Source organism: Malus domestica, chromosome 15 (genome assembly GCF_042453785.1).
Source record: "Malus domestica chromosome 15, GDT2T_hap1".
NCBI lineage: Eukaryota > Viridiplantae > Streptophyta > Magnoliopsida > Rosales > Rosaceae > Malus > Malus domestica.
Window position 1 is genome coordinate 52,668,561 of NC_091675.1, and position 70,457 is coordinate 52,739,017.

General features: G+C 38.2%; 7 protein-coding genes and 1 long non-coding RNA gene across 9 annotated transcripts; 4 read left to right on the plus strand and 4 right to left on the minus strand.

Moving 5' to 3' along the window:
• Positions 1-3,893: 3,893 nt before the first annotated feature.
• LOC103431775 (uncharacterized) lies at positions 3,894-10,775 on the plus strand. The gene is made up of 10 exons (XM_008369947.4): positions 3,894-4,063; positions 4,179-4,289; positions 4,455-4,520; positions 4,807-4,968; positions 5,056-5,169; positions 7,541-7,612; positions 8,684-8,767; positions 8,889-8,989; positions 9,379-9,463; positions 10,154-10,775. The coding sequence occupies exons 1-10, from the start codon at positions 3,986-3,988 to the stop codon at positions 10,538-10,540; spliced, it is 1,260 nt and encodes a 419-aa protein (XP_008368169.3). The 5' UTR covers positions 3,894-3,985; the 3' UTR covers positions 10,541-10,775.
• A 6,251-nt stretch (positions 10,776-17,026) lies between these two features.
• Positions 17,027-17,953, minus strand: LOC139192602 (uncharacterized). Its single transcript, XR_011576817.1, has 2 exons — positions 17,778-17,953; positions 17,027-17,679 (listed from the first exon to the last, which is right to left on the minus strand). It is a non-coding gene; the product is annotated as an uncharacterized lncRNA (long non-coding RNA).
• Positions 17,954-19,468: 1,515 nt separating this feature from the next.
• LOC139192006 (uncharacterized) lies at positions 19,469-19,943 on the minus strand. The gene is made up of 2 exons (XM_070813053.1): positions 19,653-19,943; positions 19,469-19,570 (listed from the first exon to the last, which is right to left on the minus strand). The coding sequence occupies exons 1-2, from the start codon at positions 19,941-19,943 to the stop codon at positions 19,469-19,471; spliced, it is 393 nt and encodes a 130-aa protein (XP_070669154.1).
• A 1,832-nt stretch (positions 19,944-21,775) lies between these two features.
• LOC139192007 (uncharacterized) lies at positions 21,776-22,915 on the minus strand. The gene is made up of 3 exons (XM_070813054.1): positions 22,871-22,915; positions 22,306-22,789; positions 21,776-21,978 (listed from the first exon to the last, which is right to left on the minus strand). Exons 1-3 carry the CDS (start codon positions 22,913-22,915, stop codon positions 21,776-21,778), a joined length of 732 nt encoding a protein of 243 aa, XP_070669155.1.
• A 3,039-nt stretch (positions 22,916-25,954) lies between these two features.
• LOC103402303 (NDR1/HIN1-like protein 6) lies at positions 25,955-29,774 on the plus strand. The gene is made up of 2 exons (XM_008341040.4): positions 25,955-27,007; positions 29,155-29,774. The coding sequence occupies exons 1-2, from the start codon at positions 26,291-26,293 to the stop codon at positions 29,239-29,241; spliced, it is 804 nt and encodes a 267-aa protein (XP_008339262.2). The 5' UTR covers positions 25,955-26,290; the 3' UTR covers positions 29,242-29,774.
• Positions 29,775-34,382: 4,608 nt separating this feature from the next.
• On the plus strand, positions 34,383-38,262 carry LOC103402321 (COP9 signalosome complex subunit 8-like). Of its 2 annotated transcripts, XM_070813306.1 has the most exons (6): positions 34,383-34,561; positions 34,711-34,847; positions 34,946-35,025; positions 35,393-35,574; positions 37,117-37,224; positions 37,892-38,262. In XM_070813306.1, exons 2-6 carry the CDS (start codon positions 34,764-34,766, stop codon positions 38,029-38,031), a joined length of 594 nt encoding a protein of 197 aa, XP_070669407.1. In that variant the 5' UTR covers positions 34,383-34,561; positions 34,711-34,763; the 3' UTR covers positions 38,032-38,262. The 2 variants fall into 2 exon arrangements, with proteins under 2 accessions (XP_070669407.1, XP_028950320.1); XM_029094487.2 differs by lacking the exon at positions 34,383-34,561 and having other exon boundaries at positions 34,674-34,847.
• Positions 38,263-42,477: 4,215 nt separating this feature from the next.
• LOC103416363 (fasciclin-like arabinogalactan protein 19) lies at positions 42,478-43,906 on the minus strand. The gene has a single exon (XM_008354618.4). It carries the CDS (start codon positions 43,750-43,752, stop codon positions 42,706-42,708), a length of 1,047 nt encoding a protein of 348 aa, XP_008352840.2. The 5' UTR covers positions 43,753-43,906; the 3' UTR covers positions 42,478-42,705.
• A 3,250-nt stretch (positions 43,907-47,156) lies between these two features.
• On the plus strand, positions 47,157-57,738 carry LOC103425348 (probable helicase MAGATAMA 3). The gene is made up of 20 exons (XM_029094607.2): positions 47,157-47,430; positions 47,533-47,707; positions 47,840-47,982; positions 48,216-48,449; positions 48,846-49,037; positions 49,286-49,321; positions 49,541-49,626; positions 49,811-49,858; positions 50,741-50,852; positions 50,926-51,031; positions 52,126-52,223; positions 53,141-53,230; positions 53,307-53,399; positions 54,283-54,336; positions 54,471-54,529; positions 54,623-54,707; positions 55,471-55,842; positions 56,380-56,502; positions 56,595-56,684; positions 57,205-57,738. Exons 1-20 carry the CDS (start codon positions 47,329-47,331, stop codon positions 57,415-57,417), a joined length of 2,511 nt encoding a protein of 836 aa, XP_028950440.1. The 5' UTR covers positions 47,157-47,328; the 3' UTR covers positions 57,418-57,738.
• Positions 57,739-70,457: the final 12,719 nt, after the last annotated feature.

Genomic DNA, 70,457 nt, shown 5'->3' on the forward strand with positions numbered 1-70,457 from the left:
ATAGGGGTTCCCTTGGTATGTCCTTACTTCGACGGAGGCATGGTTGTAAGCCTGTGTTATCACCTTAGAGTAAATCTTCCAAATGTTGGCATTGATCATGTACTTGAAGAAACAATCACGTAGGCCTGTCGTGAAGGCCTTGAGGGTGGTCTTGTCATCTGCCTCAGTGCAACGAGAATACTCATGGCTGAAGCGACCGGCATACTCTCGTAATGACTCGTCCGGCTTCTGGGGAATAATGTACAAGTCATATGCAGAATGCAAGCGATCAGTTTGGAAGATGTGTTGAGAGACAAACAGTTTCCTCAGTTCCTCAAATGAGTCTACTGTCTCAGGTGGAAGACTGCAATACTAGTTTAGAGCTCCGCCAGAGAGGGTGGAGGGGAAGAGAAGACATTGCTCTTCGTCGGTGTGCATCCGATATGCCATGGTGGACTCGAAGAGGTTAAGGTGTTCAATTGGGTCTCCCTTCCAATATAGAGTTGTAAACCAAACTTTTGTTTTGTTTTCGCTTGAAGGGGATGTCGAGAATCCTTTTTGTGAGAGGGTCCGGCCTGGGTTGGTTCCAGTCAGGTATCTCGGCCTGACGTTCGGCCTTCAACTTGTTTACTTCCTCAAGGAGCTGTAGGACAAGTGGGTCCTGAGTAGAGTCATGTACTACTATAATTTTCTTTCGTAAGTCTTCATCGCCTCTTAGAAGTAGGAAAGTTTGAGCAAGAGCGTGTGGTTTTTTCTTGGACTCGTCGTACTAACTTCTAGGGCAAGTCTGTCGAAATACCTCAGAGTCCCATGTACCATCATGTTCCTCTGAGACCTGTTGTTATTTCCCTAGATTGGCAGCTGACCTGGTTCGTGGGAGGGGATCGAGTCTTTCAGAAACCCTTGGGTCATTGATCTTTGAGCATATGTGGAAGGGATTCTCTCGACGTTGCTTTAGGAAGTCTCGACAGTCACGATAAACGGCTTTTGATCCTTCCAACCTTTCTACAAGGAGGTGTCTTCTTCCACTTATTTTGCATCGGGTCGAAGCATCTGGGTTGAGAGAAGTCTCATGTTGATCAATGTTTTGATGATTAGCTCGCTCATCATCAGGGATACCCATGTCGAAGGAAGGTGACCCTCCGTGTTGGGGGCACCCAGATGATGGTTGATGTCCACAGAGGCAACGAGCTGGCGTGTTTGAGTACGCCTAGTTTCGTGGAGCGTCTCAAAGAGCTTCTCATATTGCTCCTAGAGGACCTCATTCTTCATTGCTATCTTGTTGTTCTGAGCTTTTAGCTCATCGACTTTAGCTTGAAGAACAACATTTTTTCCTTCCTTCTTTCGTTGCTTCGCACTAGGTGCAAGATGGGTGTCATTCTGTGTGTTATGGTCATGGTCTAAAATATCCATAATATCCCGATATTTCTATCGAAATTTCCATGTTTTTTTACTACCGATATTTTTTTGGACTACCGATATTTCTGATATTATCGATATTTTAGACCTTGCTAAGTCACTCATGTATCTTACCATGCAATGTATAAAGTGTAAAATATTGCACTAATTCATTATATAAAAATGATTATGGTGTGTTTAAACTTCTTTCATTAATTACTACATATTTTCTACACTCACAATGTTTGCCAACTCGCTATATAATCAACTTAAATAAGTTATATCTATCATGCAATGCATTTCCTTCCAATTTTTTGTGATAAACTAATAGATAATTGACTAAATAAACATCCTGCAAAGTTTCAATAAAAATTTTCAAGTTTTTCTTACAATTTTCGTGGTTTTTATTCAATTTTTATCGATATCGATAATATCCCGATATTTCCATCAAAATTTCCGTGTTTTTGGACTACCGATATTTCTGATATCATCGATATTTTATACCTTGGTTGTGCTTCCTTCGCTCCCCATGTTGGAGATGGATGCCTGGTCAAAAGAGAGTGTACGAATGGTGGAAACCAGCTGGGCAAAGCTGAAGAAAGTGGGAATAAGTGTCGTTCCCACAGACGGCGCCAAATATTGATGCACAAAATCAGTGAGGACTTTGGTACAACAGAAAGTGTTAAGTTTGTGACCTTCGCTAGATTGCTCCGGTCACTGGTGTGAATAAGTATGTAAATGGATAGAGACAGGTAAGCAAACACAAGATGTACGTGGTTCACCCAGATTGGCTACGTCTACGGAGTAGAGAAGTTCTCATTAATTGTGAAGGGTTTACACAAGTACATAGGTTCAAGCTCTCCTTTAGTGAGTACTAGTGAATGATTTAGTACAAATGACATTCGGAAATATTGTGAGAGAATAATCTCTATTTATAGAAGAGAGTTTCTAGTTTCATTATGACATTGACACGTATCGTGTTGTGATTAGTTTCTGATGTTGACACGTGTCGCGCTATGATTGGCTTCTGATGTCGACACTTGTCGCATTGTGATTGGCCTCCTGGTTTGAGGGAAACTCTTCTGGGTCCTTGACAGTATAACGTTGACCGGTGCTCAGTAGTTTCGGGATTGATCAAATATGGTACAAACACATAATAAAGTACAACATATAGGGAAGTATATATAAGTAATCACTCTCTAGACCAAAAAGTTTAACTGATTCGAACAAATTTTATTTCATTTCCAATTCAAACCAAAAGAAAATTCAGAGAGAAGAAATCACAAATCTTCCTAAACCCTAACCCCCACTTTTCAAAAGCTTTATCTGGGTACAACTTTTTTCTAATTGTTTATTTGCTTTTATTTTAATTTTACAATTTATTGTTATAATTGGAAGCAATTATGTTGTGGGTTTGTAAACAGTAGTATTCTAAAAAGCGCTAAATGGCTAGTCATCAACCTAATTAGTCTCTAGGCGTTTGGAAAATAAGAAAAGACGGTCGCCCAGCCTGACTAGACGGTCTAGGCAAGCTCGGTGGTTTTGTGATTTTTTTGCTTTATTTATTTTTATTTAAGAATATAGCTTAGATAGCAACTCTTGCTTAGACATAAATAGATAACTTTTTTTTAAAAAAAAAAAATTTCAATAATTACAAGAGACTTGTTAGATACTTTGGAGGAACACTTATTATATGTTTTATCCCATGTTCTGAATATATTCTAGTACTTTATAATTTAAGGGTAATACTAGGAAGACTAAATTTGCAAACTAAATTATGTGTGACTAATAGAAATGAGCACGTTTATCAGCGCTTAAGTAATAATCTAATCATCAACTTCCATATCATTTAGTTTTCAAAAAAATTTCTACAAATTTAGTCTCACTAGCATTATCCTAATTTATATATCATTCTACTTTGTCATTTATGCATCCCAAGACAATTATGTATTTCTTTTAAGTATAAGTAAACACTTATTTATAAGTTATAAAATGAATTTAATTAAAAATAAATTAAAAAGACGCCTAGAGACATGGCACTAAGCTCTTGCCTACCGCCTGACTAGTGTGTAGCGAACACAAAAGTGTGTCTTTTCAATTTTCACTAAAGATGTAGTTTTATTGTTTACCAAAAAAATATATAGTTTTGTCATTTAGTACTACGATCTAGTGATATTCCTCTTCACTCGTAAATGAGAGATCCTAGGTTCGATTATCGGTAGAAGCAAGTTTAAACCATATTGTTGCTAGCCTATTATGATGCTAAGCCTACCCCCTCCCCTTAGCCTAGATTATATTGTTTGTTATAAAAAATAAAAAAAAATAAAAAAGATGTAGTTTTATAGTTTGGATGTTCTTAAAGAATCTTACTATAAAAAAAAATTAAAACGACAAAAGTAATAAGATGCCAAATGCTAGTTACCAAAAGATAGGGGCCAAAAATACAAATATAAAATTTAGAGGGTGCAAATTGTAATTAACCCATAAATTTATAGCGGGTAGGTGCAGTGCAGGACATGTTTTCAGTAGAGTGCCAAAGAATTTGGGGAAAGCAAAACGAGACTCGCGTCGAGGGCTTTGGTGAATTCTTCCTCTTCTTCTTCGACTCATGGGAACCGCCACAGTTGAGAAAACTCAGGAGGAGCTCCGTAAGGAGATCGATGAACTCCAACGCCAACAGCGCGAGGTCTGCTTCTCTATCTCTCTCTTCCTCTTCCTCTCTCTCTCTCTCTCTCTCTCTCTCTCTCTCTCTCTCTATATATATATATATAATTACTCTGTGCTTGTTTCTTAATCTTCAGATTACAGAACGGCTTCGAGACCCTAGGGGACTCCGGAAGGGAGGCTTGGTGGCAGCTGGTCCTCGCAATTTTGCCGGCAATGGTGCTCGACCGCGTGGATTTGCACGACCGGTGATTTACCCACTTGCTTGTTTCAGTTTCATCTTTTGTTTCCAATGAACTAATTGCAATTTTGGGTATTTTTGCTTTTGTGCTAATAAAATTAGGTCTCTTTAAAGTTTACAATCATTATTTCAATTTTAATTTAGAGTTCTAATTGGGCATTGTAATTTTCAGGCAGATAGAGCTGATGCAGAGGATCAACGTCCAGCAAAACGCCGGCTTTCGTCAGCGGTTGTCAAGGTAAGTGCCCTTGCGTTTCGCATAAACTAACACTATTATTTTAATCTTGTCTTCTGGCTGTTGTGATTTATATTAACTTGCGCTAATTGTAATGGGTCTTAATCTTAACCTCCGTTTGAAGTCTGAGAAATTAGAAAGGAAGAGAAAGTAATGATTGTATGAAATAGATAGAATTTCACCTCAGATTATTAGGGGGGGCTTACGTTTTGGTAATATTGAAGGCAGCCTTGTTTCCTTTGTCTTCTTAACATAATTCAAAAATCGTATTTCTTGATTTTGGAAAAAGGTGGAGGATGGAGAAATCACTGAAACTGCTGAAGATGCCAAGGATGTGAAGACGAATGATTCAGCTGTTGAAGGTACGGATGATCAGAGTGATAGGAAGTTGGCGAATTCCCAACAAAGTGGCTGGTCAAGGAGGGAAGGAAATCATGGAGCAGCAAAGAAGGTAACTTTAAGTCTTTTTCGTCTTTCCGAGGAGTGTTGCTCTGGAACCATAAATCTTTATTGACTGTGATTGGTGTTTTGTGGTTAGGATTTTGAAATTCCAACAGCAGATCATGTTCCGAGAGTATTGCCAAAAGAACAAGACCCCAGCTTGGTTAATAGGAACAAAAGAATGCTAGGACAACTTTTGGGGACTCTAGAGGTACGTGCAGATTAGTTTATTGGTTTTCATCAGCAAGCAACCAGTAGTTGAACTGATTTGTTTACTTACAACTACAACACAAATATTTAATATGGATTAATGGTCAGAACATTTTCATTTAGTTATTTTCATGTCTATGATGATCATCATTCTAACTCCATGGAACACTGGAAATGGAGTCAATATGATGGTTCAAGTAAAGATGGGGGAAACAGAAATGTGCGGAGGAGACTCCACCCCTTTCCAAAATTCCTCGCACCCATTGCATAATGACAAATAGAAGGGAACCCCAAGGGTTAGTGATTTGTCCAGTGATAGGATGAGCCGATATTAGCACCTCAAGAAGTGTAGGTCTCATGTTCAATTCCCCATGGATGCAATGATGTGTATGTGGAGATGTCTCCCATTTTTTTCCCCTGACTGTTAGAATTGGAGGGTACAACTGCCTTCGTGGATTTGTCAGCTATAAGACTTGGATACCAAAAGTTTTACTCTTCTTTTAACTGTGTCCACTGCTCCACCCTTCCAAAATCTACCTTGCTCCTAAGAGTGACTCCACATCTAATCAAATGCTCCTTTATGCCGTCTCACATTCCCACGAATAATCCCACACTATATTCTCCACGAATAATCCCACACTATATTCTCCACGAATAATCCCACACTATATTCTCCAGTCTATTTGCTTGGGATTCCAAAAAGTGAAAATAGTAGGCTGTAACAGTGCCTAATACTGAATGAGTCAAATCGATGCCCCTTGTAGGCAAGAACATTTTTCCAACTTTCCTCTCTTCTCCACTTTCTTCACTAACAGGTCCTTACAATCAACCACACATGGAGTACCCTATAGATACCAAAATAATGCATAGGCTAGCTACCCAAACTGGACACAAGCTCCTCGAGTTTGCTTTCTTGTGAGTTGATTCCTGCCCTACGTGGCTATGCGTCCTTTTCTCAATCGACTAAATGGCTTTATGATTCAACTACCAATGTGAATAAGAAAAGTGCAAGTGGATTGCCTTGTAGAAATACACTTGATTTGCCAAGCTTATAACATGGCTTCCATTTTATCATTGTAAAAAATATATATATATACTTGTAAACATCAAGGTTATCAGAAAAAATTTATTTTAACTTATTCACTTCTGAAATTAGGTTACAATAACAGATAACCTTGCCAAATCTCCTCTTTTGAGTGGCCACCATTTTTATGTTTGTTTCCAATTTGAAGTTAAGCTACTAGCAGCACTACTTGCTAGTATTTATTCAACCCATACTCTGATATAGGAATACATAACTTGTGAACAAATTTTTAGGAGTGTAGACTTTTCCATGGCTCTGTAGTCTAGAGAATATTATTTTAAGCGCGTAAGGGTTATATAAGGCTTCACAATATGCATAGGGATGTTTCTTAACACTTCACATGTACCAAATAGTGAAGATGAAGTCTCTAGTTGGCCTTGTTAGGGCCTGCTTGAGATATGAGGAAAGCATATGGTGGAAAGGAGGGATGACGAAGGGTGATGGGAGAGTAGGGAAGAAATGAAGAATGAATGAAAACAAAATCTTAAAAGTGAAAACAACTTTAAAAAGTGTTTGGTTTTTAGTTTTCATTTTGTGTGCCCCATGTATTCTCCCTCTATCACTAACACAAAAGTGAAAACAAAATACTAGAAACAAAATGGGTATCAAAAGGGCCCTTAAGTTTCCAACTTTCCATGACCTGCCTATATATTATTAGTACTACAGGAGAAGCCACAGCTTGATCTTCTTAGGCATCCATTGTAATCACATGGGCATCCAATGGAATAATGGACATCAATTTTGCATTTTAGACATTCCTTAACACTTACAATATGAATTAAGCACCATATAGTGAACAGATAGCCAACCCCACTGAGTGGGAAAAGGCTTTGTTGTTGTTGTTGTTGTTGTATAGTGAACAGAGGGAGCCACCATGTGGTCTGCTTGAGGTGTAAAACTATCATTTTTCATAGACTAATTTTTTTCCCTTAACCTGTTTTCAAATGACCATTATAATATATATATGTGTGTGTGTGTGTGTGTATTGTAATTCCATATGAAAGCTAAAGCTTTGTGGGGCAGTTTGGTGTTGGCAGTTTTTTGGAACATTATAGAAAATTTTTTAGGATTAGAAGGGAGTGGGAGTAGATGAACTATGGGCATGAGTTTCAAATGAGTTTAGGGATAAAGTAGCCCTACTTGAGAGGTTTTAGCTAGGGTATTTTAGATGGTGGACTTCTTATCCACTTGTTTCTAAATCTTTTTGCTGTTTTAATAAAAGCTCTATGGTTTCTTGTCCAAAAAAAAAAATGCTTATTAATTCTCCGTGGTTGTCAAACTGTTGCAGAAATTCAGGAAAGAAGACTTGCAACTTTCAGCGACAGAGGGATTCATGCGGAGATCAAATTCTTTACAGAGAGTGAGTATATGAATGATTTCTATGGTAATTAATCTATTTGAGTGTATACCATGATTTTATATGCTTCGAATTGAGTATATATCCATGATGCAAAATAATATTCTAGATGAATGTTGGCATGCTAAAAATTTTAGGATGACGATCTATTCATCCACCAGTACCTGGCATTCACTTAAACACTTACAAGCTAATCATCCTCCCTTTACACAAGGCCTTCCTCCTACTGGAGAGGAAGGTACTTAACTTCGGCAATAGGAGCTTGGCAGGAATTATGAAAAAGAACTAAAGATGTGCATTTTTGTTCTTCTGCTCTGGGTTGCTCTTGTTTTGAAAAATATTGTGCTCTGTGAAAGTTTAAATGTGTGCGCTATGAAAGTTTAAATGTGTACAATTGGAGCATCAATTTATGAAGACCATATCTAGCTTGATTCTTGTCTCCTGGATTTTTGGGTAGTTACCACATAGATAAAATTGCATGAATATAGTTAATGAAAGTTACTAGTAAATTTGGGAAATTCTATATGAAACTGATATTGCGAAATACTGAAATTGTTTGTACTCTGTGGCCATGGAGGGGTTGTAGTCTTGTAGAGTTACCATATTTTCTTTTGTTTTGTACTTTTTCTTAATACTACTTTGTTTCTATGACATATAATGAATAAAAATAAAATCAGTGGTCACCATTGTGGTACTTAGGCATTTTTTTCCTTGTTCTTTTGGATCTCACAAGGTCATTTTCTTTTTTTCCTTATTGGAGTTTCGTAACTGTTATTAAATTGTACAGGGCACAATGATGTTCTGATATCTTTGGAACTTAACAAAAAAGTTTCTGTATGTCTTTTTTATCTCAATCTGTTGTAAATAAAGGCGAATTTAAAGGAATGTTTGTATGGAGTTTAGCTGTTTAGGATAGATGTTGTCCATTTGCATATGTGCTTGCATACCTAGATGCTCGTTAATGCTCATTTCAAGCATTTTTTGCATGACTTTTTGTTCTTTTCTTTCATTTATAAAAAAAAAATTGAGTTTAATGATGAAACTTGTAAATAATACATGTCATATTATATATAGGCTGAGCAAAGAGCACGAGAAGAAAGTGAAAGACTGAGGCAACAAGAGCGTGAACAAATTGCGGAAAAGCGGAGGAGAGATCTGGTTCGTTGTTAAGTTCCTGATAAGAATACTTTGACCTCTATTAGTGTAGCCTGGAAATAACTTTTGTTTGAGGAACACAGTGATCCTTATTGGCTAATCCCTGCACTTATTTTTTTTGTAGACTCTTCGGGCACGTGTTAATGCCAAGACGGAAGAAAAGAAATTGGAACTTCTTTTTCTTCAGTGGAGTGAGCATAATAAAAGACTTGGGAATTTTATAAGGTATAAGGTTTCTAACTATCAATTTACTTAAACGGTGTTATCCTTGATTTCAAATTATTTTGCTTACCATCTTCGATACTTGAGAGCTCTCATGTTCTTGTCACAAAAAAAAAAAAAAAAAAAAAAAACAAACAAGGTTCTAAGAAGTGATTCTCTGGTGTTTTTTCTTTTGCAGGTTATTTTTAATTTTGGTCCAAAAAAAAGTGTCCATATTCACCTTTTAATGGGGCAAAGATAAGATTCTATTCATGCGAATAGTAGTGTTGAAGCAACCTGATGACTGGATGTTTCCTGCATTATTGTGGGGTTTTAGGTAGAATTAATTAGTGCTTTCTTCTATATTAATTTCTCACCCATGTTTGATTGGTTGGGAATTTGTTCTATTTCAGGACTAAAACAGAGCCTCCAATATATTATCTCCCCAAGAAATCATTAGAAGAGGATGCTGCGCTAACTGAGCAGCAAAAAGAAAAGGTGAGTTCCTTGTGACTTGTCAGGTTCTTTTTGAATATATGGAGAAACTGGCTTATGGTTTCAATCAAAGATTTTTTTTTTTAACTTCTCATAAAAAATGAAGCTTTGTGAAGCTGCCAATTAAGTAAACCAGAAATTTGATTAGGCACTAAATTTAAATATCCGCATATAAGTGTAAGAATTCAGTAGCAAGGATAACGAGATTACAGTTTTGGGGGTGGCCCTCTTGCGATACATCAGGACCGGTTATATATTACATCTTCATTTTAGAATCATCAGTGCTAAGCAAGCATCGGCCATTTGATTATGATCGTAATTGTGTCATTATTTATTGGAAAAATTGTGTTGGTCTATCTGTTTGAACCAGTCGAGGAACTCAATGAGTTCTGATTTTGCTCATTCTCTGTATGAAATTTTTTGAACGTGGATATGAAAAATGAATTATTCAGATCATCGGACCACATTTCAGGGTCGGCCATCATGTATTCACAATATGACTACCTCTAATGGAAGAGTAAATTTCTAGTGCCAAAGAATTTGTGTAGCTATTCTGCCCGTTTATGAGTTAGGATCATTCATATTTGCCTGAAGGTCCAATGATATAACATTACAAATATTTAGCCTGAGAACATTACTTCGTATATTTATATATCTAATTTGTTTGATTCTTCCCGTACAAAACTGTGTCAGGAGTTTCTAGCATGGAAAGCTGCACGAAGGGAAGAACTGACCGAATATCAGAAGCAGATTGGGGAGCAGTATACTGCCAATGTTGAAAAGGAGTTAGAGAGGTGGCAAAATGCAAGGACACCAAGGAAAGCGAACAACGATGTCATGAACTTACAGGAAACAATGGACAAAGAATTAGACACGCACAGGCTTGAGCATGGTCCCAAGAAAAGAACGATCCCTGATGGAAGCAACGACGAAGATGAGGATGATGTGGAAGATATTAATGTAGCAGAGGACGACATGATTGATGATGTGCTCGACGTTGATGATAACAGTCGAAGGGGTGATGAAATAGCTAAACCGGACGCAGGTAATACTAGTCCAAACGCAGATACAGTTGAGTAGTGGTGAGATTAAAGCCACCGGTCACACCTGTTCTTTAACCCGAGTCTCCTAGGAATACTTTGTTTCTACAGTTGATTTACTTAGCCTTCTGTCGGACAGTTTTCTTGGTGTCTATATATGTTTTGTGTTTTTCGAGTGAACTTATTTTTCATCCTTTTCGCTTCGTATCTGTAGTTTATATATTGCTTTTTTTGCTACAATGACATTTACAATACGAGGTAAATGATTTGTGTAATTTACGCAAACAGTCTTGTCACAATAATGCGGTATCAATTCCATCACTTACTGTAGTCAAACTCTTACAAGCCAAGAGGATTATCGCTAAACCGTAAGCCAGTAACAATTGTTGTTGCTAGCTTTTGTAAGCTATAACTTTGTTAAAACTCGGCTCATATAGACTATTGGATTTGGGTGTTTAATATTGCAACATTTTTCTCTTGCATTTCTTTCTTTCACCTCTCAGGAAGGGGTAAATGCAAAGCTTAACCTTTGGAGAGAAGTGTTGGAATCTAAAGGTCTTCGCCTAAGCCGATCAAAGACAGAATATATGGAGTGCAAGTTCAGTGCAAATGGAGGCCAAAACGAGTTAGGGGTGAGGATCGGAGATCAAGAAATACCAAAGAGCGACCGTTTTCGTTACCTAGGATCTATCTTGCAAAAGAACGGAGAATTAGATGGAGATCTCAACCATAGAATACAAGCTGGATGGATGAAGTGGAAGAGTGCATCCGGCGTGTTATGTGACCGCCGTATGCCACTAAAGCTCAAGGGAAAATTTTATAGGACGGCAATAAGGCCGGCGATGCTGTATGGCACAGAATGTTGGGCGGTGAAACATCAACACGTACACAAAATGGGTGTAGCGGAGATGAGGATGCTTCGTTGGATGTGTGGGCACACGAGAAAGGATAAGATTAGGAATGAGGATATCCGGGATAAAGTAGGAGTAGCCGAAATTGAAGGAAAGATGAGAGAAAATCGGTTACGGTGGTTTGGACATGTGCAAAGAAGGCCTACTGACGCTCCGATTAGAAGATGCGACTATGGGACAGAGGTTCAGGGCCGAAGGGGTAGAGGAAGACCTAGGAAAACTTTGGAAGAGACTCTAAGAAAAGACTTAGAGTACTTGGATCTAACGAAGGACATGACACAGGATCGAGCACAATGGCGTTCTAAGATTCATATAGCCGATCCCACTCAGTGACTTGGATTTTCCAAGTCTCCAACCGAGAAGTTTTCCTCACTCGGAAAATTAAGGGAACACTACCCCAACCTACATGCTCCACTCAGAAAGCTTCAACATACAAGCTTCAACAAAAAAAAATTCAAAGAACTTAGCGAAGAAGGCTTTGGTGTATTTAACACAATACGTTGAAATGAAGGAAAGCTTATTTATTGATATCCCCGATAAGCTACAAATATGTACATATACATGAGTCAAAATAAACACACAAGAGGGAGCCTTCACAAAGGTTGCTTAGGAGAAGTCTCAGCAGTCGGTAGAGCCCCAGAAAGAGAAGGCACCGGAGGGGGATCATTTGGAGCCTCAGTACTGGACAGAACCCTAGAAGGAGGAGGCATCAAAGGTTGATCATTTGGAGCTTCATTACGCGGTATAGCTCCAGAAGACGAAGGCAATAAATGCATTTGGAACAAACCCACAAATCTCTGATGATCAAGTAAAACCTGACCATCAGTTTCCTTCATCTGGTCAAGCTTCCTCTTCATGTTTGTAGCATAGTCATGTGCGAGCCGGTGCAACTGTTTATTCTCATGCTTGAGCCCTCTAATCTCCTGTTTGAGACTCATCACTTCAGCCGCCAATGATTCAACTTGGCGGGTTCGAGCAAATAGGCGTTGGGCCATATTAGACACAGAACCTGCACACTGAACACTGAGAGCCAGCGAATCCTTAACAGCTAACTCATCAGACCGTTTGGAAAGTAGTCTGTTATCTTTGGGAGTGAGAAGGTTCCTGGCCACCACCGCAGCGGTCATATCATTCTTCATCACGGAATCCCCAACGGTAAGAGGACCAGTAGGGGAGACGAAGGATGGGCGCCATATGTTGTCTGGAGAAGGCGGGGCTGCCTCTTCAACAAGGTTCAAGTCAAAACGACGGTCGGAGGGGCCAGACATTTTCAAAGGTGTTGAAGAGAGAAGAGGTCGGACAAATCAAAATCTTAGAAGTGCAAGAATGAAGCTTCTACTGGTGGAGATTCAAGTGTGCTTTGGAACTTAATGCCAGCCCTTATAAAAATCTGCACTCGACGGAGCTTCAGAAATCGAAGAGGCGTCTGCTCAGAAATCGAAGAGGCGTTTGCTTTCTCAAAAGCTGGGCTGCTTAGAGATCACGAGGGTTGATCTCAGAAATCGAAGAGGCGTTTGCTTTCTCAAAAGTTGGGCTGCTCAAAGACCACGAAGGTTGATCTCAGAAATCGAAGAGGCGCTCGCTTTCTCAAAAGCTGGGCTCCCCAGAGACCACGAGGGCCGATCTCAGAAATCGAAGAGGCACCTACTTTTCCAGCCTTGTCAGCACCTGTCACACGCACACTCAGCTTTGCGGAAATTATGGGCATTCTGTCGAAGACTTCTGGGGAAGTAGAAAACACATGAATCTTACTGTTCAATCACCCACTTCCCACACGCAACAATAGCTCATGGGTACCACAGAAAACTTTGCCAAAGTTCTCTGCCAAAGTTGAGCACGTGAAGCTTGCAGCTCCCATTACATCGCTCTGACCAAGAAGGGTAAAAGAATAGCAAAGAAACAGCACTAACAAAGTTTAGACCCATAAATTTTGAAGGTCTAGCTACCATATTATTACCCACAAGGGTAAAGGAACAGTACCACTGCTGGATAATTGGAAAGTCCCTGTGTGTCAACCTCTGTGCTTCGTGGCAAGGTAGACTAGCAAACATGCCCAACCTTTACTCATATTCGAGAAAACACTCCCAATAAGATTGCTTGCTCCAAAATCGAAGAGGCACCGTCCTCTGAATCTCGAGAGCCAGACTCCCAACATGACTACTTTCTTAAAAATCGAAGAGAGGGTAAAGGAACAGTACCATTGCTGGATAATTGGAAAGTCCCTGTGTGTCAACCTCTGTGCTTCGTGGCAAGGTAGACTAGCAAACATGCCCAACCTTTACTCACATTCGAGAAAACACTCCCAACAAGATTGCTTGCTCCAAAATCGAAGAGGCACCGCCCTCCGAATCTCGAGAGCCAGACTCCCAACATGATTACTTTCTCAAAAATCGAAGAGACACTGCTCCCCGAATCTTCGAGAGCCAGACCCCCAGCATGATTGCTTTCTCAAAAATCGATGAGGCATCGTTCTCCGAATCAATCGAAGAGGCGCGCTTTCTCAAAAGCTGGGCTGCTCAGAGACCACGAGGGCCGATCTCAGAAATCGAAGAGGCACCTACTTTTCTAGCCTTGTCAGCACCTGTCACACGCACACTCAGCTTTGCAGAAATTATGGGCATTCTGTCGAAGACTTCTGGTGAAGTAGAAAGCACATGAATCTTACTGTTCAATCACCCACTTCCCACACGCAACAATAGCTCATGGGTACCACAGATAACTTTGCCAAAGTTCTCTGCCAAAGTTGAGCACGTGAAGCTTGCAGCTCCCACTACATCGCTCTGACCAAGAAAGGTGAAAGAATAGCAAAGAAACAGCACTAACAAAGTTTAGACACATAAATTTTGAAGGTCTAGCTACCATATTATTACCCACAAGGGTAAAGGAACAATACCACTGCTGGATAATTGGAAAGTCCCTGTGTGTCAACCTCTGTGCTTCGTGGCAAGGTAGACTAGCAAACATGCCCAACCTTTACTCACATTTGAGAAAACACTCCCAACAAGATTGCTTGCTCCAAAATCGAAGAGGCACCGTCCTCCGAATCTCGAGAGCCAGACTCCCAACATGACTACTTTCTCAAAATCGAAGAGAGGGTAAAGGAACAGTACCATTGCTGGATAATTGGAAAGTCCCTGTGTGTCAACCTTTGTGCTTCGTGGCAAGGTAGACTAGCAAACATGCCCAACCTTTACTCACATTCGAGACAACACTCCCAACAAGATTGCTTGCTCCAAAATCGAAGAGGCACCGCCCTCCGAATCTCGAGAGCCAGACTCCCAACATGATTACTTCCTTAAAAATCGAAGAGACTGCTCTCCGAATCTCGAGAGCCAGACCCCCAGCATGATTGCTTTCTCAAAAATCGAAGAGGCATCGTTCTCCGAATCTCGAGAGCCAGATACCACAGACCACTTTTTCAAAGTGCTCTGACAGAGTTAAAACATGTGAAACTGGCAGCTCCCACTACCGTGCTATGACCAAGCAGGGTAAAGGAATAGCATTACTACTTGTTAGGGAGACTCCTATATATGTCGACCTCCATCCCCAACGGACAGGCAGACCTGCAAAAATGCTCAACCCTTCATCATATCTGAGAGGGCACTCCCAACGAAGCCTTTCGAAATATTCAGCTTTCTTTCCCCCCGATAATACCTCTGCAAACAAGCTATACTAGAGCAAGAATATCTCATATCATCAGGGTTAAAAGCAAGAGTATCCCATATCATGCTTTTTCCCTGTCTTTTCCTTTGGCCTTGTTTTTACCTGCAAGACAAGGAGAAAGAGAGCAATCAGTCAGCACTTGGAATCAAGCTTCCAGCCAGGATCTGACTGCCTGGAACCCCTTACCTGATTACTTACCTGGCATTGCTCTCGAGTACTCATCTTCAACATCTTATGTTTCCAGGGAAGATTCCGCATTTGCTTGAGGAACAGATAGGGCAAGTGCGAAGGATACAAGGAAGCATGTGGAGACAAGCGTAACAGCACACGTGCCGATACATCCATTACTCTGTCAAAAGCAAAAGTATCCCATATCAGCAGGGTGGAACGTACTCTAGATTTGATGGACTTGTTTTGACCCTCAAATTCTTCAGTCGGCCTTATACTCTGGAGGAAACCAGAAAACCCTCCAGCTCAGTTCAAGAATAAGCCTGTGGAAAGTTACTTCTTCAAAAGCAAAAGTATCTCATATCATTTCTTCTCATTTTTCTTCTCTTTATCCTTCATGCTGCTGCAAGATGGGGAGAAGGTGAACAATCAGTCGGAGCTCTGATTGCTTACCTTGTCTGTCACCTCTTTCAGCAGACCCCCTAGCTCGGCGACTTGGGGGACTCCTACTACATGGTTTGTATCGCGCTTGACCAAGCCTGAAACTACAAGTAAGCTTCAAGTGAAATTGATACATTACCTTGTGCATCTCCACCAGTTAAAGATACCACCCCTGGATGGAGGAAGAGTACTTCCAGAGAAGATGCCACATCTACCTATGAGACAGATAAGGTAAGTCAAGACGACTCCACACTCCGATACTTAGAAGTTTCGTGATTACGAGATCATTCTCCCACAATATTTCCTAATGTCATTTGTACTAAATCATTCACTTGTACTCACTAAAGGAGAGCTTGAACCTATGTACTTGTGTAAACCCTTCACAATTAATGAGAACTCTTCTATTCCGTGGACGTAGCCAATATGGGTGAACCACGCACATCTTGTGTTTGCTTTCCTATCTCTATCCATTTATATACTTATCCACACTAATGACCGGAGCAATCTAGCGAAAATCACAAAAAGCGACCGTTTTCGCTACCTAGGATCTATCTTGCAAGAGAACGGAGAATTAGATGGAGATCTCAACCATAGAATACGAGCTGGATGGATGAAGTGTAAGAATGCATCCGGCGTGTTGTGTGACCGTCGTAGGCCACTGAAGCTCAAGGGAAAATTTTATAGGACGGCAATAAGGCCAGCGATGTTGTATGGCACAGAATGTTGGACGGTGAAGCATCAACACGTACACAAAATGGGTGTAGCGGAGATGAGGATGCTTCGTGGGATGTGTGGGCACACGAGAAAGGATAAGATTGGGAATGAGGATATCCGAGGTAAAGTAGGAGTAGCCGAAATTGTAGGAAAGATGAGAGAAAATCGGCTCCGGTGATTTGGACATGTGCAAAGAAGGCCGAATGACGCTCCGGTTCGAAGATGTGACTACGGGACAGAGGTTCAGGGCCGAAGGGGTAGAGGAAGACCTAGGAAAACTTTGGAAGAGACTCTAAGAAAAGACTTAGAGTACTTGGATCTAACGGAGGACATGACACAAAACCGAGCGCAATGGCGTTCTAGGATTCATATAGCCGACCCCACTTAGTGGGAAAAGGCTTTGTTGTTGTTGTTGTTGTTGTTGTTGTATTTCTTTCTTTCACCTCTTTTTATAACACGAAAACAATTATCAATTAAAAAAACAATAGTGACTAAAACTAAAACCAAAGCTTATAAGACTTGGTTATTGTTGCTGTTGTTGTAATCTATTCTAAATTTATCTAAATTAGAGAAATGCAATTAAACACGAGATCTTGGATGCATGAGTGAATGCTTTTAACCAACTGAGCTACAAATTACTTACTCTTTCTCATATAGGATAAAGTTCACTACATTGCTACCAAACAAGTAAGATCATAACCCCATAGCCCATAGGATGGTCCTTGTACTTGACCGTCTAGCCCAATATGGATTTAACCAATTGAGCTACAAATTACTTACTCTTTATCATATAGGATAAAATTCACTACAATGCTACCATACAAATAAGAACATAACCCCATAGCCTATAGCCTGGTCCTTGTATTTGACCGTGTAGCCAAATTTGGATTTAATCGATCGAACTACAAACTACTTACTCTTTATCATATAGGATAAAGTTCACTACATTGCTACCATACAAATAAGAACATAACCCCATAGCTTGGTCCTTGTATTTGACCGTCTAGCCATATTTGGATTTAACCGACTGAGCTACAAACTACTTACTCTTTATCATATAAGATAAAGTTAACCACATTGCTACCATACAAATAAGAACATAACCCCATAGCCCATAGCCTGGTTCTCGTATTTGATCGTCTAGCCAGATTTGGATCGAGGTGGAACTCCCTTAAGCCTCATTGAGGTCCAAGAGCAATGCGAGAGCCGGTCTTACAGGATACGACTCATCGCAAATGCTCTGAGATTGGCTGGTTGTCAAGGTCAAGCCCTAACAGATAACCTGCAAAATTGGACGAGAAATGAAACTAAGGAATAGTGATCGTGAATGTTAGTTATCAATATGAAAGGTTGGATATATAGAATGTTGTGAATATATACCTCTGGTAAATCATCGATTCGATATTTTGTAACATGTTTAGCTTTACGAAAATATCATCCACCTTTTCATCTTGGTCTTCAGATGTCCCGCAGATCTTCTCCATCATTTTCAAAAGCGAAATTTTGAAAAGCTAATGAGAATTAGAAAAGGAAGTATGACTAGATTGCAATTGTGCGGAAACCAACTTTGTCTTGATTTAATTTAGAGAGTTTTAACGAAAAACGCACAGTACTGTTCACTTTAACGAAAAACCATATTTTTACATTAAAAAGTCAAACCTGGTACTATTCACTTCACCCTTTATTTTGTCCTTATTGTTAAACTCAAAGTTTTTAAGCTATTTTCATTAATTTTCCTTTTAATTTATAGGTGAAGATGGCGGTTTTAATGACCACAGTTTTGAAAAACAATGTGCCCAAATGTGGGGACAGAGTTATGTTTTGATAAATTGTATCTAGTTCGGATTTTTTCTATATTTGTTTGATATGTGATTATCATTTTCATGTGAGAAGACACGTGGTTATTATGAGCTCGTTTGGATGTGCTTCTAAAATGACTAAAAGCGTTTTTGGAACCAATCTTTAGTAAAAATGTAAGTAAATTCTAGAAAAGTACTTAAAGTTCTTCCTAGAAGAAGCACAAAACTGGTATTTCTTGCAGAAAGCACTAAAAGTGCTTTTGGAACCCAAAAACATTTTCTCTGAAAGCGCTTTCAGCCATTTTAAAAACACATCCAAACGAGCCATATTTCAACCGATCTAGATGCATGTTTTAGGCTTTGAGCTCCATTATTAGACCATCTCCAACCCTGACCTAAAACATAAAAATATTTAGCCCAGAAAATTTAGATTTTAGCCCAGAAACAACTTTTCTGCTCCAACCCTTCTGGCTTAAAATTTTAGCCCGGGATTATTAAAGAATGAACTTAGGCTAATTTTTTCTTAAATTAACTTTTAAAAAAAAATTATGTAGACTATCGTAATTTAATTTTATGAACATTTTAATCTAAAAATATTTAAATTCCGATAAATATTGAAAAATCGCTAAATCGACATATGAAACTCACCAAACGACAATTAATAAATCACATAAACCACATAAACTTAATACAATCGAAAATTCAAACGACAATTAATAAACCACATAAACTTAATACAATTGAAAATTCATAAATTACATAAACTTAATAATAATATTCACCATCTTGATTTGGTGATGGACTTGGTGGACTTGGGGCATAGCCTTAAGATGAATTATCTTCTTGAAATATACTCCTTCTGGCATCCCTTTGCAAAATTTCCCTTTGCTTACCACGTAAATACTTCTTCATCTCTGGAGTGTATTTGTTGAGGTCTTTCATCATCAAATTTATTTCGAACCTCTCTTGCTCCCTATCCCCTTCTTCCTTCATTTGCAAACGCATTCAGGCTGCTTCTTCTTGACGAGCGCTATAGGTTTCACTCAATTTTGCAATTCCGGTAGCAAATGGTCCACTCATCGGATCTTGGTACTTCCCTTTTCTCTTTGCTTCCTTTTGCTTATTTCTTCCCTAGGGCCTTGCAAAAGAAGAAGTTAGGGTCATTTGTTGGACACCTTCATTGACACTTTCGTTCGCACCTTCATTCAAATCATTTGGGGGCGGGGCTTCACTATGAAATGATCTTCCCCATTGTTGGTCCGCATCGGTTCCCTACCTCAGACAATCTTTGAGGACGTTCCAAGTATGATGCAACTTAAAAGCTTGATTTTTTAGTGTAGTTCTTGTCTTGTAAATTGTCATTGCTTTGTCACCCTATACATCAAATACGTAAAAACAATTAGTTGAAAAATAATATTATGTACATGACAAATAAAATATCAACAAAGAAACTTACAATTTCTGAGGCACCCCTGCCACTAGGCATGTCAACCATGGCTCTCTCCAAGTTTCCCTTCCACAAAGTGTACGCTTTGTTAATAATCTTCCACCGATCATAAACACCACCAGCTTCCCTTCGACCGGTGTTGGAGTTTTCATGGAACTTATCAATGATTTTACACCATAAAATCTTTCTATTTTGATTTGTGACAACGGCACCATCTTCGCTAACAGAAATCTTTGCCGAACATAAAGCAATATCTTTGTCAAAGGTCCAATTACGACCTCTAACATGCTCTTTTGCCATCTTGAAAATTTTGGAAATGAGAAGAAATGGTATAAAGAAAAATTGGAAGAATTGTACGAGAAAAGTGAGTTTTGTGTGGATGTTTGAACAAATACATAGGTATTTATAGAGTTTTTGGTTGAATTTTGAGTTAAATAAACTTTTTAAATTATTTTAGCCGTTGGATTTAAATTTGGACCGTTAGATATATATATATTTTTTACCATTAGGTTTGATTTTATTCGATCTAAGTCGTTAGATTCAATAAATATATAAATATAAAACTAAAAAAAATTTGAACCTGGACCGTTAGATTAACCAACGGCCCATTTAAATCTAGTTGTTGGATGAAGAAAAGTAGTCGTTGGGCTACATAATTGTCTGACACCCGGGGGAACAACCCCACGTGGGTTGGTTGGGCTGCATAAAAAGCCTAGCGCGTGTAGCACATAGGCGTTTAGGTTTTGGGCAGTGAGCTTCACAGCCCCGATTTCAATCTCATTTGCTGGGTCCACTTTGCTTTGTGGCCTAAAGTTGGGCCGGTATTTGGCCTCAGAATAAGTTTTAGGTTTTAGGTTAGTTTTAGGCATTTGGGTTGGGTTGGGTTTTGGGGGAAAAAAAGAAGAGAATTTTAGGTTATAAGGCAGGGTTGGAGTGAGTCTTATTAGAGTAATGCAGGTAGCCCAATTTTTAAGGAGGTAGGATATCCTCCCCTCCTTTTTTTTTCACTTTCCTCTTTGTCTTTCTCTCTCTATAAAAAAGTCAACACAAGATGTGGTGTGGCTTAATCGTGACCGTTTAAATAGGAAGGGGACGAGAAGGGACGGGAATTTGGAGGGGAGATAGTCTTACTACATTTTTAGATCACATTTGCAAAACATGGGATGTGTCAATAATAAAAAATAAACACGTTAATCAACATTTAATAATAATCTAATAATCAATAATCATGTCATATAAACAAAATATGATTTAAATAAATAGTAATTTAGGATAAGCATACAAATTCATGTAACAATCCATCCCACTTCAATGTCTTGAACATTTCTGCATGAAAAGGAAAATTTTTAGATCTTTTTAGGTGCTTATGGCTACCTTACAAAAGAATGGAAACCACCCATCAAAAAAGCAGTAGCAGATCCAGAACTCTAAGGTCATCTCCAACCGAAGGGTCCAGAGGTCCAGAGGGCCAGAAAGTCGAAAATAGCCCGAAAATCGTCTCCAACCGAGGGCTAGGCCAGAGGGCTCTGGAATCTGGGAGGGCCCCACGGAATCGGAGAGGGTTGTGCCAGCCCGGGGTTGGCTATTTTTTTTTAATGTTTTGTTATTTCTGTCGGTTATAACCGACATGATTTCTTAAGAAAAAATTCAAATGCAACGGCTAGTAGCCGTTGCATTTGTTATTTATTTATTTTTTACAGTTTTATTATTATTTTTTATTTACAAAATTTTTCATATAACTTCTATTTTTTCCTATAACTTCTATTTCACAAAATTTATTTCATTTTTTTTTTTTAAATTCCATTTTTTTCCTATAACTTCTATTTCACAAAATTTGTTTCATATTTTTTTTAAATTCCATTTTTTCCTATAACTTCTATTTCACAAAATTTGTTTCATATTTTTTTTAAATTCTATTTTTTTCCTATAACTTCCTAAGCCATTATACAACATTAAATTAAATTAAGTAACACGAAATAACATTAAACAATATGAAACAACATTAAATAACATTAACCAACATAAAAATTATACAACATGAAACTTAAACAACATTTTTAAAAACATTTAAAAACATAAAACGGAAATGCCTACTCCATGCTTCTTTGGGCCCAAAGATGTGCAACATGATCTTATTGTAGGTACTTGTTTGTGGCACAAGAACGTATCATTCTATAACACCTCATGTACTCATCTATAGAGATACTACAAGTTCTTGGATTGAAAGGCAAATTAGGCTTATCATATATTTTTTCACGAGCCATTCTTGACCTATTTGGATCTTCTTGGTCGTCATCGGACTCTCCATCAATATACCCATCTCGCTCATCCTCCACTATCATATTGTGTATTATGATGCAAGACATCATGATAGAGTCCAAATTTTCTCGACTCCACCATCTTGCTGATTCGCTATGATCTTCCACCGTGATTGTAGAATTCCAAAAGCTGTCTTAACATCTTTCTGATATGCCTCTTGGTGTAAGGTAAACAACTTTTCCGCCTCATTCCTAGGGTTTAGTAAACAACTTTTCCGCGTCATTCCTAGGGTTTAGAATTGCTTGGACAAGTGTCGCCCACTTTGGGTAGATGTCATCTGCCAAGTAATACCCTATTTTGTATTGACGACCATTGATGTAGTAGTCAAGTTGAGGTGTTTTACCTTCCGTCAAGTTATTAAAGAGGGGTGAATGCCCATGAATTGTAATGGATCCAGGGACTCCAAAGAAAGCATGCCAAATCCATGTGTCATATGAGGCAACCGCCTCTAACACAACAGTTGGCTTTCTCGACCTTCCGCTAAAGCCTTTTTGCCATCCGGTGGGACAGTTCTTCCAATCCCAATGCATGCAGTCTAATGACCCTATCATGCCCGGAAACCCACGGTCTTCAGCTTTGCGAATGAGCCGATTCAGATCTTCTTGATTTGGCTCGCGGAGGTACTCATCTTTGTAAAGCTGAACAATTGTGTCACAAAACTCTTCAAGAGTATCAAGGCATGTAGACTTAGACATACCATGAGTTTCATCCATCGAATTAGCTGGGGAGCCATAGGCTATCATTTGGAGTGCAACAATAACCTTCTGATAAAGTGAGAAACTAGGGCGGCCTGCTCTATCCCGCTTCTGTCGAAAGTACGGATTGACCTGCTATACATCACAAAGTAAACGCTCGAAGACATGACCCCTCATCCGGAAGCGACGTCTGAAATCCTCTTTTATGTACACCGAGTTGGGGTTGAAGTAGTTGTTCATCAAATTGGCATGCGTCATCGCTCTGTTTCGTGGTTTGTAAGAGCGACCAGCAATAGAGCCACCCCATTGAGTTTGTTCCTCAGTTGGCTGACACACCATGACCGCAGCCATGGCTGCTACTATGTTTTGTTTGTTGCGCTTTACTTGAACTTCTTCATCAGACTCCTCATCTTCTCGTCTCATTTGCGCCCATTTTGCTTCTCTTTTGGAATTGGATGAGGACCCCCAGTTGGAATTTGAAGAGGATCCAAAGTTGGAATTCATTGCAAACTTGAATTGAAAGAGATTAAATTGGAAGAGATTGAATTTAAATAGATTGAATTCAAAGTTGTGTGAATTATATCCCAATATCCACCCTATTTATAGCAAAAAAAAATTCAAATCCAACGGCTAGCTGACATCACTTAGCCGTTGGATTTGAATTTAAGTTGTAGTTTTTAAATAATAAATTATGTTTGGCCCTATGGCCCTTTGGCCTTCGGTTGGAGACGGTTTTTTGTGAAAGGGCTAAAACGAGTCATTTGGCCCTCTGGCCCTCGGTTGGAGACGGAGGCAAATATGGCCTTGTACTTTTCATTAAAATATTAATATATTGGAGAATCTTGGAGGGGCCAGAGGGCTAAAATAAGTCCTTTGGCCAACCATCGATTGGAGATGACCTAACCACATAGAATTTCAGTGTAAAAGATTCACACGTGTGCAACGCCCAAATATTTGTTATCTTCGTAGTTCCATCGACAACTTCCAAGACATGATGCCAAGCTCTATATCACTTAATAAGAAACAAACCAAATCACTTAAAATAAGGTATTCTCAAATGAGGTAACTTCTCTGCCAAGAAACAACAAATAATTTATATCACTTAATAAAACACAATTCCATTAATATAAGCAATTCAAATCCTTGTTGCTAGGGACCCCTTATTTGAAAACTGGTGATGCTATTCACACACTCACTTTTACCTTTTACTAATATTAATTAGAATTAGATTCATTAAAAGTGTGGATAGTACCACCCTTTGAAAATATTAATTAGAATTAGATTCATACTAATCTATCTTTTTCATCACATTGCTCACTAAACAAGGAACATAAACACAGAGTTGTATAATGCTATTGGCATCGAAAAATCTTTCGTAGCAAGGTAATATGAACAACATGTATTTTTATACACAAACAAATAAAAAATAAAAGTTAACTTTTTTTTTAGTGGTGTATGTGGTGACATGGTACTTTTAATGTTTGATCCTTGTGATGAAAAATTGTTAAGTAAATTCCGTGATAAGTTCTATTAGCAATTGAAGTTCAAATTCAACTTTTATTGACTATCACGTGAAAATGTCAAATGCGTTATTTCAATCTAAATTACATCTTAAGTTTTATTTGATGATGGATCACGTAGAAACTTAGTGGCCTTCCCATTTCTTCTCCTCCATCGCTTGGCGGTGGACCCCACGGCAATTGTATATCCTAAATCTAAATGTAATTGAATTTTTTTCTTTTTTGATATCAAAGTAAATTTCCTTGCTGGAACAATTTTTTATTTTTAAGAAACACACCTTCCTTTTACTAAAGTACAAAACGACACCTTCATTTCCTAATACAAACACATTCACCATTTGAATATTCAATATTTCAAGAACAGAAGGAAGCAACCATCAGCAGGTGACGGAGGAGAAAAAAGAGGTCGTCCACTAAATTTTCACGGGATAAAATCACCAAAGCAAACATTAGATATACTCTGAATTGAAATGTCGAATTTAATGTTTTCACGTGATAGTCAGGTGAGTTTGTAATAACCATACATTACATAATAATACATGTTTTAAAAAATGTAAGAAATTAAAGTATCTTGGCTCTATCGCATGAGTCAATCCAGAAGTAGATTGATTAGAAAAATTATGATAAATTATTGATTCATCTTGTGTCTAAATATATGATTCATTTACAAGTTTACTAGATTGAAACTTTCTGACATTCAAAAATAAATTTTGGTTTGGACTTCAATTGCTAATAGGACTCACACAAGGGTTTAATTAATTGTAAGTGAGAGATTTTAGATTCGATTCTTGCCATAAACAAATTTAAACCACATTATTACTAGTTCATTATGAGGCTTCGCCTAAGAAATTAACTTTTTCACCACAAATATTACATTGAAAGTATCATGTCAGCAAGGAACCACAAAAAAAATGTCTGAATTTTTCTTTATAAAATAAATGCTTTTATATGGACAATAAATAATCTTCAAGTGTACAACTTTCATTGCAAAGGAGCAAAGATTATCTAAAGAGCGAAGAAATAAGGTTCTATTTTTTTCAATTAAATGTGATTTTATAGTAATGAAATAAATTAAAATAAAATAAAAATAATACTTGGCTATCTACAGATAAGTAAGAGCTCATACTCAAACATTTTGTGTTCTGAGTCACATAATTTTGTGCTTATGATCAGAACCGTTCATATTATGAATCACTTTATAAAGATTATCTATGCAAAAATTAAATTAAAAATAAAGTCATTGTATTATAGCAAATACATATACGGTTGACAATGTTAGCCTTATAAGGTTATACAATTAAAACACAAACAAAGAAGTGACTGACATGATTCCAACAACGGCCATGGAAGTCAAACACGAAAAGAAGCAGGGCACGGCAACACCAAGATCTTCTATAAACACCTAGCCGAATACAACTACTCTATGGGAAGTATTATGTTGTGTGTTTTAGTGCTTATATGGACCGGTGTTTATATAAGCTAAAAGCTAGGATTTTCATAAACCTAAACTTACTTTCTTAGCCTCTAAGTCAAGTATCATAATCATATTCAATTAAGGATTCCATCAAATCAAATCACATTCAACATTATTCTCCAATATTACATTCTTATAGACTACTTAAAGGTTGATTTATATTGGATAAATCTAACAGATAATACTTTTGTCAATTTCATTCATCTATTTATATACAATTTAATAACTAAACAATCTTAGTTTTAACTGATTTTTTTTTATTCACAATATTTATATAATAATTTATAATGTAATATATTTTAAATAAAAAACATGAAGTTTTATAAATTATGAAAACAAAATTATATAAATCAACGGATAAGTATTTTTCATAAAATAGTACCAAAAACAAAATACAAAAAAGTAGAGTACGTCCTGCAACAGTAATCCCCACCATCAAAGCAATTACGTGCCCCTTTGATTTCTCTCTCAAGCAAAGTCACCAAAAGCGGCTCTCTCTCTCTCTCTCCTCCCTCTCTCTCCTCTCTTCAATATCAAGCAACAAACACTGTAGAAGAAAGAAGAAACTGAGGCCACACACACTCTCACAGAAGAGAGGGAGAGAGAGTTGAGAGAGTGTGTGAGTAAGCAGCCGAAAGAATGACATCAACAGCCAACCCAAACCCGAACCGGAACCCAATCCCAAACGGAAACGCAACCGCAAACGGCGACCACAGACCCCGTGCCCCACCGCCACGACAGCCGCCGTCGCCCTCCTCCTCTTCTCACCCCCACAACAGCAGCAACCACCGCCACTACTATCCCACGACCTCCTCATCCTCCTCCTCCTCCGCTTCCTTCAAGGGCTGCTGCTGCTGCCTCTTCTTACTCTTCTCCTTCCTAGCCCTCCTCGTCCTCGCCGTCGTCCTCGTCATCGTCCTCGCCCTCAAGCCGAAGAAGCCGCAGTTCGATCTCCAGCAAGTGGGCGTCCAGTACATGGGCATCAACTCACCCAATCCCACCCCAACCGCCGACCCCAACCAAAACCCTACCTCCGCCTCCCTCTCCCTCAACATTCGCATGCTCTTCTCCGCCGCTAACCCCAACAAGGTCGGGATCAAGTACGGCGAGTCCAGGTTCACTGTCATGTACCGCGGGATCCCATTGGGCAAGGCCTCCATCCCCGGCTTCTACCAGGACGCCCACACTGTCCGCCAAGTCGTCGCCACCATCGCCGTCGATCGGGTCAATTTGCTCCAAGCCGACGCCACCGATTTAGTTCGAGACGCTTCACTCAACGACCGAGTCGAGCTCAGGGTCTTGGGTGACGTTGGCGCCAAGATCCGCGTCTTAAACTTCGATTCCCCAGGCGTTCAGGTCGGTAATTTCTCACTCAACTCGAAATTTTCTCGTTACCCAAATGCAATTTTGCTTCCTAGATTAAAACCCAGTTCCCAATCTTCCCTTAAATCTTGTTTGGCTACTAAGAAAATCACAGAACTCACGGAAAAAACCAACTATCTTCTGTCTGTCACACTCACTCTGCTTTTTCAATCCGGTCCTATTAAAATTTTATTTTACAAAGGCATCCAATTTTTTAATTTGTCTCTGATAAATTGATGATATTATGATTGGCAGACCCAAATAGGTTTTTTTGTGTGTTGGGAAGCGGATATTCTTTTCGCTTTTTTGCATTCTTGCCCTTCCATTTCTCTGAATTTTAAACTTTCGCCTCTGATGTTCTTGGGTTGGGTCCAAAATTCCAAATCACATTTTACTTTGTTTGCAATTTTTGAAAGAAGGAGCTTGTTTTGGTAATTTGGCCAGATATGGATGTTTCCAGAATTCGTCTCCTCTTTGTTAGATTGGTAAATTGGTAAAGTAATTGTGTGATCGGGATTTGTTAGAAAAAGCATATGTGAAAAGGTAAGCTTAGAGAGAAATGGCAATAAAGCTTGACTTTCTACAATATAAGGAGGCTACATGCCAACAAGCCTTCTACTTTTGATTAACCGTAAATTGTGTGCATATATTAGTTGGTCATGTTAACGTCTCTATTTTCCTACATCCAGGTTCGATTCTCTCTTATAACCATACATTGCATAAATGTAAGTTAGGATCGTTGGCATGTCACGTGTTTATTTTCTTGCACCAAAGTTCAATTTTCATTCTCGTAAATTAGAGTCTTTTATATCAATCTCTAATTATCACATGCACTTTTGTGCTTCAATCTTTAATGTCATTGTCTATTAGTTAGTATTAGTATCAATATGTGAATGTTGCCGATGTGTCCATGTGGTTGGAACTTAGAGTTAGGCGTGCCATTTGGTTTTTGGTTTTTGGTTTGAGTGAGCATGTTCCTGGATATTTGGGTCGGTGTCCCATTTTATATTTGTGCCATTTGTTTATAGAGAAATGCTAAGTGGCCTCTCTAAAGCCAGAGTTTTTATGAAATTTTCTGTCGCCTCACAATTTAACGTCAATTCTTATGTCAAAAATATTTGCAGAGAATTTATGAATAGTTTCACTTTAAGAGAATCCATTTAACATTTCTCTTAGGTAATTCAGTTACGTATACGAGAAAAAACGAGGGTACGAAAATCACTTTCGTAGCGATATGGTTGTTTATATGTGTGTGAGTGGATTATTGACTAGGACTAAACTAATTTGCCTTTTCCCGGGGGAGTAAAAACTAAAAAGCTATCGGGGTCCGCCATGTGAGCAGGGCTTTCTGTGGGCCATACGGGTGGGCCCAAATGTATGTGCTGCATTAGGACAACTAGGGGAGGTGATGTGGAATATAAAATCTAGAATTATCTGAATTAAAAAATGAAAAACTTTATGGGTTTTAAATTAGATGCCAGGTTGGATACCTTCCTCATGGATTCTTCCCTTCTCTTTTGTTTTTTGGTCGTGGTCTTAGGTATACAAAGAGAGAATCAAATGCCCCTTTACATATCACTAGTACTACTTAGGCACGAAGAAATCTTAACTTAACGTGCCCTTATGCTCCGACCAACCCGAGAGTCCATACGACGTTTTTTTTTATTTATACTTAGTCTAAAGTCCTATATCACATGATTTCGCAACGTATTGTTGTTGTTTACTGATCACGGTGTTCGTATGGTGAATTTAATGCCACTAAGTGTTGATTGAGTTGTGAATGCATATGATCGAGGGCTTTTTGTCCGATGAACTCGATTCAATCTACAATACTGATTGCATTGAGGGACTTTGGACGTAGTCTAAAGTTCTATATCACATGATGTCGCAGAGTATCATTGTTTATTGATCGCGGTATTTGAAGAATGAAATTAACGCATCTAAGTGTTGATTGAGTTGTGAATGTAATGTGATCGAGCGTTCATTGTCCGATGAACTCAGTGCAATCTACGATATTGGTTGGATCGAGGGACTTGGGACTTATTTGTTATGATTCTCTTTTTGAATTTTCTTTTCTTGTCCTTGTTTTGTTTGGTTGGAGCCAAAGGCTAAAAGTGTGAGGTGATGGTGGGGATATGCAGGTGTCGGTGGACTGTGCGATTGTCATAAGTCCAAGGAAGCAGTCTCTTTCATACAAGCAGTGCGGATTTGATGGATTGAGTGTGTGACACACTCCTCCCCTGCTCACTTAACTACTTTCTAGTCGGTAACTTTGAGTCGGTTATTTTTTGTTTCACTTGTAATTTTCCCTCTTCAAATTGGGAGAGAAATGAAGTAACAAAGAAAAAAAAGGTAAAAAGTAAGGAGGGGTGAAAAAAAAGAAAGAGAAAAAAACCCCCTCAACAACGGGAGGTTTTTCAGTCGGTCGGGAACACGATTTGGTACACCAAGTGTTGTAATACCATTGGTTGGGATTTTTTTTTAAGCTTTCAATCAATTGTATTATGACATTTGGTATATCGGGTTATGTTTCCGGCACAATGAAAATTTCTCGTCCACAAGAGCCAAGTGAATGGAGAAGTAGTAAAGAGTTAAATAGCAAAAGAGGAAGGAAAAGGTTTCTCTAATCAAAGATTTTGGCCAATTTTTAGGCGTTGGGTTTTTCATGAGTTGGAGTTTTTGGAGGGTAATTAAAGCTGCTAACCGCTGTAGAAGTGTAAAAAGTAGCGCCTTTTGTAATGCAATTTAGAATTTACGTCCAGTTGCTTAGTTTTCTCTCGCATTATATTTATGGGGTGTGCTATCTACACACTCTATTTTAATTCTCACACATTCTTGATAAATTTTGTCCGTTGATCTTCTTCAATCCATCCAATCCGATGGCCGAAAATTAAAAATGTGTGTGAGAAGTAAAATGGGGTGTGTGAATATCACACCCCTATATTTATATATCTACTTTGTGTTTTTAGTTTTTGGGTTTCACATATTGTAGCCGTATTACACACCATCAAAAAAACACAAACATTTGAAAACGTTCACCCCTACTAAATTGAACTATAAGCTTAAATAACGCTTTTTAGCCAAAATGATTGAAATGGTAACTCTTCATTTTGATCTTTGAGATTTAAAATTGATAAAAGTAGTCTTTAAAATTGTCCACCGTCAAATCATTTCGCTTTTCCTGTGAAAATTTTTCGTTAAATTAAAGAAATCACCAGTTTAAGATGAGTTGATTGGACAAAAATACTTTTAATTTAACGGAGATTTCTATATAATTGATGGTGGACAATCTCAAGGACAATTTTGAATAAAAAGCTGCCTAAATAATGGCTATTGTGGATGCAAATTCTTGTCCAAGCAGATTAACTAGAAAACATGCAAAAAAGACGACACCTTATTATCGAGTGATTAATACTGTTGTGTTTGCTAAAATGCCTTTGATGCCTAAGTAAGAAAGTGTTCGAGAGAAACTAGGGAGTTCTGAATTAAATTTATGATTACCAGTTTTCTCGTGGGACTTTGATTATCTATAGGGAAAGAAGTCCATAAGTCTTTTGGAGATCGTTGACCTAGTCCAGGACTTAGGCATGCAAGAGCTAAACTTAATAAACATGGAGTCGGGCATGAAAGTACTTGACCTTATTTGAGACCTTATTTGAGACTCGGTAGAGCCTCTGCTTTTGGAGGTCGTTTGCTCTCCGGGATGAGCTGCGAAGAGCTTTTGCCATTCTTCAACGGGCTGGTCTGCTTAACTTTAGAATTGAGATTATGATCGGCTCACCTTGTCAAGGGTAATTTCGTTTGAGCTCATAATTATGTGGCACTCTCTGATTAGACGTGATTAATCTATTTTTCAACAAAGGTGTAACGACCCAATTTTTTTTTTTGGAAGCCAAACACAAAGGTAGGCCAAAATAAATATAATGGTTAATTACAATTCTAATTAACCACACTAAAAATTATTTGGTTTAATCTGTGGCTGCATCTAACGTCCTTGTTAGATTGCCTACGTACCCTCGAACGAGATCAAGCTATTCGTAGTTCACCATCCATTTTTAATCCATTTTCTAAATCATTCAAGTTATTAACATTCACAAACTAGGTTCAAACAATTGAATCATACCACATGCATATCAAAAATGGATTCAGAATATTGAAATTAGCTTAAAAAGACAGCATCGACCCTCTGGTCACGGGCCGCCCAAGTGGCAGTTTCCGGCGAACGGAAACCCCATTTTCCGACCAACTTTAAAAATTACAAATTGTACAAACAAGTAGGTATCAATGAGAGAAACAACTTGGGCCGAAGTCCAATTCCCCTTTACATATCACTAAGTAGTACTCCAATTCCCCTTTACATATCACTAAGTAGTACTCCAATTCCCCTTTACATATCACTAGTTCTACATATCATTAGAAATTTAGAAATCTAACACCACAGAGACGTTGGTCTCGCTGAGAGCTTTCCATAGGCACCGAAACCATCTCGAACAGATATCAGACGGAGGAGATAGAACTGGATCAAGGAACCGGGTCACGTGGAGAAATCGGGTTGGCCAGTTCTCCCTTCTCCTTTCCCTCGTTTCCCCTACTTTTCTTTTCCCTCCCTTGGTCAGATTTTCTTTACACCGCCATACACATGGCTTCGCTTCCCTAAATCTCAACTACAGTAAATCTGGAGCATTCCAGATTTATGGTCAAATGACCATTTTGCCACTAATTTCGGTAGTTTAAATCTCTTTCGTTATAACTATGTTTCATAGATGGTTTTCACCTACACACTCGTAGGATTGAGCTCTATCCAAATATGCTAAGAATTACGACGAAGAATATAAGGATATAATACATCCTCGCATAATTTCATTTAACTAACTAGTGGCATTTTCATAATTTTCCACTTAACGAAAAGTTATACAACATAAATAATAATAAAATCCATAAGCGAGATTTCACATTTTCCCCATTCGAATTTCATAACCATAAATCAATTTATTTTCAATTTTCCTCCACATAAACAATAAAATGAATATCCACATCATTTTTCTAAAATATTCAGGGTATTACTTCCGATCCCTATTAAAATAAATCTTGTCCTCGAGATTTTAACCATCGAATAACAAAAAGGAATTTAGAACTAATCCCACCATTCCATTTATAGTGAATAAAATCATAACCTCAGTCTATGATTTTATTCAAGCTCAAAATAAATAAATCAACGAATAAATTATGGGGTGTGCTATCCACACACCCCTTGATAATTTTTGTCCGTTGATCTTCTTCAATTCATTCGATCCGATGGCCGAAAATTAAAAAGGTGTGTGAGAAGTAAAATGGGGTGTGTGAATATTACACCCCTAAATTATATCCAGCCACATTCATTAGCAAAATAAAAATAAGAAATTCTAGCCACACACATTGGTAAAATAAATTTCAGCAATTCCAGGCACACCCATTAGAATATCCAGACATAATTATTGGTAATACCACTTACCATTACTATTGGCAATACCAATATCATAAATTTCGGCTATAATCAACATTGGCAAAATCAAATGTCAAATTTCAAGCCATAACCATCAAAATTGGCAAATCAAATATCAGAAATTCTAGCCAAAATCATTGGAACTTCCAATCACAATCACTGGTAAAATCACTTACCATCATTGGCTATACACTACCGTCACCACAATTCTCTCTTAGAACTTGTGTGCCAACATAATCCAACATGATGACCGTTCCTGCAGTCGATTACCCTCACTTCAATCTGACCACAACAATACGAAGTAGGGTAACGAGAATGTCCATTTAATCCTACACCACAGATCCAAGTACCTTCCCCACGAGATATGGTACAAGTCCATCCATGTAGGCCTCCAGAGGTTTAGGGGATTAAACCCAAGGTAGCGCATGGTGCCCTTCACTCCTAGTGCCTCTCAATCCAGAAGTGTCCATTTCCAACAACTATACCACAAAGACTATCCCGCATGAGTAGCTTGTCTATATAACACCCACTGAAAGTTTAAGGAATCGAAACCCAGGGGAACCTCACAATCCCTTTCACTCTCAGGTTATCAAAATCATCCAAGAAACTTGCATTCACAATCCACATGAACCTGCACTCACAACCACATACATGAGTGATTCACAAAACATATATACATATAAATCACATGAATGCCACCTTATTCACAGGAATTATGAAATAATGCAATCACAATGCATATCATAATTCACACCAATAAGAACTCAAGAATATAGCAAATTTTGTAAGTAGGATCGTTTACTCTGATACCTTTTGTAATGACCCAAAATTTTCTTTCGGAAGCCAAACATAAAGGTAGGCCAAAATAAATATAATGGTGAATTACAATTCTAATTAACCACACTAAAAATTATTTCGTTTAATTTGTGACTGCATTGAAACATCCTTGTTAGACTACCTACGTACCCTTGAACAAGATCAAGCCATTTGTAGTTCACCATCCATTTTTAATTCATTTTCTAAATCATTCAAGTGACTAACATTCACAAAATAGGTTCAAACAATTGAATCATACCAAATGCATATAAAAAATGGATTCAAAATATCGAAATTAGCTTAAAAAGACAATATTGGCCCTCTGGCTACGCGCCGCCGTAACCACCTCGAACGGACATCGGATGGGGGAGATAGAACCGGGTCAAGGAATCGAGTTAAGTGGAAAAACCAGGTTGCCTGGTTCTCCCTTCTCCCTTACCTCCTTTCCCCTACTTTTCTTTTCCCTCCCTTGGTCAGATTTTCTCTTCATCGCCACACACATGGCTTATCTTCACTAAATCTCAGCTCTAGTGAATCTGGAGCGTTCCCAATTTATGGTTAAATGACCATTTTGCCCCTAATTTTGTTCGTTTAAATATCTTTCGTTATAACTATGTTTCAAAGATGGTTGTCGCCTATGCGCTCATAGGATCGAGCTCTATCCAAATATGCCAAGAATTACAACGAAGCATATAAGGATAAAATACATCCTCGCATAATTTCTTTAACTAACTAGGGGCATTTTTATCATTTTCCGCTTAACGAAAAATTATACGACATAAATAATAATAAAATCCAAAAGCGGAATTTCACATTTCCCCATTCGAATTTCATAACCATAAATCGATATATTTTCAATTTTCCTCCACATAAACAATAAAATGAATATCCAAATCATTTTTCTAAAATATTTGGGGTATTACTAAAGGCCACCGCATCTACTTGTGTTTGAGTGAAAAATAAAAGATGTAGATTCTTTCCTATTTGATTTCTCCTCCAAATTGAGATACCATCCAAAGTCTTGTTGAAAAAAAACAAAAAAATTCATCCAACGCCTTACATGCATTCATTGTCTCATACCGTCCAAATTGGAATTTGGGAGACCATTACAACACACAAGATCAAAAAAAGTAAAAAGTGAATACCACTCTTCCTCCCCTCTTCTTACCTGCATCCATTATCTGATACGGTTACGAAAATAAATAAACAGTATGATACATTCCTCCATTCCACTTCGACCTCTAACAAAAGTTTTCGCTCTCACTTTTGCCTACTTATAACACTATCCCTGTTTTTTCTCTTATTTCCGCTTTATTCTCCATTTTATTTTTCCAAAAACTTGTATTGGGTTATAACCCGGCCCAACCCGGCCCTCTGGGTTTAATATTGAAACATACAGATACAGTGACGAAAAATACAGAGAGGTCCTTCTCCTTCCGAGTGCAGGCAACCATGGATTTCTCTCCCCTTTCAGACGCCTTAGCCTCCAAATCGTATGGAAAGATCGCCGATATCTGCGACCAGCTCATGCTTCAGGTTCGATTTGGCTTCCCAACCATCCAAATTTTTATATTCCGCAATATTTCTGGTTTGTATTCTCACTCGTAGTGCGCTCTCTCTCTGTGATTGCACAGGTCGCAGCGGAGGGCGTTGCTTTTCAGGACGACTGGCCCTACGCCATTCATCTTCTCGGTCTCATATACGCGGGCGATATGTATGTTTTTTTTTAAAATTTTTAATTTATTCTGCCTTTTAAATCTGTTTATAACTCTATAAATTTAGGTAGAACAAAAAAGATAATTCGTGGAAGCTATTAAGTTGTTTTTGAAGATTTTTAATTTTTTATGAATTTGTTGTATTTGAGTTCAATCTACCATATATTTTTTCTGATGATGGTTTCAAGAGAAACAGTGCTTTTTTTGTTCTGGGTTTTAATTACGTGTTGTTTTACGATTTCGGGTTTTACTATTGATATTGTTTGGGTATTTGGAGCTGAATGCTGTGTTGAATCTGAGTTTGTTGTTCTACCTTGCTGGGTTTTCTGTTATTTAGAATTTAATCTGTGGGGTGGTGATGTGCAGTAACGGTGCACGGTTTCTTTGGAAATCAATGCCTGTTGCAGTCAAAGAGAGCAACCTGGAAGTTATCGCTGCTTGGAAAATTGGTCAGAAGTTGTGGGTGAGGGATTACGGGGGTGTGTATGAAGCAATTCGGGGATATGACTGGAGTCAGGAAGCTCAAGGTCTTGTTGCAGCCTTTTCAGGCAAGTTTTACTAGATCGAAAAACAGTATTTTATATGCGTGTGTGATAATATAATGTTTAGAATTTAAAATGCATATGCGTTCAAAAGAGGAGTGATATTGTTCAATAGTCAAAGAATGCTGAAGAATTGGTTGTTGTAGATAGTGTCTCATTGATGATTGGTAAACCACGCTTAACCTTGTGCATTATCATTGATGATTGATTACTAAAGAAGCTCGGGCATGGCCGCTAAACTGGGTTTAAGAGGCCTGGGTGATGTATGGCTAGCATCTTATTGCAAATACCGATCATTGGTTTTGATTGGATGGCCATTAAGCCCTAATGATTTATTCCCAATCGCCCATTCAAGATTGGATGGATCTCATTCAATAGTAAGCCCTAATTGTTTCCAACGGAAATGGGGAGGACAAGAAGGTGGTAACTTATTCCCCTTTCTAAGGTGGTAACTTAGCAAATTGAGGTCTATGGACTTTACACAAGTGATCAGCAATTGCAATTTAACTTTATATACAAGTTAATTAAATTACAGATTTCTAATTTACAAGGCTAAATTTTGTGTAATGAGCATAAATAGGACAATAGTCAGTGTTTGATTGTGCAACTTAACAAGAGATAGAAAAGTCTACTGAATTTCTGCCAGTTTCAGTCTTTACTGCTTCAATCTTAATTTTTGGTATCCTGTATTCCTGTCTTGCGTTGCTTTGCTCGTAATCTGACTTCAAGTATCATTGGTTGTCTTACTTTTAACGTTTATGCATATTGACGCTGTTATAATCAAGATTCTGTTGTGGTAACCTTGCGCTAGTAGGAGGATGTCCTCTTCATTGCATTGGTGATTGTCTGCTAAAAGTGGGAATTTACAAACTTCTCTCTACATTTTCAAAGCACTAACATTATTTAACTCCTGTTACCCAATATTTCATGCCAAAGTCTTTCATGCCATTTGTATAACTGGAATTATAAGTTGATATTGTTGCTGCCTATTCTATTTCCTTGCATAGGGTTCTCTCTAAAATGCAACATTTTTAATGCATAAAGTGCTGTCTTCGAAGAATAAGACCTTCCTTCTGTCCTTAGTGTGTTTGATTATGTCTTTCGGATGATGCTTTAGCTAAGCTACCCATCTGACAATCAGAATGAGGTTTATTGTGTCTTCATAGAGTTCCTGTAATGATCTAGGAATTGGAAGTGAGAAATGTGCTCTCTCTTCGGTGGAGAAATATGTCTATAAATACTTTTGCAATCTGAACACTATTTCCCAGTTCAATGTATCATGTCATGTCCAGTTCAATCCATAGGAAAAATGTCTATGCCGATGACTTGCATAACTAAATATGTAGTCGGTTTCTTTGGTTTTCTTTGTGGTTACTAAACAGGCTCTAACTTCTCTATGGTTTTCTGATAATTGCTGATGGATGGGATCAACACTCAAATGACCATTTCATTAATTATTTTCTGGTGTTTGAGGGAGCTTATAGAGTACTAATTGTTACGTTTTATGCACTTAAGGTCATCATTAATTGTCATCTGAACTTCCTGCAGATCTTTACACAAAGAAAATGTTTCAGCTTCTGCAGTCTGCTTATTCTACAATAAGTATCCAAGACACAGCTGTCTTCTTGGGAATGAGTGAGGATGATGCCACAACTTGTAAGCTTCTGTTGTCACAAATTTATCTGTTACCAAATTGCTCGGGGTTAAGTTTCCTTTTCAAAGAAATGAAAATAAAATCTTAATGCTTGCCAATCAGAAAAGATAGTAGATTTATCTCTGCTCTTCAATAATCTCTGGGAAAGTAACCATTTAACAGCTTCGGAGATATGAGCCTTTTCGAAGTCTATTAATCCTGAATAAGTAGGGTCTCTGGAAAAAAAGGTTACGCTGCTTTAAACCAAGTGGGAGCGTTAATTGTTGAGATTTACAAACATAAAAGGATATCAAGAATCAAAAACCCAATTGCGAGTCGTTGAACAAAAGGTGTGTACAAATGGCAAATTAAAATAGAAAAGAAAAGGTGTCCTGCCTATGTATATGAGAATTTTGATGTAAAAGTCTTTTATAAGAAATTTAGGAACCCTTATTAACTACATTTTCCCCTTCATTTTCTTATTTTTGCTTCGAAAACAGTTGTTTTGCATGAAAAAGTTACCAAGTCTTCGAGGACTGGACTTGATGATGAATCGTTATATCGTAAATAACGACTTAAAATGTTTAAAAATAAATGCTATGACTTGGTTCTTTATTTGCATACTTATACTTTAGGCCCGTCCGTCATCATTTATGTTACAAACTCCTGAGATATGGTTGTCGTATGCAGATGTACTACAGCAAGGTTGGGTCGTCGACCCTGCTTCACAAATGCTTACCGTGAAGAAGCAGCCTATTGTTACAGAGCAGAAACTGGATGCGAGTAAATTGCAGAACTTGACAGAATACGTATTCCATCTCGAGCATTGAAGGAGTTTACTAAGTTTCCGAAGCTGTGAACCGTCTTCTCGATCAGCTGTCAACTTAGATCATGATTTAGTGAGTAAATAATTTCAGGATTTCAGGTTTTATATATGTGCAAACCACTTTTCCGCACGTCTTCTCTGTCGGTATATTTTTTGCTAAGGCTATAGTTGGTTCCCGAGGTTATGCACAAACAAGTTCGTACCATCATACTATGTTATTTTTCATCGGCCCCCATTTTTACTGTGTTTTATTGTCGTCGTTACCGTTGTCAAGTATGTCGAAGTTCAGTAGGACTAGACATAGATTTGACCTAGCTTGGTAGATTACAAGGTTGAACCCTGGACTCCCAGGCCGCTTTGCAGCTTATCCATGAACCCTAGTTTTGGTCAAATTATCAGGGAGACGGGCTAAAGGTTCACCTTCAAAATACTGATATTGTCTTCAACTTGGTAACTACCACTGCACAATTTGTCAGGTGTGGGCCTTCACAAAAGGTCTCTGTATTAGTTGGAGTGAGATTATAATATTTAAACTCTTCTTTTCTCAAAGATATTGTCGTTGTAGAATATTTCAACAGTTTTTAACCGGAGTATCCTCGCCCAAGTTTTTCTGTTTCTTTTTGTGGCAAAAGCCAAGTTTCTGTGTTTTAGTCTGGCTTGGAGCAACTCAAATATCACAGCACCATTTGTTGTTGCTTATACAGCTATATAGCAACCTTTTCGGTTTATTTTTCAGTACAACCCAGCTGGATTTTGGAACCGCTTGCTATCTGACACGTCCCGACCCAGATATCTAGATAGAACTGAATATCAGGTTGTGTTACTCGACACCTATGACTTCAAGGTAGGGCCTACCAAAAGTTTGGCATAATTTTTTTTGGGAAGTGTTATTGGCACTTTAAAAATCTCATCCTACACTCCTCACAAGTGTATTTTTCTTTCCTAATATAGAAAGTTTGAAGTGTAGAATGAAATTTTTGGCATGGTTAGGCTTAAAAAGTGATCAAAACAACCTGCATAAAGAGTAGTTCGCAATTGTTTAACAAGAGAACATCCCCAAAGCCCCACACTTAATGAGTCTCAGACTCTCTACTATAAACATGTTCATAATTCATTGATCTCGGATGCAAAGATAAATGTTGTTAATTAACTTGTTATGTAACATAATGTACCGACATGGATTACAAGGATGAATGTTCTTAATCAAATTTTTATATAACATAATTTACCGACTTCAGCGAATATTATTAACTAACTAAACTACAAGCCCCGTATTATATAACCACCACAAGTACCACCACCACCACCACCATTCACACCTCAAAGTTGGAAGCAAGCTCTAAATTAAATTAGACATAAATTATTAATGTTGTTCAACTTGAACGTGACGATGCATGTCCGCTCATCCTCTTCTTCTTCCTGTTAAGATTATTAAGAGGCTCCGTCAGCTCGTACAGCTCCGAAATGGATCCAAATCTTTTCTTCCTCATCTGCCCCAACCCCAAACTTACTCCATCTTCGTCTTCATCCACACGATCTACACCTTCAGTCAACAAAATTTTCTGGGATTTGGACGACGAAGACGACGACAACGACACCTGATCGCGATGACCATCATGAACAGCAGCTGCTCTGCCCTTAGCATCAGTACTAGTGATTTCTTCGTTGCCGGTAAGGTAGTAATTAGACACCTCGGATGCTGCTGATCCGCCGCCGCTGGTGGTGGTGGTGGTGCTTAGCTGTACGAGAAGCTCAATCGCCTTCATTTCCAACTCGGAGAAACTATTGGGAAACATCAGATCCATCATCGTCGTCCCAAATGGACTACTCTTTCTGCTCTTGGAGCTGCTTCTTCCTGCTGCTGCTTCCGGTGTTGTTTTTGATTTCGCCATTTCTTTCGAGTGCTGCCAATACCTTTAACTAAAATTTGAATTGAACAAAACCAAGCTGCCGTTCCCTTTATATACAGAAAGAAAGTCGGTATGGGGACAAATCGACGTCTTGTTCATTACATCTCCTACTTCCGTAAGGAATTGCGAAATGACCATTTTAACCCTTGGCCATTTCTTTCGGCCCATATGCTCTCCTCCTCCTCCTCCTTTGCTTGGGCCTATGTTTGCATGTATGCAGTGTATTGTTTGGGCTAATTTGATCTTTCCTCATCTCATTATTAATTAATTTTTTTTTTCTTAAAAAGAGAATCATCTGGTGGCTTCGCTCGGCACTCCATCCTACCGTGAGCCAGAAAGACTCAGAGATGCAATTCAGTCTTCCCCAGCCACCATCGTGCAATTCACCAGGATCAGGAATCAAACCCAGGACGTGATGTGTGAAATACGGGCTTGAAATTCGTCCACAACCATTGAGCCACCCGATGGTAGTTAATTAATTGGCTACTCAAAAATGAGTAAAAACTCCTACTCAAAACTCTTAGTGTTTTAATCACAAAGTTTTGTACATATGATCAGAATCGTTCATATTATGAATCACACTGTAAAGATCATCTTTGCAAAAAATAAATTAAAACTAAGGTCGTTTAGTCAATCTATTGTAGCAAATACATAGACGATTCTTAATGCTTTTACCAATTCGGTTCATTTGTTTTTAAACAGTTTGATGACTAAACGACCTTAGTTTTAATTGATTTTTGCAGAGGCGATCTTTATAGGGTGATTTATAATATAAACGGTTCTGATTATAAATATAAAGTTCTATAAATTGACAAAGAACAATTTTGAGAAATTCTAAGTAGGAGTTCTTACTCATCTTTGAGTAGCCAAATATTGTTCTTAATTAATTCCTCCTCCCTATTTCTTTGTCATTTGTTCACTACTTAGTTAAATAAAGGCTATACAATGCCTGAAATTTCCTTAAATGTTTCACGTAATAGGTTAACATCTCATATGATTGTCATATAAGATGAGGATTTGATAACCATTTTTTTTTTAGTTTTTATTTGGGAAAACTAAAAATTGAATCTTGTTTAGTAACTAAGTTTAGTTTTCAAAAAAATGAAATGAAAACTACTTTCGTTACTTTTTGGTTTTCAATTTTCATTTTTTTGAAAATTGAAAGTGTTGATGCACAAAATCAGCGAGGACTTTGGTATAACAGAAAGTGTCAGGTTTGTGACCTTCGCTTGGTTGCTTCGATCACTAGTGAAGATAAGTACGTAAATGAATAAGGACAGGGAAGCAAACACAAGATGTACGTGGTTCACCCAGATCGGCTACGTCCACGGAGTATAGGAGTTCTCATTAATTGTGAAGGGTTTACACAAATACATAGGTTCAAGCTCTCATTTTGTGAGTTCTAGTGAATAGTTTAGTACAAAATGACATTAGAGATTATTGTGGGAGAATGATCCCTATTTATAGAGGAGAGTTTCTAGTTTTGTTCTAACATTGACACGTGTCGTGTTGTGATTGGCTTCTGATGTTGACACGTGTCGAGCTGTGATTGGCTTCTGATGTCGACACGTGTCGCATTGTGATTGGCCTCCTGGTTGAAGAGAAGCTCTTCTGGGTCCTTGATGGTATAACGTTGACCGGTGCTCAGTAGTTTCGGGATTGGTCAAGTATGGTACAAACAGAAAGTAACTATCATACAAAATTTTAGCTTTCGGAAATGGGTTTCAAGACTTAGAGTAAAATTCAGTAGCCAACATTAGTCACCAAATTATCATACTTCATTTTCTTGTGTTGTTTTTTCATTTTCTTGTGATTGAGGAAGGCTGCATAAGGGTATATGAGCGGGTTTTTTTAGTCTTTTCACACTCTAAAAATTTATATACTAGCCAAGCCATTTCAGCAAAGCCTATTCACAATCCTTCTATATTGGCTAATTTTCCTATTTGATCTCAACTAGTTCATTACCTAAATTATTATTTGGACAAGCAAATGGTAGCAAGTTAGCAACAATTCTAACATCATTTACTTATGACTCATTTGGAAGTGTTTTTAAATGATTGAAAACGCTTATGATGAAAGTGCTTTTGTAACCAATTCTTAGTAAAAATGCAAATGAATTATGAAAACCACTTAAGGTGTTTGTGGAACACAAAAACACTTTCATCAAAAACTCTTTCGATCATTTTAAACGTTCTTTCAAACGAGCCCTTATTCCTAACGACAATTGACTCGACCCTAATTGCAAATATGTGTTGATTTAAAACACCTCCAACCCCCAAAAGAAAAAGAAAACAACTACTACATAAATCAAATTTACTATGCTCGGGTGTTACATCAGTATATTGTTAGATTTTCAATCAAAGACCGATTATTAAGATCTAACTATTAAATATCTCAATGCACATACAATGAAGAATAGTAGAATTTTAACGTAAACATATACGATACTAATTTCATGACTAGTTATAAGTAGAAAATTAAAATGAATACCCAAATTGTGAATCAAAATATCCAATACTATTTTTTTTTTTTGCACAATATTCGAAAATCTCAATGTATCAATTAATCCACTTTCTGAAAATCGCAACAAAAATAAAATTCGACAGATATTAGAATTCCGTACAGCGTAATGTCTGTCTGACATGTGAATTTTATTCAGAAATCATCACAGCTGTACGTCAAGTAAACTTTGTACAAGATCATCACAGACCGGTCAAGATTTTACCACGTGTCGATCGGACGTGGTGGGGCCGAGCGAGGAGCCTCCGTCAGGTCAGAACGCGAACGACGCGGTGAACGCTGCTGTGATCCAACCCCGTCACGCCGTCTGGCACGAAGCAGTCGATGGCCATCTCATCCAACGCTCCGCATTTCTCCAGCTTATTGCCAACCTCCGGTTGCTCCTTCATCATTGACGGTTGAGACTCGCCGGCCAAGATCTGATCGACGTCGGAGATCGCTTTCGATTTCTCACGATCTGAAATTCCATTGATCTCCATCAACAGAACCCTAGCCCTCTCCGCCACGGAATCGGCCGTTAAAGGCGATTGTACCGGTGCCGTCGCCGCCGCCGGAGAAATTTCGTCCTCTGGTACGGAAGCCGGCGAGATCTCGTGGCCTACAGTGGGAGACGAAGACGGAGATCCAGTAGTCACCGGAGACGGTGCGATGCCAGGAGAGAGATTGAGATCCGTACGGTTTGAATCATCAGTAGTGACCATGGGCTCGACCTTGGGAACCGGAGAATCAGTACGGTTGGAATCACCAGTAGTGGCCATGGGAACCGGAGAGGGGGAACTGTAGGGAACGAGAGAGGCGAGGCTGACGATGCCTCCGAGGCCGTGGACCGCGACGTGGCGGGAGTAGAAGAGGCCGGGCAAAACAACGTCGACTCCGCCGACTGAGAGAGGGCGGGTGGAGACGAGGCGGAGAGCGCTGGAGGGGAGGAGAGTGGGGAGGACCGAGCCGGAGGCGAGGGAGCGGAGGTTGGAGAGGGAGAGGCGGAGAGGGACGACGTGGAAGCGGAGGGTGTCGGTGTATGAGGAAGCGGGGAGCGTCATGTCGAGGGCGAAGAGGGAGGCGTCGGTGGGGGCGAAGATGGTGAAGGAGGCGTTGGCGGGGAGGGTGAGGAGAAGCCACTGGAGGTCGGAGGTGGCCATGGCGTTGCAGATGAGGTTGTATCCGTGGCCGCGGAGCACTCGCTGCATCGACTCGTACTCGCGGGTAGTGAGTGAAACGACGCCGCTCGGGGAGGAGATGAGAGCAAGAAGGAGGAGGACGGCGGCGAGGGAGATTGTACGGACGCTGGAAGCCATTGATTGGTGGTGGTGAGTCTGGAGAGCAAGAATCAAGCAATCAAGAAACGAAGGAACTGGTTTGGGGAAGACGAAATGGTTTTTGGCGGGCTTTTTATTCTTGTTGTAACAACTTTTTGGTGCCTGCGGGTTGGTGGTTTTATTACGGATTTGCCATATGTCTCAATGACGATAATAGCCCTCCATCGATACCCTGTTCAGCTTTTACTTAAAGAGTAGTTATGTCATTAACCTTTCTTGGTTAAACTGACACTCACACAGTCCCACTACTGGAAGAACGACGCCGTTGGGTCTGTTTCAGTTTTCAATATTATTACGAAATTGCCACGCTGAACACTTAGCAACGATTTCATCTTGTTACACACAAAAGCCCTTTTTTTCTTTTTTCTTTTTTTTCTGTTCAAAATTACACACAAAAGCTTGAAAACCGATAATTAATCATGCCACGCTAAACTATCAGGGCCGTTTGTTTGCCCTCACTAAAATTCATTGGACTGGACAGGACTAAGGATTAGTCCAGTCCCAAGTTTGTTTCCAGCAGGGATTAAATTTAATGAGACTAAGTCTCACTTGCCTAGACTAAATCATGGGCTAGCCGGTCTTAACGAAGCCCCCCAAAAACCATGGGACTAGCTAAGAATATCATCTCTCTCGTCCTCGTCATGCTCAACGACCACTCCCGACAGACTCCTCGTCATCTCCGGTCTCCTATATCAATTATTAACTTTCCAATTCGACTCTCTTCCAGATCCATTTCACAACCAACTTTCATATAAAATATACCAAATTGAAGCTGGGAGTGACAAGATTATGATTCTACCTAAATTGAGGCTAAAAGGTGGTCGAATGTGGTTGGAAAATGGCCTGGAAGTCTCGGCCTATTTGGGCTTCTTCAAATCCATGACAGATTCGAGCATGCAAAGCTAAGATCTCGGTCCAGGGATGGTGAGGATTTTTTTGGCGGTGCTAACTTCATCCGATTCAACGAGGGTTGGCAGGAAAACACGTCAGGAAACCTGCAACTCGTCGAGAAAAATGGAGCCGTCTGGTTCCTTTCGAACAACACATAGCTATAGAGGGAGGGAGGACAGGGAAATAGAGACTGGAATCGTTAAGAAGTTTGACTGGGAATGAGAGAGAAACAGGAATCGAGAGGTCTGGGAGGAAAAAAAAGGGAGAGGGTGGGATGAAGAACTAAGAAAAGAGGGAGAGAGTGGGACAGAAATGGTAGGAACAGATGAAATATTAATAATTTATAGATTAAATAATATAATATTAGAATTTGTTATTATCCAGCTTCTTAGTCTAATACTGCATCAAACGCTTCACTAAGTTAGTCCAACTTAATCTAGTCTAAGCCAATCTAACTTAGTCCTTGAAATTAGTCCAGTCCGAGATAGTCCGGCGCAACAAACACACCCTCAGGCTCTTTTTACATCGACTAATGAAGTGTAAATCGAATCAAACGTGATTAGATCGTTTTTTATTTTAAACATATGAAAACTCTTTGTTTAATTTCTTGTTTTTGTGTAATACTTGACATATTTTTATCATTAGCAACGAGTGTTTTTGGTCCCTAAGATGAATGGGAGATGATCGGTGTCAATGAGAAGTATGATTAACCGGTGTTCAGTCATGAACAGTTTGTCTGACTTGGTACACTAAAACTTTAAAACAGTTCGCCGGACTTTATACACCAAAACTTTAAATTGCAAAATAATCGAACCAACTGAGAATTTCTAAAAAATCGATATGAGAGTTACATTGAGTGTGAGAGGAGGGTTTGTTTTTGGTTGATTTGGTGGTCTGTGGTCGCCAGCCAAGTTGGGGAGAGAAGAGCAAGAGGGAAGAGAGAGAAGGGAGAAAGGAAATATAGCTCAGCTCAAGCAGACTGTACAAGTAAATAGTCGATTGGTTTTCATTAGAGTAATGGTAGAAAAATTAAATTTGTAAATAAAATAACATGGAAGTGTTGATTAACGTATTTATTCCTTATTGGTGACACATCATTTTGTTTGCAATTTTAATCGACAAATTTAATCTACCTAACATTACTCTTTTCTTTGATATGTCGCACAATTTTCTTGCTGTACAATAAGGTTCACCTACATTTTCCTAGTTCAGAAAGCCATTTTCCTTTTATCGTCAATAGGTGTTTAATTTTTTTCTTCTTCAAAGGTGTTGGGACTTGGGGAGAATTTGTAAGTAAAAAGTGACAATGAGTGAATAGAATTTGAGATATCTTCTAACGTTGCAAAGAGAGATATCACTAAAACTAATAGTTCATTCGTTATAGGCTGACCATGGTTAGTTCTGAAAGGAAGTAACACTACACCAAAGTTAAGGGGAACAACATGAATCATGACGTCTCGTGTCAATAAAATAAGGACATGTGAATAAAAATTTATACATAATTTCATTTTTGGCAGAACGCTATTGTAGCAATGTATTTGTGTCATGTAAGTGTTACTTGTTAACAGGTTGAGAATGGTAGTGTTATTTACAAACCTATTTTTACTTATCACACATTTTTTTGATTTTCGATCATCAGATCAAATGAATTGAAGAAGATCAATGGTAAAAAATTAATAAAAGTGTATGAGCAGCAAAATAAAGTGTGTGAATAGTACTATCCGTCAAGCAAAAAAGGGACTTTTTATGAAGTTGAAGTCTTTTCTCTCGTAGTCACAAGACCGCTTTTTTGTTCACCACTCTTGATTGATGAAAATATTTATCATTTTTGTATGAATTTAAATTTTAAAATTTATATCTAACCACTACACGTTTCGAAATTTAAAACGATTTATAAGTAAGATGGTGAGCATCTCACGGTGAGCAAAATATTCCCCAGTCACGATACAGAATTCATAATACTTGCCGTTTTGACCCCATAATTTGGTTAATTAAATCAGACACAGAAAAGCATTATAAAAGTTAGAGTAAATTGTACAAATGGTCCCTCAACTTTAATCAAATTGGAGCAATGGTCCCTCAACTAAAAATCCATTACCATTGGTCCCTCAACTTATCAAAATGTGTAGCTATAGTCCTTTTCATCAATTTTGTCAAAAATTTGTCAAAATAAGCTATGTTGGAATGATCATTTATATAATTAGGGTCCCTTAACTCATCAAAGTGTATAATTATGGTTCTTTTCGTCAACTATGTCAAAAAATTTGTCAAAACGAGTTATATTGAAAGGACCATTGCTACAATTGGGTTAAAGTTAAAGGACCATTTCTCCACTTGAATTAAAGTTCAGGGACCAATGGTAATGAATTTTTAGTTGAGGGATCATAGCTGCACGTTTTGATAAGTTGAGGGACCAAAGGTAATGGATTTTTAGTTGAGGGACCATTGCTTCAATTTAATTAAAGTTGAGGGACCATTTGTACAATTTACTCTAAAAGTTAAAAACCCTCGTAAGAGTGGCAGACACAGAAAAACCCATCAGAATCTCCCTCCCTCCATTTTCTCTCCGACTCTTCTGTCTGCTCTCCGTCACTCTCAGCAATCAGCAGCCGTCTCTCCGCCGCCTCCACACACTCTACCACTCTCTGTCTCTCTCCTTCTCTAATGGCGGTGGACAAAGACAAGCTTCAGGAAGACGCTGCCATTGCCCGCTTCTACAGGATTATTCTCAGTTGGGACTATTTCCGTCTCAGAAAAGAGGCAAACGTAACTCTCTCTTTCTCTCTCTCTATATATATCTATATAAATGTATAAATATATGTATTTGTTGTGTATTAAATTGATGAATTTGCATTGTTTGGGAAGCAGAAGCTGAAGGACAAGCAGCAGAAGAGTAAGGGGGGAGAGATAGATTATGAGGGTTTAGGAATTGCAAGAGTGAAAGACACCTACAAAGATGTGGATGACTATATCTCTACATACGAACCGCTTCTTTTCGAAGAAGTCAAAGCTCAGATTCTTCAGGAAAAAGACATGGATGAATGTATTGCATTCACCTTTCCTTTTCCCTTTTCTGTTTGGTTTCCGAGAAAATTTGTTTACTTCTCAATTTCATGTTGGTTTTGTGAATTTAGTCTCGCTCTTTTAATTTATGTGTATGTATGGAACAATGCAGTGGAAGACCCCAGGGAAAACTTGGTTGTCGAGTACACTGACGTGGACGGGTTTCACTTAGCAACCCTTACCCGCGACCAGGGTGACATGGAAGAGAGCAGATCAATAACGCAGAATGATCTTTTGCTTCTTTCCGGACAAAAGGTAATTAGTTCAAGTTCAAATCTTGCTTGTCTCTCTTGCATTTATCCTATAGCTAAGCATTAGTGTTACATTTTCGGTAGTTCGTTCTCCAACTTTTGAGAAATACCCGTGAAAAATAAAAATTTTGCCCTTAGCACGCCGCTACACTGATAGGAGTTTAATCTTACTCTTTTGATTGTATGAGTTTATATAATGTAGGTTTCTTACTCTTTTGATGGGGTTTGTTATTGCAGCTTCAATGGGTAACGGATGGTAAAGAGAAGTATATCCAACCTCCATCTGCCAAACATCCACGGGACTATGCTTTTGCATTGGTGGAAAGCCGCCAGGCGAGTTCTTTTAGGATTAGAATGTATTTGGGTGGAGAAGTCACAAATTTGGAGACAGATGCAGTTGAATGTCCTAGGCTGTTAAATGTGAAGTCTTTGGTGACTTCTACAGAACGACGGTTCTTTTACACTCTAAAGGTAACGCGATTCTTAAGAACTTACATATCTTTTGCTGCATCATGTTTTGTTTTATTTTTTTTATTTTTTCTGGTGGAGATCTTTTTTCTGTTGTGTATACTGATTGGAAAATATTAGAATTAAGCTCTAGTAACGTGATAACATGGTTTTTAATTGATGTATATAGGTAATTTTACGTCTGAATGTTCAGTTAGAAAATCCTTGATCATTTTAAGTGGTTAAGCTATTCTTTTATAGAAATAGCTTACCAGTTTAGAAAATTCATGCTTTTTAGTTTCTTCATGATAGGGAGTTTTTGGCTCAGTTGCCAACATGACCAGTTATTATAAATCCCAGACCATAGTTGTTCAATATAAAGACAAAAATTCTTTTTCACTTATTCAATATATGTTTCAGATTTGCAGTTTATCAACTATTGCTCGTGAATATGTAGCTCTACGGTCAATTGGTTCTCTCCCTTTTAAGGATATAATTCTTGGAGCTGCTGAAAAAAATATCAATTCGGAAGGCCAGGCCTGGAAAATTTCTGGACCTCTGCAGGAATATATAAAAGAAAATCTTAATGAATCTCAACAAAACGCCATACAGGTAAGTTAATACTAAAAGTGTACATTTATGTATTAACTTCTCATGTATGATGCTCGCATGTTATGGGAGTTGTATATGCAATTTGGTTGTTTCAACGTTTTATAGACGTTGCTCATGCATTGTGATCTTGGAGAAGCCCGTCATCAAGGTCCAAGTCCGTGTGTCCGTGTTTGTGCTCGGAGCTCTTTGTCTGTTATTATTCGAATTTTGTATAAGGATTAATGAAAGAATATTATTATTTACTGCAGGCTGGTCTATCGCGTAAACCATTTGTCCTGATACAGGTATTCTTTTTAATCTTACTTCTAATTTCTTTTCTTGCCTTTTTGTCAAATTATTATGGATGCATATACAAGCTTGCTACTTCTTTTCATCTCATTGTGGTCTTATAAATGCATATACAAGCTTAATGCTTCTTTTCATCTCATTTTCTAGTTCATTTTTCTTAATAATTGTAAAAATGCATCTTAATGGATATATTCTGATTTCAAGCTTCCATTTAGGGTCCTCCAGGAACAGGAAAGACACAAACTATCCTTGGGCTTCTTAGTGCCATTTTGCATGCTACTCCAGCAAGAATGAACTCCAGGTTAAAATATTAGTCTTACCAACTCTTGTAATGATTTTGTCAACTATGTAAGAAAATCCAAGAGAAAAATTGCCCTAGAACTTTAGACTCGTTTGTGATTGTAAGAAGTAAGAATTGAATATAACACATCTGTATTTTTCATATCAATTTTCTTTTGCTCATATGCAGCTTCCTTCTCTTGCAGGGGTGAGTCAACCATAAAGCGCCGGCCAAAGTTATCTAGAGAGGAGAAGTATGTGGTTACTTAATGCAATTTTTTTTGTCTGGCTTATATTCGGAATGTAGATATTGTCTCGAATGTCAATGTTTCTTTATATGTTACTTGCTTCTTTTCTTAGTTTATTGAGATTTTAAAGATGCCCAATGATGTAGTTCAGTAAGGGAAGGATTAAGTGGGATCATTATCGTTGGAAATAGGAATAGCTCTGGTTGAAAAAACATAGGGCCTCAGACCTTAGAATTGTGAACCCCTCACAAGAAATAGGTATCTTGAAATACTGTTCATTGCCTCATTATGACCAACTTGCATGCTTCACACAGAGGCGCTACCGGGATATTTACCCTTCCACACGTTAGTACCCCATAGACTTTTTCCAAGGACGACCCTTTGACCGTTAGTTAATTTTCCTAGGTACATTAAAGCTCTAGAAACTCTAGAATCCGGTTGACCTTGATATTTTCCAGATGTATTGATTCAATTATTTGGCCTGCTATTATACTAATTCTCTGCTTGGGCTTGTTGCGCTTTTGGCCTACAAGATCAAAGTATTGACCAATTTAGTCTTTTCGACTCCTATCCCTCTGCTATGCTTGACAAACAGTACCTCACTTAACCAAATGTGCTTAAATTTGCCAGCTACCCCAGGCCAAACAAATTTCCTCTGAATCTCCTGGACACTATGCATTTAATTATTCATCACTGTTTAAAGTGGAATAATTGGGTACAATAATAATATATCCAAATCAGGGGTTTTAGCTATCTTGTAAATAGAGATTTTGAGTTTGGACTATAACTCCAACATGATAACAGGTAGACAGTTCTTTTATGCTTATGTTATGTTCCATCCTGGTAGCCTGGTATTCAATGTCTAGTAATCTTTTGTACATTTATCAGATTCAAACATTGGATAAAAGCGTCTCCATGGCTTAGTGGTAGAAATCCTAGGGAGCAAATAATGCCTGTGGATGGTGATGATGGTGTTTTTCCGACCACTGGAAATGAGTTGGTAAGAGTAAATCTTTGCATTTGATTACTGTGATTTGAGATATTCCTGTTTTCTAAAACTATGCAATTTGCAGAAACCGGAAGTGGTCAATTCTAGTCGTAAATATCGTGTACGTGTCCTTGTGTGTGCTCCTTCAAACTCCGCACTTGATGAGATTGTTTTGCGTGTTCTAAACTATGGTACAATTTTTTTTCCCAGCATCCCACATAATTTAGCATGATCCTTATCTTTGGCAACTGGAGTACATGTACACTACATTTGCATTTCATTCCAGAACGTTTATATGTTTTTAAAAAAATTCTCTTGTTAGCTTGATTATTGAGTAGGAGACACATACATGCATAGAAATTATCCCGAGGTTAATAATAAGTAAACACTATGAATATTGCTTGCTGTGTAAATTTGATTCATGTTCCGATAAAGTATAATGCAGTAATAGTAAGTCATTGACTGTTTCTTATAAAAAATGTAAGTTGTGGGGGTGTTAGTGGAAACCCAGTCAAAACCAGTAGAAGAGCCAAAGGGAGCATTGGTTTGACAATAATGCCGCTTGAAAAGGAGTCTCATGTTATGCACACGATGAACTTTAACAGCAATAATAACAGATTGGACAACAAGGACAACATTGATGTGTGGAGGACCAACACGATGACTCTTAAAAATGTTAGGGACTATTTGTAATAAAAACCAAAAATTAAATAGTTCATTTTAAGACATTGTACTTCTGCATGCTTATAATTACGAAATTTAAATGTTATTTTTTTAAGAAACACTGTCTATGGAAGTAATAAAGAAAAAGGTTGATAGCCTTTTTAAAAAATCCAATACTTCCGTTATCATCAAGAAAATAAACTTGAAGCATGACTTTGATTTATTATTCTAAGAAAAAAGTTTATGATGCTGACTGCACACCAACACAATTCGTTAAGAACCTTAAGATAGTAGGTCATCAACACATTAACCCATTTGTATGACCAAATGAATGAAACTCAAGGACATGTCATGTAGAGTATTTTAGGTCCAATAAAATTATAAAAACACAACACTAAGGGCATAGTGGATAGATCATATAAGGGCATAGTCCACATATATATGGGTTAGGATTGGGGGACACCCAGCATGACCTCAATATTTGAGAAGTTGAATTTCTGATTATTGGTACTTGGTGTTTGGTTCCTCCTGCATTTGATATGGTCTTTTCACATGAACATAGTTCTATTGATTTTCCATCCAGATGTAATAGTTCGTTCAAATGTATTCTGGTTTATTTCAGGAGTGCGCGATGAAAGTGACCATTCGTATAACCCCAAAATTGTGCGGATTGGTCTTAAGGAACATCATTCTGTCCGTGCAGTCTCCATGGATGAACTGGTGTGTATTTGGCAGTAAATGAGGCAACATTGAGTTTCACTTTATAATCATTATCATCCTTGAACTAAGAGTACTTGTAAATATTGCTCAGAATGTGTACAAGGTAAACCAAACCAAAAGGTGATTAATGTTAGTATACATCATTAACAGGCCTTTTAAAGGTTTATTTACTAAAATGGTTAAAATCTAAAGGTAATTAAATCGCAGATACTAGGGGCAGTTCCCCAATATTCTAGAAGAACCTAAGATTATGGTGAATAGTCTGTTATGGAACACTGGGCTTTATTAGTCCCAAAACCTGCCTGGTTGTGAAGCTCATTCAGAAAAATAACAGACGGAGCCTTATGTAGAGGCTTTATCTGTCCCAAAACCTGCCCAGTGGATGATTATTTGTCAAAGCACGGAGTTACACACTCCAAGCTCTTTTATAGTACGTTGAGTGAGTCTTTTCCTTACTCTTAACAGATTAACAAGTAAACTACCTTCCCATCAAATCTATTCTGGAAACCACCCATTGCTCATCCTTGAAAGCCTAAGCCCTCTCTGTGCGCTATACGGGAAGTCAGCATTTGTTCTGCTATTTAGATCCTTGATTCCATCATCCAGGTCTCTAGAGGAGACGATACCGCTTTCCATCCACTAGATGGGTTCCCCTGATGAAGGTCTTTTCAATTACTCTGGAAAGAAGTTTACTCAAAGCCCATAGGCCAATTGATAAAAAGATAATATATATCTATATATATATATATTTGTCAATTTACTTACAATTTCTGATAACAAAACATAGTAGAAGTTGATGTCAAATTTTTGTTAATTCCCTACATTATAGTTGGTTGTGTTGTGTTGCTTGAACTTGATAAGAAAAGATCTAACGTAATGTGTGTTTCTTGAAGTTGACCGAAAGATTCTTGTTGCAGGTAGAACGGAAGAAAGGAAGTATAGGTGGTGGTAAAGGTAGAGAAGGTGCTGAAAGGTTTCGAGCAGAAATTTTGGAGGAGTCTGTAATTGTATGCTACTTTGCATTTTGTTATAGCTGAAGATTTAGACATTTAGTTTCGCTTGTAATGTATGTATACATGACAGGTGTTTTCTACCCTTAGCTTTAGTGGTTCAAGTCTTTTCAGCAAATGGAATCGAGATTTTGATGTTGTTATAATAGATGAAGCTGCACAAGCTGTAAGTTCATGTAATCTGTTATTTTATCTTTTTATAGTTCCTAGTTTGTACCTTTACTCCTTTCCCTCTCTCCTTTCTTGTAGACATTCTAAATGCGGATGTGTAACTGTATATATTAATTAATGAATTCATCATCTATTAGGATTACTAATTTCACAAATCTTATTTGTTTTTCATTACTTATGTTTGGGCAGTCTATGTCCATGACCAATCTAGTGTATATAAATTGAGGGGCTCGCCCCTTGAGTAGTGCCCTTATGGGCGGCTGCTCCATGGTGGACATGACTGCAGCCTCCACTCTTTATTTCTGAAAGTCTTTGTTTTTTAGTTGATTTGAAGTTTGAGTTTTCAACTCTTAAAACTTGGAGACGCCGTGTTTTCAAAGTGTTGGCCATTGAGCACTGTTTATATGGTGTATATTTATTTTTGGGATGAATGAGGTTCATTTTTCTGTAATTGAAAAACTATGTTGGCTGTGCTTGATGGCATTATCTGTAAGGAGGAGATAAACAAATGTTTCGACAATCTAGAGTATAATCAGAAGTGTTCAAGAGTAAACCGTTAGTATGGCTAATGAAAGATTTATGTGTAACCTTTTTGTATGTCTTTCAAATTTAACGTCTTACACAACTGTTCTGGTATCGTAGCAAAAGAAAAAAAATTAACCATCCTGATTGATTTGCTGGTCAAATAAGGTTACCACTACGTGTCTTATTTATTTGTTTTCAGCTGAAGACAATGCAATACTAAATATAAACTAGGAATTTATGGCTCTTGATAATTCTTGGGAGTATTTATTCTTGTGTATGATTCTGTACAAAAGGTACTAAAGTTTCATCAACTGGAATAAAGTCTAATCGACTTCATGTTATGCATGATATAGGTGGAACCAGCGACTCTTGTTCCATTGACAAATGGATGCAAACAAGTATTTCTGGTAAATTATAATGCTATTACAGGGCTTTCTCATAATTTACTTTGTGTTATCAATTTACTTTATACTGTGCACCAATACTTGTGCTTAATATTTAGGCTTCAAGCCATTCTTAGTTCTGAATTTTTAACGTTTAGATCGGTGACCCGGTTCAACTTCCAGCTACTGTAATTTCAACTGTTGCTAATAAACTCGGGTAAACAACGATATTGTGATGTATTCTCTCGGTCATTTTATTGATTTATAGGTTAAATATCTGATTCTCTCACACTTGTTTTCCTGATTGAAGGTATGGAACGAGTTTGTTTGAGAGATTTCAGAGAGCTGGCTATCCAGTGACCATGCTGAAGATGCAGTATCGAATGCATCCAGAGGTTAGATCAGAAACATCCAACGAAGTTTATTGAAAAATATTTTATGTTGATGACCCATATTCTAATAATTTAGCTTCTGATAAACGTGGTGCACTCTTTCCTTCTATCTCGATGTTGCATTAGCTCAATTTCGCCTTCGATCTCTCGTCTGCAATATACTCCACTTCTCTTCTCTTCATGAGTGATTCTCACCGTTGAGATCTGTAACTTTTCTCGGGGGCCAAATCTCCCATCACTTCTGCCAGGCAACCCTCTATTCCATCTAGCAGTATTTTCTTGTTGCAGAAACTGACCAGAACCGAGCTGATTCCTCGGGTACAAATTGAACTTTGGTGACAACTTCCAATGGTTGGTGCGGTTGTCAGTTCTGGCAACAAACCAGTCAGAACTCTGCCTGACAACCAGCAACATAATGGGCTGGAACCGTGCCCAGCTCTAAGTTAGAGTACATGTTCCATTGAAAATGAATGTGAAAGTAATAACTATTATTGAATGAATATGACATAACAATGTGAGCTTCGTCTGGGCCTCAAATAAGAAGCGTAGTAATTAATTTTATATCTGTGATCCTGTATTCAGTTTTATTTGATATTAGATTCTGTGTGTGTCTCTTTGTCTCTATTTCATATTTCATAATTGGTAGGTTTAAATTTCTAGATCTTTTATTTCGATACTTGATTTTTGTCCATTTTTAAAAGTGGAATTATGGCTCTCCTGCGGATATTTCAAAACCTAATATATGAAATAAAAAATTCCTGTGCAGATTAGGAGCTTTCCTTCTGCAGAGTTTTACTCGGAGTCATTGGAGGATGGTCCTAATATTATAGAGCAGACACAACGTTCTTGGCATGACTATCGATGCTTTGGACCCTTCTGCTTTTTTGACATACATCAAGGGAAGGAATCCAAGCCCGAAGGAAGTGGTAGATCTGTTGTGAATGTTGCTGAGGTTGATTTTATCATGCTCTTGTATCATAATTTAGTGGATAAATATCCAGAGCTTAAATCAAGTCAGCGGTTCACGATTATATCCCCGTATCGTGGACAAGTAACTCTCTTCAAAGAACGTTTCAGAAGTACTTTCGGAGTGGAGTCTGACAAATTCGTGGATATTACTACTATTGATGGTTGCCAGGTATCGTGACTCATTCTTTTATGGATTCCTTTGAAATTCTTCTCAATGCTAATAGACTTTGTTTTCTATTCAAAAGGTGATCAGACGTTTTTATTTTTAATTCTTTGGAAGTTTTCAAGGTCAGTTTTTTTGGTGATGTAATACCGTGTTATGTAGAGCTGTCTAGATGTCGGAGTATCTCATTTTATGTTGCATAGATTTGTCAAGGTGAATGATATCTCATAATTTTCATCGAATTATACCATAAAATATGATATAAACGATGACGAGGAGGAAAAAGGGGTGGGAGGAGCTCATGTGACTGTTGGGGTATTTGTTAAACAGAAACATCAAATATTTTAACATTGGGGGTTATTACTGACACTGCACTCCTCAAGGTGCAATTTCTCTCTTATGGTTTAATAAGATACGGGTGCACAATGACCTTTTTGAAGTGCGAATAACTTCTCCCTGAACTTTTAGAGACAATTTTTTCCTATTATTCAATTTGCGAAAATTGAAATGTTTGAATAAATGATCTTTTAATGTTTTTCTCAGGGACGTGAAAAGGATGTTGCAATATTTTCATGTGTCAGGACAAACGAGCATGGAAAAATTGGGTTTCTGTCTGATTTTCGGCGAATGAATGTTGCGATCACTAGAGCAAAATCTTCTGTCTTGGTCTGTTATCGTTTGAAGTTAAGAATGAAGTTTCAAGTACTGTCTTACTTCATGTAATATGCATTTACATATTGACCTCTTCTTTTAATCAGGTAGTGGGATCTGCATCAACATTAAGGAAGCGCGATGAGCATTGGAATAACCTTATCGAAAGCGCTGAAAAGAGGGATTGTTTGCTTAAGGTGAATATTCTTCCTGAGAATATGAAATCACACACTATTCATCACACCTCGTGCTCAATTTGGCCACACATCTGCTGTGATTGATTCATGTGTTTGGTTTTGTCCAACCGCATATGACGGTTCATGTTGCTAATGTAGAATCGTAGGTTGAGCATTTAAAACTTCACACCAGGTTCTTAAATTTCTAGGTCCCACAACTTTTATGTTTTAGGCCGATTTTCCGTAACTTGTGGTCCTTTGAGTAAGCAAGAGGAATAAATTGGTCCATGCATCATTTAGTATCAACTGCAACGAGCGCTACGTTAAGAACTTTACCCACATCTCTCTTCATTTTATTGTTCTTTTGTTTCTCTCAGACATCAAATTTACTACATCTCTCTCCATTTTATTGTTCTTTTGTTTCTCTCGGACATCGAATCTGTCATCTCTTTCCAGCCCAATACTTATCATTTATATGTATTCACAAACCTCTGATTCAATCGTATGGCGTGTTCTGGCGATTTCTGTATTTGTAATGCAGGTCTCACAGCCATACACTTCATTTTTCAGTGATGAGAATCTGGAAACCATGGCTATCAAGAAAGAATTCTCATTGGAGGAGGTTGAGAATGATGAGGTGGATAACTATGCAGGTTCAAACAATTTTGGGGGTGCCGACCCGGCGGAGGGAGAGGAGAACGATTATGGAGACGGGGGTATGGACATGGATGACGGAGGCAACGGCGATGACTGAGTATCGATATGATAATGTTGCTTAGGTCATATGAAGCCGTGTGAGATGAAAGTCTCATGCACCGTTTTGAATGAGAAAGAAGTGAGGAATCCTCTTTTCAACTTGATCCCCACTTCAGTTGTTGCTTTTCTTTCTATTACTTCAAAAGTAGCTGCTTCAGCTTCAACCACCCGAATTTTTTATATTCATTTGGGTGGGAGACTTCTTGTGTAAGTTAAACTACCGTCAGCTATTTAGATGCGTCAAGCCCCACCCCCACCCCCACCCCCACCCCCACATATACCGATTACCATTACAATGGAAAACATAGTTTTGTCTTAACTTTTGTGCCGGTTATCCTGACTACTATTACTGTCTCGTCTTCACTTGTAAGTGATACGTATCAAGTTCGACTTATATGGATGTGTGGCCGCTCAAGCCTTCATTCCTTTAGATATAAAATAACTAGTATCAAAAAAATTTGTACTGGTTGTCACTAACATAGCTGTTTAGTAGTAATTATTTTATCACTTACAAGCTGAAAGCCTTGAGAGGACTCTTAAACACTTGTTGCTGTTTAGTAGAAAACTTTTGTAGGAGTTGTATTTTGTCTTATACGTAGAATTAACGTTTCTAATTAGAAACGTTAAGTTTTCTGCTAAAGTTTAGTGACAACCGTTACTGTTTCTTACAAGAATAGACAATTAAGGGTGTGTTTGTTTGCCTTCACTAACTCTCCTTGGATTGGACTGGACTAGTTATTAGTCCAAAACCGTGTTTGTTACACGTAGGAATAGATTTAATGAGATTAGAGCCGACTCGTTCCGACTAAGTCCTTTGTTAGAAGGTCTTAGCGAGATCCCCCAATAAGCACGGGATTGCTAAGATCGTTCGTGTCCTTGTCCAGTTGTTCTCCTTGCTTCTTTGTTCTGGTCTGGTCAACTGACCTCGCCAGACCACCCCACTGACAGCGATGGCGACGATTGTTGACGAGATGTACTTGTTTTTGGCTCCGCACTTCTTCGACTTGTTCATAAAGGACAAGAGCGAAGCTGAGTCTACCATAGAAAGCTCTTCACTGTCGGCTGCATGGCCATTCACGTCGATTGGAGGAGGGGATGAGGGTGGGTCATTGGAGAAGAGAGCTTGCATGAGGAGACGATGCTAGGCTCGCAACTGGAGGTTTGATTCGAAGATGGAGGATCTTAATTACGTAGAGGTCTGATAGACTGATTCGCTTCTTTCCATTTTCCCCCCATTTTTTATTTTTTATTTTTTTATCTTTTTGATTTAGGGGAAATTTATTTACAGTGTGGATTTATTGTTTGGTTTGATTTGAATTGGGCAAAATCTTTGGTTTTTTTTTTTTTTTTTTTATATAGCAAACGAACTTTTGGAGTGGATTATGAGTTAATTAGCAATTTCTCCTCCTGCATATATTTCAATTTAGGATTTGATTGTAGGTTATTTAGAATATGATGTTGTTGTATGAAATTTTGTTATGATTGTATACGGTCCATTTTTCATTGTTTTCGTTATCCCATTTCTTAGTCCAACATTGATCAAATGCTTTATCAAGTTAGTCCAGCTTAGTCTATTCTAAGTCAGTCCAGCTTAGTCCCAGAAGTTAATCCAGTCCGAGATAGTCCGGTACAACAAATGCACCCTAAGTGTGACGCATCGTGCTATAATGAATAGGGAAATCGAATGACTATTTTGCCTTGTTATTAAGGTTTTGGAGGCAATCTCCTTGGTTGATGTTAGAAGGCGCTTTATCGAGGCATTAGCTCTGCAGTTTGGGAGACCAGTGGAAGCTGATTCGGTAGGCATCCTAGGCATGTAATGCTCTCTGCAAAGTTCTAGAAACGTTAAGACTAATTGTTCATATCTAATTCATAAAACTTATTAAGTCTTGCATGTTTATGTTTAATCTAAACATCACTGATGGATTACATGTTAAGTGTACGTAATTACTTGAACATCACGAGGAGATTATGCATTAAGAAAACTTAACCTTTAAAGTTGCATGTTTTAACTCATAAGTAATTTGTAGAACTGCGTATGATTGTTAATGGTAACGGCTAAACCCTAATACTTTTCACATTTGATTTCTCTCCAAAACTTTATTTTATTTTATCTCTCATTGCCCATTTTTGTTAGTCAAATTTAATTATTTATTTTCTGTTCTTTTACTTTAATTCACAATTTCAAATCTTTTCCAAAACTTATGTTGTATACTTAACTAAGAATTGGTTTCAAATACAAATTATTCATATTGATCCGATAGAGAACGACCTTACTTGAGCTGTTTATACTATAATAACCTTGTTCTCTTATAAGTATTTTTATGTATTTTAATTCCTACTTTTGCAAGTGGTAAAAATCCTACCATTCTCAACATCAGCATGTTTGAATCTGAATTAGTTTGCTAGCCAGAATTAGTTGGCCAGCCAGTCCAATCCAGTTCACTAGCCTAGTCTAATCCATTCTTGTCTAGTCTAGTCTAGTTCGCTATAATTGCTCTTTTGCTTGAAAGCTCGCTTGAATTGTCTTGCCTTATCGGCCTAATAGAGCTTGCATCCGCATCTACTTGTTGGCAACTCATGTCGTGTACCGTCATGAATTTGACATGGGGTGTTGGAATATTAGTTATTATTTGATTGTCTAGGTTTGGGTCACACCTATCTGATTAGGATTCTTTAGATTCTGCATTCTATAAATATAGCTTGTAGTTTAGTATGAGAATTAAGTCAATCAAGATGTAAGCCTTAGTTTATAGCCATCTCTGCATTCTTATTATTGTTTTCCTGTTAATAATATTCATAATTTATAAATTGTTTGTTCTTACGTTTGATGCTCTGATTTTTAACCGCATGCACATTCTTTAACTGCATGCACATAAGGCCTTTTATGGCTTAAAGCAGGCCTCTCGTGCCTCGTTTCAGAGGTTTAGTTCTATTGATGCACAAAACCGGAGGTCTTGGAACAACGTAAATCCGACCATGAATTTGCAAGAAAGTAAATAACACAAGATGTATTGTGGTTCACCCCAATGTTTGGGCTACGACCATACTGATATTGTATTTCTTTGTTTGTGAGAGGATGAGAGGGTGAGAGCTTCTGAGGGTGAGAGAGCTTTTCCCATGGCCTAACAATTGGCCTCTCTCAATGAGGAGAGTGAGAGGTCCTTTTATAGAATAAGGGCTCCTCACTTATTATATATTTGCCCCTTCATTTATTACATAATTACATTTGAGTCCTTCGAGTATTTATACGAGATCTAAATACGGAGGCCTTAAGTATGGTATAAACAGTAGTCCCCCAAGTCTTCAGTCAAGAGAGTCTTTTGGCTGGAGACTTGAAATTCAGTCCATGTGTGGGCCGAAATAACTAGATGTCGTCTAGAACTGAATACTCGATATGAGGCGGTGCTCAATGTGAAATGATGCTCAATTAGAAGTAGCATATGTTGCGAGACTGCTCTACTTGTGGCTTATGTTGCCTTGGTTGGCTCGGTTTGTGGCGTTGAAGGTGAGGGAGTCCCTTTTATAGAATAAGGGCTCGTTCCTCAATACATAAGTGATGGGCTAAGAGTTGATGCTCGCGGCGAGACGGTTGCTCGGCAGGTGGCGATGCTCTCTAATGATGGTGAGGGAGTCCCTTTTATAGAATAAGGGCTCGCTCTTCAATACATAAGTGATGGGTTATGAGTGATGCTCGCGGCGAGGCGGTTGCTCAGTAGGCGGCGATGCTCTCTAATGATGATGAGGGAGTCCCTTTTATAAAATAAGGGCTTGCTCCTTAGTACATGAATAATGGGTTAGGAGTGATGCTTGCGGTGAGTCGGTTGCTCAGTAGGCAGCAATGCTCTCTAATGATGGTGAGGGAGTCCCTTTTATAAAATAAGGGCTCGCTCCTCAGTACATGAATAATGGGTTAGAAGTGATGCTCGTGGCGAAGCGGTTGCTTAGTTGGCGGCGATGCTCTCTAATGAAGGTGAGGGAGTCCCTTTTATAAAATAAGGGCTCGCTCCTCAGTACATGAATAATGGGTGCTCTCTAATGAAAGTGAGGGAGTCCCTTTTATAGAATAAGGGCTCGTTCCTCAATACATAAATAATGGGCTAGAGTTGATGCTCGCGGTGATGCGGTTGCTCAGTAGGTGGCGATGCTCTCTAATGATGGTGAGGGAGTCCCTTTTATAAAATAAGGGTTCGCTCCTCAGTACATGAATAATGGGTTATGAGTGATGCTTGCGGCGATGCGGTTGCTCAGCTGGCAGTAATGCTCTCTAATGAAGGTGAGGAAGTCCCTTTTATAAAATAAGGGCTCGCTCCTCAGTACATGAATAATGGGTGCTCTCTAATGAAAGTGAAGGAGTCCCTTTTATAGAATAAGGGCTCGCTCCTCAATACATAAATAATGGGCTAAGTCCTCTAAGTATTTTTCATGAGGCCCAGTTGTGGAAGCCTAATATATGGTACATAGTGTAGTCCCCCAAGTCTTTAGTCAATAGGGTTTGTTGGCTGGAGACTTCAAATTGAATCCATGTATGGGCCGAAGTGGCGGTTGTTCGAAGGCGGTATTTGTATACCCTGCACTGAAGCTTTGTAGGTGAAGCTTTGCAAGTGAAGCTTTTGAAGCTGGTTGACATGAGTGATGCTCATGAATGTTTATATGAGTGATGCTCATGAATGTTGACATGAGTGATGCTCATGAATGTTGACATGAATGATGTTCATGGATGTTTATGTATGATTGACATGAGTGATGCTCATGTATAATTTTGGAGTATTGGATGTACTTTTGATCACCTAGTGGGTGATAATAGCGGCAGGCTGCCGAATAATTTTTGAGTACTGGGCGTACTTTTGATCACCTGGTTGGTGATAATAGCGGCAGGCTGCCGAATAATTTTGGGAGTACTGGATGTACTTTTGATCACTTAGTTGGTGATAATAGCGGCAGGGTGCCGAATAAATTTGGAGCCATAGGGCCTGGCTCTTTTGGGCATATGGGCCTTCGCCCTCCACATAACATTCCAGCCCATTATTTTGGGCTTGCCGTTTTTATTTTTTATTTTTTTATTTTTATTTTTTATTATTATTACCCTCTGATAGGGTTATACAGATATCTACGAAAGATAAGAAAAATAAATTACATCATTCAAAAATAAATCCGATCCTCTACTCAATGGGTCACGCCCATAATGCCATCACCACCGCAATTATGTCTGCTTTTTATTTATTTATTTATTTTCATCTTCTTTTGCTTTCTGCTTTTCTTTTCTGCTTTGCTTTTGCTTTTTCGACATGTGAGCACATGATTGCACCACTTGCAAATGCTCAATAATTTCTCATTATTCCAAACTGCTGCAGCAACGTGACTCTTAAAGCTATTTAGCAATGATGTATCTGTTGGCCCTCATGGAAAAGGCTCTGTCTCTTCAGCATCATCTTCACAAATCAGGTTGTCAGATGAAGACTCTAGTAGCCCAAACTGACTAGCCCATCCTTCACGAGCGCATCCACACCAACTCCTGAAATGGAAGAATTCTCTTCATTTGCTATAAAGACTGCGACCACAGTTGACTTTAATTTTGGATTTGTCTCAGCCAGCCTTCTCATGAGCTCAGTTAGAAGTGCAACATGACCCAAACAATCAGTGGTTCCAAGGCCACGAAGTTTATCTCATTCGATGCTCAATGAGAATGGATCAAATTCCCAGTCTTTGGGATTAGCAGTGACGGCGTCCATGTGATAGCCAATAAAGGACAAGATCTTCCCTGGAACAGTTCCTGGGTTGGTACCGATGAGTACGAGCTTAGAGAAGAGTTCGGAGCGACGGATGGAGGCGACGACGTCCATGTGATAGCCAACAAAGGACAAGATCTTCCCCGACGGCTGGAGATGGAATGGGGTCGGGTTCTTGGATCGAACCTGGGAGCGGACTGGAATCAATTGGGGAGACTCGACCCGGGGACAAGATCCGACGAGGGTCTATCTGACCCACCAAGCCCAATCCGGATTTTGGGCTCTGAGGCGAGTTGGGGACGGAGATGCAGGTGTTTTGAGGTCGACACCAGAAGGAACAACAGAGGAAAAAGCTCTGATTCGCAATTGGCGGGGACGATGAAAGTCGGAGGAGGAAGAGGAGGAGGCTACCAATAAACTGGAAGCAGAAGCAGCCTTTGCAGCCATGTCCAAGCAGCATATCGCCATGCCTCCCTCTCGCTCTCACTCTTTCTCTTTGGGAGTCTGTGTCGGTCTCTGTTGGACTTGTTGCAACTGCTGAAGCGCTGATGGTTTTTTGATTTGCCTGAGGTGGTATTCTCAGTGTTGCAGAGAGAGCAGGGAGAACTCTGTGTTTGTGTCTCTGTGTGGGTTTTGCAGATCCACGACGGAGGTGAAAAAATGAAAAAGAACCGACATAACTTTTTTGTGTCGATTCCCACAGACGGCGCCAAATGTTGATGCACAAAACCGGAGGTCTTGGAACAACGTAAATCCGATCGTGAATCTGCAAGAAAGTAAATAACACAAGATGTATCATGGTTCACCCCAATGCTTGGGCTACGTGCACACTAATATTGTATTTCTCTGTTTGTGAGAGGATGAGAGGGTGAGAGCTTTTGAGGGTGAGAGAGCTCTTCCCATGGCCTAACAATTGGCCTCTCTCAATGAGGAGAGTGAGGGGTCCTTTTATAGAATAAGGGCTCCTCACTTATTACATATTTGCCTCTTCATTTATTACATAATTACATTTGAGTCCTCCGAGTATTTATACGAGATCTAAATACGGAGGCCCCAAGTATCGTACAAACAAGTTCTTTTATTATCAATTTTGGTTTCCTTCAAAGCCGGGCTGATAATTCTGTGGTCGTTGTTGTGGGTAGTGATCCCTCTGCTTTTCTTCCTAATTAAAAAAAATAGGTGTTGAATTTGATTTAAAAGACTTGGGCAAGCTGCTATTTTCTTCGGATAAAAGTCTTTTTTATGTGGCCGGATATTCATCTTACCCAGACAAGGTACACATTGAACATTCCCAAGAAGGGAGACATGCTTGATTGTTTTGACACGTACATGTGGTACTGAGTTGGCTGGTCCATGTTTCTATCGCTATTGTGGTGGAGGTCTTCAATATCTCCGACGTCTCCTTTGCCGTTCATAACGTTGCTCAAATCATGGGTCGTCCTACTTCTTCGCATTTGGAGGCAGCTAAACATATTTTGTGTTACTTAAAAGGTACTTACGGTCATGGTTTGCCAATATGATGTGGTGATGCTTCTTCTTCTCTTTCAGTTTACTCTAACGCAGATTGGGCAGCTTGTTCGGACACCTGTCATTTTGTCACAGGTTTTTGTATCTTCCTGGGTTCTAACTTGATCACATGGTGTTACTAGAAACAACGAACAGCCTCTTGGTTAAGTACTGAAGCAAAGTATCGTGCCCTAGTTTATGGATGTGCAGATTCGATTTGGATATTTGGTCTTTAAAGTGAGCTGTGGGTTCCTATTCCTCGTCCAATTTTTCTCTAATGTGACAACTGGAAGCGATATATATTCACTGTCGCACTTAACATATTGCTCTTGATTATCACTTTGTGCGAGAACATATTGTTGCTCACACGCATTAGGTTCAGTTTGCTTCTTCCGAGGTGCAGTAGTCAGACGTGTTCACCAAAAGTCTTTCACAATCGCACTTCTTGCTGTTGACTTTCAAAATCCTCACTTCACATGTGCCTCGTTTGCGGGGGGAGTGCTATAGATATGGTTGTTTGAATTGTACTCCATTCATGATTTGAATTGTACTATCGTGATATATTCTTATTAATGTTGCACTATCAGAAACTTCACATGATGCACTTTTTTGGAAGAGATTTTGTAACAACAATTGTGGTAGTTTTCACGTATTCTACATCTTTTAATTGGTCGAGTTTGGTGAATCAAGTATGGTTCATATGGAATCAAAGCGGAGCATGTCTACTAAGGTACAAGCAAAAGGAATGTATGTCATCTATTCTCATGACAAAGTGGGCAAATTATATAACTAACCAAAATGTTACTTCATTAAAGTTGGTAATTTATATTGCATAATAAAGGTTGCAAGAGGAAACCAAATTTCATTAAAGCAGTTACAAGAGCAGTAATATATTACTATATTTATATAATATATAGTATTGTATAGGTAATCGATCATATTAGAAGCTGTTGACAACTAAGTTTCGACAACTCTTATTTCAAGGAATTATCTAGCTCATATTGACTCAATTTTGACGGATAATTGGTGGGGGTGGTCGCGTATTGTTCAAACTTGGTGGTGGTGGTGGAGGAAGATTGTTTCGACCTGGGGATGGTGGTGGGGGAGGATTGTTTCAACTTACTAAAGGTGGTGGTGGATGGATGTTCTAAGGTAGTGGAACTTGGGGATTGTTCCAACCACGTGATGTGGTGGTGGAGGGCTGTTTTGACCAGGCAAAGGTGGTGGCGGTCGATTGTTTGGCTGGGGTGGCGGTGTATTTTTCCGACCTGGTGATGTTGGTGGCGGTGTATTTTTCCGACCTGGTGATGGTGGTGGCGGTGGATTATTCTGAGGTGGTGGTGCTCGTTGAGGATTGTTTCGACCTGGTGAAGGTGCTGGAGCAGGGTTGCTCTGACTTGGTGATGGTGATGGTGGTCGATTGTTCAAGGGTGGTGGTGCTCGTGAAGGATTATTTCGTCCTGGTGATGGGGCTAATGATGGATTGTTCTGAGGTGGTGGTGCTCGTGGAGGACTGTTCTGTCTTGGTGGTGGGGCTAGTGGTGGAGGATTCTTGTGAGGTGGGGGTGGTGGCGGATTCTTCGGAGGTGGAGGTGGTGGTATAAACATTGATTGTTTGGCTGGGGTGGCAATGGATTGTTCTGACTTGGTGATGTTGGTGGCGGTGGATTTTTCCGACCTGGTGATGGTGGTGGCGGTGGATTATTCTGAGGTGGTGGTGCTCGTTGAGGATTGTTTCGACCTGGCGAAGGTGCTGGAGCAGGGTTGCTCTGACTTGGTGATGGTGATGGTGGTAGATTGTTCAAAGGTGGTGGTGCTCGTGAAGGATTATTTCGTCCTGGAGGACTGTTCTGTCTTGGCGGTGGGGCTAGTGGTGGAGGATTCTTGTGAGGTGGGGGTGGTGGCGGATTCTTCGGAGGTGGAGGTGGTGGTCGTCTCACTACAATAGGAGGAAGAAATGGTGGCTTGTAAAATGATGGTAGCCATGGCTTGGGAAATGGTTGTATAAATATTGATGGCTTGTAAATTTCATGTCTTATGGGAGTGACTTGTAGCTTGTCATCCTCATCGTATTGGGCATTGGATGAAGTTGTGATAAGAATAACCACTACAAGAAATAGCACAAACAACTTTTAGTAAGTCATCTCTGCTCTTCTTGTGTTACAAAATGAGAAGGGGCGTCATTTTATAGGGGTAGGAATGATGGGTTTTGTGTTAATAATTTTGGTCAATAGGCAATTGGTAATTCATAGGCTCCAATTGGGGTAGTATCTGCCCAACTGGTCTAATAACATTGCTTTTATGGTAGGGGAGGCTCAAAATTTTCAGCATGCTTTATAAATTGTATTCCTTATTCCTAAATTGTTCAACAAATATATATATATATATATATATATATATATATATATATATATATATTTGTTTAAAAATTTAGTAAAAAAGGTGTAGTCTAGCAATCTTGTTCAAGTGTTTGGAAATTGTTGGAAGTTTTGAGACTCTTGTCCCACATTGGTGAAAACAAGATTCCAAAGTACCTTTATATATGTTTTGTCTTTTACAATATTAGTTATGTGTTGGACCACTTGGAATGGGAATTGAGGCTTGAGCCACCATTTCCGTGGATTGGGCTTGATGATTATACTATAATATTAATATATATTAATATAAATTAATATTAATTAATCAAGACAAGGGTCATTAATATGATCAATTAGTTTTAATTTCAAATTAAGTTTTTAATTAAATTAATTAAAAATGTTTTGATTAAAGATACAACCTTTTGTAGAGAGTTGTAAAGCTTCAGATACATCCAAAATGTATTTGAAGATGTATGAAAGAGCCTATATAACTGGAGTCCTCAGTTCATCATCTTTCATCTTTTTTTCTTCATTTTCTTCCGTACAAACTTTCTAGAGAGAGTAAACACACAAAGCAATTCGCTAGAATTCTATAATCCAGTGCGGGTTGTAGGATTAGGTAGTTGTATCCTGATCGAGCAGACGTTATAGAACCACAAGCACAAGAGTGGGACGAAATTACTGTTCGAAGGACATAGTTTTTACGCTAGCCTCTACCTTCTGTAATTAAGTTAGTACTGTTGATATTCTTATATTAATTTCTATATTTATTGTATACTTTTCATTCTGTATAGCAAGTACTTTTTGTGAAATAAAATTGTGAATTTCAAGTTCTGTTTATTTCTGTTATATTGTTTATTTCTGAATTGTTCTCCAACAGGAAAAACACTAGAAAAGATTGAAAAATGAATGAGTTTTTAATTGTCTTTATTATTTAATACCAAGGTTATCTAACTTATATTGACATTCGATACTCCATCATTCCATTCTTAAGCGGATCCGACTTACAAAAACGGCATTCCATCATGATCCATACCGCGTGCGAGTGAAGCATAAGCTCTGTTTGTTTGGAAAGTCTATGAATGTTAATTAAAAAAAAAAAAAACTTCTGTTATAATTCGAGCAGCATTTTGTTTGAATCGGATTTCCAACATTTGCCTTTTGTATTTGAATCCAATCAATTTTCTTTTCTTCTTAAATGTTTGGCCTTAAACTGTCATTTTCCTCTTAATCGGTCGTCCCTTTCTGTTCAACCCTTCTCTTTATGTAAATGGCAAGAGTTTGGCCACTGGGTAATTGGGGTATAGCCATTGACGATTGGACATTTAAACTCTAAGCTTAGCATACATGGATGGGGTTAAGCATCCTATTCCCCATCCCCTTGCTAAATATGTTGGTAGGATACAGGCCCGGTCTAGAGATTTTTGAGGTCCGGGGCGACGCTAAAAAATATGCCTTAACTTCACATAAGAAAATTATTTATTTTCACATAAAAGACATCGATAAAATTATACTTAGAAAAACATTTCGAACTCAATAATTTTGAAACACAGAAAGACTAATTTATTTTGTATCAAGAGAAGGAAACCAAAAAATTCCTGGCTTCCAAGTAGATAAATGAGTTTTGTCTACCATCTGAACTTTTAAAGTGTTTTTGTATAAATCGTGAGATGTTTTTTCTTATTTACTAACCTTGTCAATATGGGACTAAAAAAATAATAATGTTTTCGAGTCTTTAATTGATATGTATAAGTAATGAATGGGCACTAACTTAAACCTTATGATGATACGTCATATGATTTGTAAATTTGCTCTAAAAATTTGGTCTACGCATTACTTTTTGTTGAATATTAGACTTGGATTTGAACGAATATTTAAAAATAGCAACCCATATAGCTACTAGCTAGTAACTAAAAATAAATTAACAACCAAACAAAAATTTGTTAAAATTGAAAAGAATAAACACGCACATATCATTTCAAACTTAGGAGCTCTCATTAATTTTAAACAACAAAATCATTGCTTTTAATTAAACTTCTTGAGTATTTAACCAAATTTTATAAATTTATACTCTTATGAAAAAAAAATTGTAAAACTTGGAAAGTAAATAAGCACACATGGTGTCTTGAACCCAAGACCTTCTTATTAATTTCAAATTACAAAACCACCACTTCTAGCTAACTTCCTTTGTCATTAAACCAACTTTTTAAAATTTATACTCTTATAAAAACATATATAAATATACCACCCGAATAATTTTGATGCCCCAAATTTTTTTGGGCCTTGGACGGTCGCCCTGCCTGCCTTGGGCCTGGGCCGACCCTGGCAGGATATGTAAAGACTAAGAAGCGTTTGGTGCTGAGGATTGGATTGAAATGCATAAAACATTTCAAGGTATGTTGAAAGAAAAATCGAAAACATTGTGGCCAACTTGGAAGTAGGAATCAATAAGAAATTTAGAGCTGATTTGGGATTATGGTGCTTAAAAAAAAAGCAACATATTAAAAAATTTGGAACATCAAATGTGTTTGGTAAAACAATTTTTTTTTTTTAAATTTGATGTCAATAATAGTAGAAAAGCAGAAGTAGAGCCTACCATGCTTATAAAAAAACTGTTTTTTTTTAAACATAGTGATCAGTGCCAATTTAATGAAATTTTCAAATGGCAAGTATACCCCCCAAATTTTACAAAATTACAATCTTTACCCTTACAATATTCTCTTTGGTAATTATTATATCACACTAAATACCGTATCTTTTTTTAGTCATTTAACATATTCACAACAATTTTATATAAAAGTTTACCAAACACTTAGACTTTTTTTTTTTTTTTTTGCTATAAGCAATTTTACAAAAAAAAAAGGTTACCAAACACTCAACAATTTTATATTATAGCTGTTTATTCTCACATCACAGTAGAAGAATATTTTTTTTAAAGCACAACAATACCAAATTAGCCATTATTCACTACAATCATTCCTAAAACGGTAGGATGAAAGGAGAAATTAATTCATGTTTAGCCCCTTTAATCCGATCCTCTATATGAAATGAGACCTAAATTTGTGGTGTCACTTAGTATTACGATTTAGAGGTATTTTTCTTCACTTATAAGTGAGAGATGTTTTTTTTTAACCAACGATATTATCTACACTAAGGAGGTGGGGGAATGCACCAAGCCTCACAATGGGCTAGCAATAATGTAGTTCAAATTCGCCTTTGGCAAGAGTTGCATGCATATATGGAGACGACCTATTCGACCTTCAATGCCACTAATATTGTCCTACAACAACAATATAGGGTACCAAATTTCACCAAATTTTCAAATTTGATCTCTGTTTTACTTCTTTCTGAAAAGCAAAACCAACTTTTGATGAAAAATCATCAAGCTCAACCCATTGGCTTGAATGCTACGCTTGAAGCGCATGCGACTAATTTTAACAGCCACA

Bases quoted from the DNA above. Each gene is read 5' to 3' on its own strand.
- LOC103431775 (XM_008369947.4), top strand. From the start codon at position 3,986: ATGGGAACCGCCACAGTTGAGAAAACTCAGGAGGAGCTCCGTAAGGAG. The intron at 4,064-4,178 runs GTCTGCTTCTCT...CTTAATCTTCAG, and splicing joins TCCAACGCCAACAGCGCGAG to ATTACAGAACGGCTTCGAGA. The intron at 4,521-4,806 runs GTAAGTGCCCTT...TTTTGGAAAAAG, and splicing joins TTTCGTCAGCGGTTGTCAAG to GTGGAGGATGGAGAAATCAC.
- LOC139192006 (XM_070813053.1), bottom strand. From the start codon at position 19,943: ATGGCAAAAGAGCATGTTAGAGGTCGTAATTGGACCTTTGACAAAGAT. The intron at 19,571-19,652 runs GTAAGTTTCTTT...TTTGATGTATAG, and splicing joins GCAGGGGTGCCTCAGAAATT to GGTGACAAAGCAATGACAAT.
- LOC139192007 (XM_070813054.1), bottom strand. From the start codon at position 22,915: ATGACGCATGCCAATTTGATGAACAACTACTTCAACCCCAACTCG. The intron at 22,790-22,870 runs GTGTACATAAAA...GATGTATAGCAG, and splicing joins ACTACTTCAACCCCAACTCG to GTCAATCCGTACTTTCGACA. The intron at 21,979-22,305 runs GTAAAACACCTC...ACAATATGATAG, and splicing joins CTTTAATAACTTGACGGAAG to TGGAGGATGAGCGAGATGGG.
- LOC103402303 (XM_008341040.4), top strand. From the start codon at position 26,291: ATGACATCAACAGCCAACCCAAACCCGAACCGGAACCCAATCCCAAAC. The intron at 27,008-29,154 runs GTCGGTAATTTC...GGGGATATGCAG, and splicing joins TCGATTCCCCAGGCGTTCAG to GTGTCGGTGGACTGTGCGAT.
- LOC103402321 (XM_070813306.1), top strand. From the start codon at position 34,764: ATGGATTTCTCTCCCCTTTCAGACGCCTTAGCCTCCAAATCGTATGGA. The intron at 35,026-35,392 runs GTATGTTTTTTT...GGTGATGTGCAG, and splicing joins CTCATATACGCGGGCGATAT to TAACGGTGCACGGTTTCTTT. The intron at 35,575-37,116 runs GCAAGTTTTACT...AACTTCCTGCAG, and splicing joins TCTTGTTGCAGCCTTTTCAG to ATCTTTACACAAAGAAAATG.
- LOC103416363 (XM_008354618.4), bottom strand. From the start codon at position 43,752: ATGGCTTCCAGCGTCCGTACAATCTCCCTCGCCGCCGTCCTCCTCCTT.
- LOC103425348 (XM_029094607.2), top strand. From the start codon at position 47,329: ATGGCGGTGGACAAAGACAAGCTTCAGGAAGACGCTGCCATTGCCCGC. The intron at 51,032-52,125 runs GTACAATTTTTT...GGTTTATTTCAG, and splicing joins TTTGCGTGTTCTAAACTATG to GAGTGCGCGATGAAAGTGAC. The intron at 54,708-55,470 runs GTTAGATCAGAA...ATTCCTGTGCAG, and splicing joins AGTATCGAATGCATCCAGAG to ATTAGGAGCTTTCCTTCTGC.